This window comes from Desmodus rotundus, chromosome 11, assembly GCF_022682495.2.
Source record: "Desmodus rotundus isolate HL8 chromosome 11, HLdesRot8A.1, whole genome shotgun sequence".
NCBI classification, from domain to species: domain Eukaryota; kingdom Metazoa; phylum Chordata; class Mammalia; order Chiroptera; family Phyllostomidae; genus Desmodus; species Desmodus rotundus.
This window is the reverse complement of record NC_071397.1, coordinates 30,187,775-30,259,863: the sequence shown is the minus strand read 5'-3', so window position 1 is coordinate 30,259,863 and position 72,089 is coordinate 30,187,775. Positions and strand designations below refer to the sequence as shown.

Here is a 72,089-nt window from a genome sequence, read left to right as displayed (position 1 = left end):
CTCTCTGAGGCTGGGCTGCAGGACGGTGCCGACACCCTGGAGCCACACCCTGACATTCTGGAGCCCTGCCCACGCCATTGGTCCCTGTCAGACAGCATGATTAGCGGTAAGAATAACATTTGCTTTGTGAGACTTTTGTTTCATATGTATAGTTACATACTTTGCACAGATATTTATATAAACGTTACTTATATAATCTTTAGTATACAGAGATGTTTTTATAAATTATGTCATGTTTATATTATATGTTCTAAATTTATATTTATATATTGATGTATATTAAATTTCTTATTGTGGCTCATTGTTAAATAATGCTCTTGGTGAACTGCGACCTTCACCTACAAATAGATTAATATACGTGAAACCACTCTTGGTAAATGGCAGCTGCAACACATAATACAATAGAAAGCTTATCTCAATCAACACAACTTAGAAAAGGGAGAAGCAAAAGTATAAATACAGAAGGTTTTTCATTTATAATTTCGTTGACACCGTCTATGGCATTCCATTCATGATCCATTCATGAGCCTAATAAACAGAACAGATACATTCTCCCTTTATAACTGAGTAGAGCTAGAAATCTAAGCTCAAAACAGAGAAGTTGGAAATGGAAACAGGTCAGTTAAACTTCGCCTACAACTGCATCTCTTAAACAAGGCCCATTCGATGACCACCTCAGGGCCCTAGACGTCTGAATCTCGTCATTCAGGCAAAGGTCTCAGTGCCTGACCTTCACATTTCATTACCTCTACCCCATCTGCCATTTTGCACTGGCTTTGTAAGTTTGGCATGCTATTGATTGATAAGTGAAATGTAAAATGCTGTAATTTAATCATTTAAATTAGACCTTTTAATTCTATATGGAAAACAAAATGTTGCGATAAATAGGTAAAAAAATAAAAATTTCAAACAATTTTACACTCGCATGACTCTACGAAACGTCAAATACATTTTAAATCTTCCTTAATCCATTCAGTCAGTTGTGTTGGAAGTTAACATGTTCGCCCTGTCAGTGCCTGGTCAAGCCTGAAAGAATCAAACTCTCTGACTCGGGGCTAAAAGGAAAGTTTTAACACATGAAAAGCTGTCAACTACCTCGTGATTTCTTCCAGTTTATGGGCTTCCATTACGGCAGTAATTGTCCCGCTTAAAAATCCATCTACGACCTGCTGTCAGATATACTTCTTTCAATTAAAGGTTATTCTCCCCGTTAATGTTTCCAAAAGTAAACTTTTTTCTTTAGAAGTGTGGAGTTATTAACGAGTATGGGGAATTAGACTTGCTCATCACGTTCTTTGGCAGTTAGCGTCGCTCTGCCTACTACTTTTTCCTTCGAGACACCACAGCCTTTTTATGCTCAGCTGCCTGTGCTTGTTCATGATATCTGTCTCCACGAGCCACACCTGCGAAGGCAAAGCCTCGGTGCCAAGGGGAGCGGGCCAAATCCCTTGTTATGTTGTCAGAGTGAGTGATGACGCTGGAAGCTTGTGGGAGAACAGCAGAAACTGTAAGATTCTAGGATGCTTTATCTAGATCAGAATTTGTGCAAAGCTCCGGTGTTGTGCATTTTCTTTAACATTTTTTATATTCGACCTGAGCCAAAATTTTATTTTGAAGGTCAGATCATTCTATATTCCAAGTTACTCAACCAAGGGTATTTTTCAGTATTTTGTTATCCAGAGTCATGGGTATACAATCATTTGGTATTTAATTCTAAACCCATTCAATATTTTTAGGAGAGGATCAGAGTCTTTCTTTCCTTTTATAAGAAAATGATATAAAGAATGGGAAAATGCAAATTTGGCCTCTGACTGCCAATAGTTTTTTTCAGTGAGGGGAACTGTTAGGTTCTCTGTTACCTTTGTTCCAAAATGTTGAGCATGGCTGCAAGGTCCTTTGTGATTTGTTCCTTGTCTCCCAGTATTGCTCAGTTCGTGTAGTTCTTTAAGAGACACCCGACATATCATCCTCCCCACGCACTTTTCGGTTCGTGGTCATTTTAAAATACCACGCTGCAGGCTCATGTGAGCGAGGAGGCCCGCATGCAGGAGAGCCACCTGGACACGGGGCAACATTCTAACCACTTCACAGCGGGGCCTTGGGCACTACCTCCAAATGACATCACACATACAGTCGCACGAGTGCACTGGCAGGGTATTCATCACTCAGCTACTTGTCATACAGTTTCGCCATGCCCATTGCTGGCCTGCACTGCCTAGGTGGCTTTTTAAAATAAATTCTGAGATTTCTAGCGAATATCACTTTTTGTGTGTGTGAGTGGTTTTGATTTATTAAATGTTAACATTTAAAAATATATCACAATTTTCATAGATTTGTTTTGGCATTTCTTCAGTTTTTAATAATCTGGGACCCTCAGCAATTGGAAGTGGTCACAAGCTCTCTGTTGTTCTTTCACACATTCCTGCTTTGGTACTTGACGTGTCCTTGGTCCCCTTTGCTCTTCTTAAAGAAGCAGCTCCAACTGACCTCTTACCCTTGGGCAGAACTAGTGACTCTCTCCTCGTTGCTCTCATAGTATGGATCTTTATTATGACCCTCATATTCTACCTTATGTGATTTTATATGCACATGCCTGTCCCTCCCTATACTGTGAGGACTCAAAGGCAGGGGTGTTGCCTTTGTTAAACTCAAGTCACCACAGCAACCGATGTTCTTCAGTCCATTCCTAAGGCCAGCTAGTACCCAGGGCACACTAAATACTGTGACTAATTGGCATCTCTCAGAGTGTGTGCATACTTCAGTTGTGTACTCGTCAAGAGTTGTGTATTCATTAAGAGTCAGTGGGGAGGGGACAGTGAGGCTAGGGCATTACAGGAACTACTATAAAGGACACATGGACAAAATCAAGGGGGAGGGTGGAGGTGGGGGAGGGAGGTGGGTTCAGCTGGGGTGGGGTAGAGGGATGGGGAAGAAAGGCATAGAACTGTAATTGAATAACAATAAATTTTTTTTAAAAAGAGTCAGTTGCCAGATTTACTAGTTATTGTAAGTATGTAATTTCATTAAATATTAAACAAACATAAAATGAGTATAGCATAAATGAAAGTTTTAATTTTGTAAAATGTATCTGTAAAGCTTTGGGAAAAGTAAAGGCAAATCACACACACACAGCTGTCAAGTACATCATGAGAAATACCTCGATAAACAATTGAGGGGGAAATCTTAAACATTGAAAAGGATTCTACACTCAGATTGACTGCAGGTATATTTAAATCTTCGCTCTGTTTTAAAGACATCACAGTTGAAACAATGTAACAGGTGCACCAAGACAAAGAAATATGGCCAAAATGAAAGAAGAAATCAAAACTCCAGAAGAAGAACTAAGCGATGAAAACATAGACAATCTATCAGATGCAGAGTTTAAAACACTGGTAATCAGGATGCTCACAGAAAGGATTGAGCATGGTCGCGCAATAGAGGAAGAAGTGAAGGCTATACAAAATGAAGTAAAGAAAAATACACACAGAACCAACAGTGAAGGGAAGGAAACTGGAACTCAGATCAACAATTTGGAACAGAAGGAAGAAATAAACATTCAACTGGAACAGAATAAAGAAACAAGAATTCAAAAAAATGAGAGGCTTAAGAACCTCTGGGACAACTTTAAACATTCCAACATCTGAATCATAGGGGTGCTAGAAGGAGAAGAGGAAGACCAAGAAATTGAATACTTATTTGAAAGAATAATAAAAGAAAACTTCCCCAATCTGGCAAAGGAAATAGACATACAAGTCCAAGAAGCTCAGATGTTCCCAAACAAGTTGGACCCAAAGAGGGCCACACCAAGACACATGCATCATAATTAAATTGCCAAAGATTAAAGCTAAAGAGAGAATCTTAAAAGCAGCAAGAGGAAAGAAGAGAGTTACCTACAAAGGAGTTCCCATAAGACTATCAGCTGATTTCTCCAAAGAAAACTTGCATACAAGAATGGACTGGAAAGAAGTATTCAAACTCATGAAAAGCAAGGATGTACATTCAAGATCGCTCTATCCAGTAAAGCTATCATTTAGAATGGAAGGGCAGATAAAGTGCTTCCCAAATAAGGTAAAGTTAAAGGACTTCATCATCACCAAGCCCTTATTATATGAAATGTTAAAAGGACTTATCTAAGAAAAAGAAGAAGATAAAAAACATGAACAGTAAAATGACAACAAACTCACAACTATCAATAACTGAAACTAAGAAAAAAAAAAAAACCCTAAGCAAACAAGTAGAACAGGAACAGAATTACAGAAATGGAGATTACATGGAGGTTTATCAGCTGGGTAGGGGAAAGGGGAGAATGGGGAAAAGATACAGGGAATAAGAAGCATAAATGGTAAGTACAAAATAGACAGGGGAAGGTTAAGAATAGTGTAGGAAATGCATAAGCCGAAGAATTTATATGTACAACCCATGGACATGAACTAAGGGAGGGCATATGCTGGAGGGAATGGAGGTAGCAGATGAAAGGGGAGGAATGGGAGAGAAAATGGGAGAACTCTAATAGCACAATCAAAATATACTTAAAAAATTAAACATATTAAAAAATAAAGATATCACAGTTGAAAAGTATGCGTGAAGGTCTGTGTTCTTCCAGAACAAGATAGAGCTCCAAACCACAGTCCCAAACTAAAAAAAAAATTCAAAGTATTGGCTTTACATCAAAAGATTGGCAAATTAATTTAATAAGAACAAAATGATTAACAAATAACTTTTTAAAGCTTTCTCTTCTTTAAACTTCTTTTATACATGAACTAACAAATCCTTGATAAAAGTTCTTCTATTGAACCTTGCCGACCCCTAACCTTTGCCAGTAACGGTGTGTCAAAAACTGGAGCCAGACTGGAGAGAAGAAGGAGGTGTAAAGAAGGAGATGGTTCCTCTCTGATGCTAAACTTGACATGTGAACTGAGGTGCTGCCTGTGGCAATGAATCAATCACCTTGTGGAAGATGCTGGATAAATCATCTTGTCCAGCATCTTCAGAGAGATGGAGAAAGATGTTGATTTGGGTCCCTGGGTATTGCTCCTAAGATCAGATACCCACCTTCCATTCTGGGATTGGTCACACAACAGCATCTTTGTTTTTGCTTAAGTTCAATCAATTTGGGTTTCTTTCGTATGTAAACATGAAGATTCTGATAATGCAAAATACAAAAGACACCACTACATTATATATTGTCATTACAATGGAAGTTGTTAGCTGACAACAAGTGTCATTGGACATCTCATCTGTGCCAACTCTGAGGATACGAGCAAACCAGAACAAAGGCCAGACTTCATGGAACTCATAGTGCCCTGATGACTGGAATGGACTAAAAATATAAATTTTATATCAAGGACAAAGAGGGGAGAATTGAATGTGGGGCAGGGGGTGGGCAGGGCAGGGGAGAGCAATGGAGGAAAAATAGAGATGACTATAACTGAACAACAATAAATTTTTTTTTAAAGAAAAATATATCTATACCACACTGATATTTATATTGTAATATAATCATATTTATTATGCATTAATGGCTAATAAATCCAACATGGGCATTAAAGAAAGAATCTTTTCAAGGGAGCAGCCATAACCCTGGAGTTGAATGCCAGTCAGAATAACTCTACACCCTAAAGCATTCCTCGTGCTACTGTCAAACTCAGGATTTGGTGTTGCAAGAACTAGGACTAATTAAGTATGGCAATTTCTTGTGCTGGCATGATATCAGTATGCAAAGAGGCCTCATTTGACTTGATTATTGCTATACAGCAGTGCTTATAGAATTTTAGACCTAGAGGGGACTGGTGAGTAAGAAAAATAAAGCACAGAAAAATTAAGTGATTCATTCACAGTCAGCCAGACCATGAGCACAGCAGATGTGTTAAGATACCTGGTCGGTCATGATCAGTTAGAAGTGTCACAGTAGTTTGTTACTACTAATAGAATAGTGGTGTTTGGAGAGTGGGAGAGAAAGGTGTCAGTCCAGTCCCTGCTAGTGCGCTAGGTTGCACACTTCCCCGGAGACTCCCCGGGGGAAGGACTGTGTAAGTCATTATTATGAGTCAGGTGTTTCTTGACATTGGGGGCATAAAGGCTAGGAATCGTGAGCTGGTGAAAAATTCAGGACTGGATCCTCCCTAGCACCCTGAGTTTTCTTAGAAGGTTTTGTTTTTAAATCTACTTATAATAAAGAATAGGATAGACTCTCAATCTTTAAACATCAGAAAAGAAGAAAAGTTAACATATGGTTATTAGGGGTCCAAAGGAAATAAACCATATCAAACAAAGCTCAGTCTGTAGTAACTGTAGACCCCTTTCTGCTTCTGTTTCTCAGAGAAAAATCCCACTGATCTGGAGGGAATTTTGTTTTTATTCCTTCTAACTTAGTTTTTCTTGTTGTAGAGGAAGTCGATATCTTGCCTAAACTTGGGCTTTGTGACATGGTGTTAGAACATGCCTTATTCATGCCTCATTCAAATACCTTAGATGAAACAAAATATCATTCACTTGGGCTTGTTCCTGTAAACTTCAATTTTCAAAAGCTTTTAGTGTCAATTACCTCCCACAGCAAAGCCCCCTGATAACGCTCAGAGTGTCATATCATCAATCGCAGGTCTGTGATTCACAGTAAAATCTAATTTCTTGTAGTTACTGCTGAGAGTTAGGCTGCCATAATCAATTGAATTCCTAAAGAAAATGAGCATCTCAGAAGTAAACCTGAACTTATTAAAACGAGCTTCCAATCAAAATTTCCAGCAGCAGTGGAGCTTTCTAATTTGGTTCACTCAATGCATGCTACTCAGCAGTTTTAAGGATATTTTTTCCAGAATATAGTGAGATCTTTCCCCATTAGAGAAAAAAATTGAATAGAAAGTCATTCATACAATATTAATAACTTGCTCTACTTTACAGCTTAGTAATAAAGTTATTTATGCTGCCAGAGGCATTTCATGACATTTGCAGCGGAAAGATAGCAGTAGACAAGAGGGCCGGGCCTGTGCCATTTACAAACGTCAGAACCACAGTGCCTCCCTGCAAGGCTGCGTAGCAGAACCGCAGCCAAGGGGAACGACCCCCGGACAAATCTTTATCCCACACACAAAAGAAGAGATAGAGACTCTAAAACCATCTCTGTCCTATCTTTTGGAAGAAATGAATAGCAGAAATTGTCATTTAGATTAGCAGAGCCTACACAGATCATCTCGTTGCCACACCACAGTTATCTCTTTCCCAGATCAAATATATTCTTTCGAGATTTAAATTACACATTGCACCTAGCTTCTCTTGCATTAGCACAAGCTGTGTTCTCAACCATGCTATCCCCATGCACAGGGATGTACTTTTCATTTTTGATTATGCACCGTTTTATATTTTATTTTGTATTATGTTCCCTACATTTGGTTCTGAGCACCTCAAAAGCAATGATCACATCTTACCCAGTGCCTCTCTATCGCTCATAGCACGTGCCACAGTGGTGGCAAAGAGGGCAATGCCGAGGAAGTATTTGTAAATTAAGAAATAGAGTGCCAAAGTTTTGTCTGATAAATAGTTACAATATAGTCATTTTCCATGATTAGATCTAGAATGTGCAAACAGAGGAAATGGTGGCATAAATAATTCAAAATAGCAGATAATTGGAAAGGCATTTATATTTTACTTTGAAATGCATCAACACTGGCCACAAATTTATAGAACAGCCACTTGTAGACTAGCCAGGAAACAATGAGTGGCATGCCGTGGTAAGGAAAAGATGAACGGGCACGGGAAACGTTTGTCTTACTTTATTACCCAACATTCATCCCCCACTTTCTTATAGCTTCCTAATATCCATCTAAGTAATTATCTCCTCTATTATGTGCAATCCTGTTGGGAAAGTGAACCTGGGCATCGCTGGAGGCTGCTTGAACTAACTTCTTGTTATTTCCTGGCACAGCTAAGAGCTGGTACATCCCTGCCCTAAGTCAGTCAGACCCTCTTTTCAAGGACTTTGAATTTCAGGCCATGTTGTGCAAAGGCAGAAAAGAAAACGAACATTCCAGGGCTGGCACATACATGGATGTCTGTCTCTGATACCTAGGTTCCACGAACTCCAAACAGGGTTCTTGTGATCTACTCATAGTTTCAATGAATTCACTATTAATAGAACTTCATAAAGTTAACTTCTTTTATTTGCAAGTAACATACTCTAACAACTAAGTCAGGTCAATGCTTCCCTAAGAAATATGGAAATGGAAAACTGGGAGAGAGACACAGTACACCTTAAAGGTGCAGTCAGAGAGGGTGTCACGACTTAGAATCAGGGTCGGAGGCGCACAGGAAGTATGGGAAGGCTGTTAGTGTGCATCAGTCAAAGATAAGGAGGAGCAGAGGAGGCTGGCTCGCAGGGTGAGGAAAAGAACAGAAATCACAGAACGAAGCAGCTATGCTCTGTAACCAGTGCTGCAGCCTCTGGGTTGGCCTGGCTGCCAACGGTGGTCCAATTCACAGCCCTATTTCCCAGGACAGTTTATATTTCTCTGGACTTTCATCATCTTAAGAAGCCCCTCTGTACTCCTGCAGAGGTTTCAAAATGAAAATACAGTGGTTAAGGTTGGAGCTCTAGGTTTGAACTTCCTACATGAAAATCCCAGTTCCATCACTTGTTACATTTTCTACATTATGTCTCATAACAGCCACCTCAGAGGGTGTTGATGAGTTTTCCACAAGGTAATCCGAGCATGGTGCTTCTCATTGCTCCACTCTTCCCCCACAGCATCCATTGCACACTGCACCAAGTGATCTTTGATAGCATGACTCGCATCCCCGTTTAAGGCTTCCTCTTGCACTTAGAACAAAAATGGAGCTAATTACCACCACCTACAATTTGTCATGACCTTACTCTTGCCTGCCTTTCCTATCTCCTGCCCTAATTATCACCAGTTGAACTTGAGCACATACACTGGCCTTCTTTCTGTCCTTCAGACACATCAAGTTCATTCCTGCCTCAGGATCTTCATGCTTGCTGCCCCCTCTGCCGGAAGGCTCTTCCTCCACATCTTGGACTAACTTTCCCTTTCTTATCATTCAGATTCTTTTTAATTGCTGCCGTCTCCAACTTACCCACCCTTTCCTTAGTAGAGCCCACATCACCACTCTGTTCCTTAATGCTGTATTATTTTGTCAAATGACTTAATTGCTATCTATAACTGTTGTGTTTGTTGCCTGTTTACCTCATTAGAATATAGGATCTTTGAAAGCAGAGACATTGCCTAATGTGTTTACCGTTCTTTTTCCAGTGCTGAATAGATGAATGGATAAATAGCCATGTGCAGTGCTTAGCATAGTATCATTTTCTCCAGGATTTCCTGAGTTTTCTGTAGGGATCATGAATTGCTTTTATAATAGGAAATAGTATTTCTTTAAAAAAATGCATCTGTCCTAATACTAAGTCCTTGGAAAATTTCTTTCCCTATTGTCCTTTCATGGCATCTTTGGATTTCAAAGTGAGACCTAGTTTCTAAAGTATCAAAAGTAACATAATGTGGGCAGAACAAAGTTAGGTATGTCCAGAGTCCAGGAAGAGTAATGTAAGGACAACACGGAAGGCCAGCTGGCTGGATTGGACAGCATAAGGGCAGGTGTCCAGAGGGGTAAAGTAACAAAGACCATGTCAGCAGAGAAGGAGCTGGCTTATGGGCTGAGAACTATGAGCAGTGAAAAGAGGCACATGCTGACAGTGCAGGTTTGGAGCCTTTATAAATGATGATAGTGCTGTTCAAACTTAAGATGAAAACCTAAGATGAAGAAGCAGGGCACCTGAGCCAGCAAGGCAAGCCTTCCTCTGTGTAAGACAAGCAAGTCTGTTGCTCTAAAAACAACCTAGGAAGTGACTGAGCCCTTTTTCTTAGAGAGTCTGGGTTTTCTGGTTTGAGCTGCCTCATGTTTAGATCATTGCTCTCTATTATTTGAGTAATACCCACCTAAAGGCATTAGGTGACCTTGATCTAGGTGATTCTAGACCTTCTCAGAGTCATTCATTACTCAGGCCCTCGTGGGCTCACTGGGTGTACTTGGAGGGGTTTTCCGGTTTCTCTTCATCAGTGTCTCCTTTGCCAGGCGTCAGGGTCCCTTGATCTGGGCTCAGGGTGGAATGGGGGAGCCAGATTCCTCCAGCTAAGGCTCCATAAGAGTATGAGGTTGGTGGAGAATGTGCATTATTAGTTCCCTGACTGAAATAACTCCTCATCCTGAGTCCAAGTGAACTGAAAAAGTTCATGAAAATCCCAGAAGCAAAGACAGAAAGCTAGTTGTCTGCCAGGAAACACTAGCCTCCCTCACAGACATCTTCCACGCCACCCACAGCCAGCCACCTGCTGTGGTGACTGCCGGGCCCCAGTGCTGCACACCCGGGCAGGCATGGCCCAGATCCCGCCAAAGTAATTAACTTGCATTCAATAAGTGAACTCAAAATTAAAACAAAGGGATTTAAAAATTTAAACTGTGAGTTAAAAGGTACATGGCTGCTGACACTAAGTGGGTAAACTGCTTTGAAATTGGTGTTGAATTGGCGCTGAGCTCATAATGGGACCTGATTATTTCCACATGGCACTTCACAGGCACTTAAAATTCCACCAATATGAAAAAATGTATCTTAAATGTTGGCTGACAGAGGAAAGAATACTTTTATATTACTAAAAATGCAAAAAGGAATTTTATGACAACTTGAGTATATTATCTCAGAATATTGATTAAAAACACTTCAAATAAGATAGAATAGCTTAAAATATTTCATAGTAACATGTCTCCGGTTGACTAGGATGGAGCCTTTCTTATGTATAAGAAACTATTTTTTGTTTGTTTTTGTTTCTGTTTTTAATTATATTTTATTGACTATGCTATTACAATTATCCCAATTTTCCCCCTCTGCGCCCCTCCACCCAGCACTGCCACTCCCTCGGGATAGTCCCCGCATCTTCGTTCATGTCCCTGGGACATGTGTATAGGTTCTTCAGCTGCTCCATTTCCTATACTGTACGTTACATCCCCATGACTATTCTGTGACTACCTATTCAGGCTTCTAAATCCCCTCACCTCTTCACTCATTCTCCCAAACCCCTTCCCATCTGGCGACCATCAAAACACTTTCCATATCCATGACTCTGTCTCTATTCTTGTGCATTTAGTTTGTTTTTTAGATTCAGTTGTGGATAGATATGAATTTATTGCCATTTTATTGTTCATAGTTTTGATCTTTTTTCTCAAATAAGCCCCTTGAACATTTCATACAATAATGGTTTGGTGATGATGAACTCCTTTAGTTTTTTCTTGTCTGCCTATCTTTTCTAAATGATAGCTTTGCTGGGTAGAGCAATCTTGGCTGTAGGTCCCCACTTTTCATGACTTTGAATATTTCTTCCCAATCCCTTCTAGCCTGCAAAGTTTCTTCTACAAAATCAGCTGACAGCTTTATGGGAACTCCCCTGTAGGTAAATAACTGCTTTTCTCTTGCTGCTTTTAAGATTCTTTCATTATCATTATCCTTTGGCATTTTAATTATGATGTGTCTTGATGTGAGCTCCTTTGCATGGGACTCTCTGTACTTCCTGGACTTGTATATCTATTTCCTTCACCATATTAGGGAAATTTTCTTTCATTATTTTTTCAAATAGTTTTCCAATTTCTTACTCTTCCTCTTCTTCTGGCACCTCTATCATGCAAATATTGGTATGCTTGAAGTTGTCCCAGAGGCTCCTTCCACTATCCTCATTTTTTTTAGATTCTTTCTTCTCGCTGTTCCGATCCATTGTTTTTTGCTTCCTTTCTTCCAAATCATTGATTTGATTCTCAGCTTCATCCACTCTACTGTTGTTTCCCTATAAATTGTTCTTTATTTCAATTAGTGTAGACTTCATTTCTGACTGGATCTCTTTTATGCTGCTGAGGTCCTCACTAAGTTCCTTGAGCATCCTTATAACCAGTGTTTTGAACTCTGCATCTGAGAGATTGCTTATCTCCATTTCATTTAGCCCTTTTTCTGGAGTTTTGATGTGTTCTTTCATTTGGACCACCTTTCTTTGTCTCATTTTGGCAGCCTCCCTGTGTTTGTTTCTATGTGTCATGTAGAGCTGTTATGAGCCCCTGTCTTGGTAGCATGACCTAAGTAGGTCCTGTAGGGTCCAGTGGCACAGCCTCCCCTAGTACCCAAGTTGGGTATTTGAGGTACACCCTTCATGTGGAATAAGTACGCCCTCCTCTTGTAGTTGAGCCTTGATTGCTATTGGCAGGTCAATGGGAAGGATTTACCCAGGCCAGTCAGCTACAATGATTGGCTATGACCTCTGACCACCAACCGCTGCCTTCTGTGGAGGAACAGCTGTGCAGGGGCAGGGTGGTGGTGCTCTGACATTGTCTGTAGCTATCCACTGGGTGCTTAGTACATTGCATTTCCCAGGAGGTGCAGGCCAAGATCAGCCCCCATATGTGTTCTTCCCAGAACCATTCTGCATGAGCTACAAAGCAATATGCAGATGGTTGCTACTTGTGCTGGGCTTGGAGGTTCTCAGGTGAAGCCAGGCTGTTAGCCTGAGCAGACTGCTGCTAGTGCCAGACCTAGAGCCAATAATAAGAGGTATGGAGTCTGGGGCCTTGCTGAGGTTGGCTGTTGCTTGTCTGAATGAATTTAGGAAATTGTGAAGTATGAGCCAGGACCAGCCATCCATATGGAAAAGCCACTGTTAACAGCTTGGGTGAGGCTGTAAGTTGGGTGGGGTGGGGAAAACAGTGTTAGCCAAGTTGATGGAGTCTCAGATATTGTACCCACCTTCTGACTCTTTGGCTCTGTCAGGGGAGGATTCAGAAAAGAAACAATGGCCTCTGCCTGCCATTCTGTCTGGGAGAAAGCTGTCCTCCAGCTCTCACCTTAATGCCAGACACTTCAGTTCCTCCCTGTATGCCACTGGTGCCTTTCAAGTGTCTACCCTAGTGCTGGAACTCAGAGGGGGTGAGCCTGAGTAAGTTTGTGTGGTTCTTTATAAGAACTGCTTGCTTGGGAATCTAGCAGTGTCTTCCACTAACTCAACCCCCACTGGTTTTTACAGCCAGAAGTTATGGGGACTTATCTTCCTGGCACTAGAACCCTGGGCTGAGGGGCCTGGTATGGGGCCATGACTCCTCACTCCCAAGATATCCCTCCTGACATTTTAGCCACCACATGTGGGTATGGGGCTAGCCCCTCCAAATCTCTGCCCCTCCTACCAGTCTGGATGGATGTGTTTTCTTTAATTCCATAGTTGTCAGACTTCCATTCAACTCAATATCTGACAGTTCTGAGTGATAATGATGGTAATTTTGATGTGGTTCTGCAAAGAGGCGGGCTGTGTTTACCTATGCCTCCATCTTGACCAGAAGTCAAGAAACTATTTTAGACTTGCAAATAAACTTGAATTATGTTTTAAACCTTCCTGCAATACATTTGCCAGAGATGTCCAAGATGTCTTGACCTAGACATCATTTGCTGCCTGTATTAATCTCTAACAACCAGACTCTTCTGCCTTTGCATTGTGGCTGGTTCATCCTGCTCTGTCCTGTTTGGACTTGGTGATATAAACAGGAGCAAGTAACCATAGCTCAGCATAGTTCTATTGTTAATATCTTAAACTCTGAAATCACACCATGTGGGTTCAGATCCTGATTAGGATCCTTATTAGATGTGGGACATTGGGCAAATTATTTATCCTTTCTCTGACTTCGTTTTCCCCTCTGTGAAATGAAATACTACTTGCTTCAAAGATTAGGAACAACAACAAAAAAACCCCCAAAGACTCCATCCACAGTTATCCAACTAAAAAAAAAACTTAATGTAAGATTTGCATTGATATACAGTATTAATACTGTGAAGGCCTCCTTGCAGACTACCAAATCCTAGTAATTTGTATGAGCTTCTCCTTTCCCTCCAATCAGTTCTACTTTGACCAATGCCTGGCACCAAACAAGCATTCAATAATTGTTGACTGACTTTACCTGCTCATCTGGATTCCTTGAATGAAAATCCACTTTTAACAGATCACACTGGGGGGTCCAAAACACACCAGAATTAGCATCCAGTCCAGTTCCTCAGGTACCAGTGGGCAACAGCTATAGCAGACATGTGAGCTTGATAAGCATGTGCCTCCCTGCTTGGACCATACAGTTGTAGCCCTTAGAAATAAGGATAGCTTCATTCACTGAGTGTTACCCTGTGCCAGACACTGTGCTTGTCATTTAAAACATGACCCCATGTAATCTTTGCTTTTATCTTTGCATTTTTGTGAGAGAAAGAAAAACGTCAAAATCTGATGTTGATATCTTTAAAAAGAGATAATTCCATTTCCCAAATTCTTCAACTAATGGTATTTTTCAGTTCTTTGTATCAGAGTATGATGGATACAAAATAATTCAATATTTAATTCTGCCCCTACTCAATATTTTTATGAGAGAATTACAATCTTTTTTTTAAAAGCCAGTTCTAAAGTGTGGCAAAACTTAATCCCACTTTTTTGGTTTTATTCTGTATTTAAGTATGGAAAACATACCAAAAAAGTGCACACATAACTATACTGCTTGCTGTATTTTCACAAACTGGCACATCTATGTAACCAGCACCCAGATAAAGGAACAGAACATTGTCACATTCCAGAAGCCCCTTTGTACTTCCTTCCTCTCACCAGCCCTTCACAATGCTAACCACCATCCCCACTTGTAACTGACACTGCAAAATCAATTCTACAATATTACAACGTCTCCATTGACATTGTTTTGCCTGTATTTATACTCTATGGATAGAATCATAGAACTCTTTTGCGTCTGTTATAAACTCTTTTGTGTCTGTGTTGAGAATCAGCTCTATTGCTGTATATAGTTGTAATTGGTTCATGATCATTACTGTATAGAATTCCATTGTTGAATATGCCATTTATTTGTGAACCAAATGGTGGTTTGATGGGAGTTTAAGGCTACTATGAATAGTGTATGTCCTTTGGTGCACATATACACGCACTTTTGTTGAGAGTCCACCTCTGGGGTTTCATTGCTAGGCCAAAGCTTATGCATATGTTCTGCTTTGGGGACCACTGCCAGAGAGTTTCCCAACATGGTTGTACCAATTTACATCCTATCAGTGAAGAAGCATTCCAGTTCCTCCACACCCTAACACTTGGCATTTTCCATTTTTTTTAATTTTAGCCATTCTCTTAGGGTATATCAGCTCCTCCTTGACTTACTCTTAACTTAGCCTTTCCCTCCAGGGCACAAGGTATGGTGCACTTCTTGGTGTTGACACATAAAACCATGTGCCCAACTATACTAGGCCACCTGGAGAACAATCTCAGCACAGTGATATGACCTAAAAAACAACAAATCTTATCCCCCAAAAGCCTGGAAAAGCAATGAGGTTGTCACTAGTCTCTTGAAGAGGAGGTGGTGGGGGAATTATAGCATGTAATATATATACAGCAGGTTTTCTAAGGAGACTCTTATAACAGACGTCTCTCTAATATTACACTGCCATGTCAGCTTCCCCACTTCTTCCACAGGACAATCCTTTCTGTTCTCTTCTCTGCTGGGGCTCCTCTCTGCCTTAATCCCCCTTCCTTTCTTCATGTCCAACTGTTGACTTCTGAGCTCTGCCTTGGTTGTTACCCTGGAGAGCACTCAGTTCAAGACAGATGGTCCTTCCTCCTTAGCGGTGGGAGGAGTAGCAGATCATCAACATTATAACTTAATATTTCCAATTAACATTTGGGTGGTGGGGGATTTTGAGATACAGGTGTGTGTACTGCACAGTTAATTGGCACATTTCTCCTGTTCCAAGCTGGTAACTAAGCTCTGATGATTTCTTTCCATGGATATCTTGGCCAAGCACAGAGCCAAAACACTGGTAGCCAAAGGCCTTTCCACTCTTACAAAATCCTAAAGTCTCAAAGGAGAGTTCACTGGGAGTCCCGGAAAAGCATGGGAGAATAGTGCCTTTAAGAAGCAGTATGCTGAGAGAAGAAATTCCCTTCTCATGCTGGAAACCTTTGTGCCAACTAGAAAAGGGACCCCTCTGGGCAGGTGGAGGCCAAAAGGAACATGGCTTGTGAGCAGAGGGTGCCTGTGTCCAGAGTTAAATAAATCCACCTTATACCTGGGCACAGGGCCTGGGAAGCAGGATGCAGGCTGACTAAGCCCCCTTCCCCCCTCCATCTAGTCTTTTACATAAGACACAAAGTGCACCACCGTATACAGTGTCCCTGCAAAAATGTAGCAAGCCCGCAGAAGGATGGCTCCATGGTGCACCTGGAGAGGAGAGATCCCAGGTGTTGGCAGCCCCAGCCTTAGCAAAAATCCCTATTCCCCCACTTTCTGTGCAACAGAAGGCCATGAAGCACAGATTTTGAAGTTTGACTCTGATATATCAGCTAGGAGGACCATGATGGACCAGGAAGGAGAAGCCCTTTTCCTGATCTTCTGTTATGTGGCTTCCTGGATGTTGATATGATCAAGGGAGTCAGGACCCCCAGTACTGACTGACGGTGTGTTTCCTCTTAGTCTGCTAAGGCTGCAATCAGGGTCTGTTTAATTTGCTTTAAAAGCAGTAAGAACTGGGATATTTCTTGTACAGTTGAGTTTATTTTCTACACCTGTCACACCTGAATTGGATTTGCTTTTAAAAATAGACCTATTTTTGATTAATGAAACTATAAAACTCACCTTGTAGTATGACAGTGAAATTACTCTTGCATAGGTCTTGCATAGGTTTTTCAATTTAGTCCTTGTGAACATCTAATACAATCTTAAATTTGAATGTAATCCTGTCCAATTTGATATGATACGGCACCTAACTAGAGGCCGTAATGCCCTTTACATAAAACACGGGGAATTCAAGATTATCATGAGTAAAGATCTAACATTTCCAAGTACTCACATGGTTATTTAGGCAGATTATTTATCAATATTTTCCTTGTTTTATTGCTTTTTAGACTTTTTTACCCGAGAAGCAGAAATATCTGCAGTGTAACTGCTGTCATGTTAACACATAGTCTGAACTATCTGCAAGTGTCTGCAACTGAACTGTTTATTTTTTTTAAGATTTTATTTATTTATTTTTTGGAGAGATGGGAAGTGAAGGAGAGAGGGAAACATCAATGCGTGGTTGCCTCTTGCACGCCCCCTACTGGGGACCCAGCCAGCAACCCAGGCATGTGCCCTACTGGGAATCGAACTGGTGACCCTTTGATTTGCAGGCTGGCACTCAATCCACTGAGCTGCACCAGCCAGGACAGAACTGTTCATTTTTTAACATACACAGTAGTGATTTGTTTTCATGACACTAAAAAGTGGTACTTGAGCCCTGGCTGGAGTACCTCAGTGGACTGAGCGTGGGCTGCAAACCAAAGGGTTGCTGGTTTGATTCCCAGTCAGGGCACGTGGCTGGGTTGCAGGCCAGGTCCCCCATATGGGGTGCACAAGAGGCAACCACACATTGATATTTCTCTTCCGCTCTCCTTCTCTTCCCCTCTCTCTAAAAATGAATAAATAAAATCTTTTTTAAAAAAAGAGTGGTAGTTGAACGATAGCCTGATTTTGAGACAGCCAAATTAATAATGATTGACATTGAAAATTAATTTTGTAAGTTACTGTGAGGTACTACTATCACAGTCAGAAACATCCAAAAACACATAAGAAAAATTAAGTTAATGTTGTCCTCACTTAACCTAAAATAACTATGATTTTCTAATAACTTTTCCATGTAAATAAAAGTCTAGATAATAAAATATATATTTAAAACTTGAGATATCTTTTTCTTGTAATTTGTTATAGAAGCACTACAAGAGTATGTGATCATATTATAGTGAAGAAAATCATAATAGATGGTAAGAGTGACAAAAATCTGATACAATTATTCTGTAGATTTTTAGGCACCTTTCCTTTGAAGAGTTCAAAATACTTGAAAATGGATTATCAAAACATATTCTATTTCCTGGGATGATAAGAAGGCAAATAGGATAGCCCCCAATGCATAAACGAGGAACTGGAGCACAAAATTTTAATAGCTTCTTCAAGACCACAGTCAGCCATTAAATTATTCACATACATGTGTATTTTAATGCCTCCATGCTTCTCATTTATTATAGGATTTTTTCCCTTATCCTCTTTTCTTCAAAATGCTGTTTATACTGTGAGAACAAACTGAAATACCTCTTCTATCAAGGCCGCCCTGATCCTCAGGCAGACGTAACTGACCGAGCCAGCCGTTAGTCACCATTCCATTTGCTTTCATTACTGCATATCATCCCTTGGATTTTGAAAAGTTCTCTTAAGTTATGCCTCAGTACAAGTCAAAAGTAAGTAGAAAATACACCAGAATTGTCAGCCATGATTATGTGTGGGAGTTGTACTGTGCATAACTTTTAACTCTGCATTTTCCAAATGTTTCAATCCGGCCTGCCACCTGTTTTTATAAATAAATGTGTCATCTTTGAATGCTTTCACACTGTAATGCAAAGACTGCTTAGTGGCAAAGCTGAAAATATTTACTATTTAGTTCTTTACAGAGAAAGTTTGCCCACCTCTGCTCTAGGACACTGACCTTGCTGTGTCGTGGAAGCTGGGCTGTGGGCACATGCGTTTCATCTTGTGAAAGGAAAAGAGCACACACCCCCGGATGACAAAGCCCGTGCCCGGTGGCAGCCCACTCTGTCTGGAGGACTCAGTCACAAGTCCTCACTTAGGGGAAAGGAGGCTGGGAAAAGAGTCTGTGGCTGAACAACCATGTGCCAGCTACAACTTCATCCCCATGAACCAATGGGCACATGGCATTGGAGGGCAGCCAACAGCCGCCACCACATGGTGTGTGTTCTGTCCATCTCCTCAACTTTAACCATTTAAAGTAACTTAAATCCATATGGGTGTCATGTCCTAGGCAAATGGTCACATTTTTATCCATATAAGAAATGTAGTTTTGCTACAACCAAGCCAATATATTTTCTAGTACTCCTTTTCAGATAGAACATCGAGGTACAATTTGATGCAAGGTACAAAAGCCTGTAGTGAGTGCCAAGCCAGAGCAAAGAAAGGTTGTGTTTTCACTAGAACACGCGATGACATGAGCAAGCTGGTCAAGATGGCATGTGGCTCTTCTCAAACAGCAGCATGGTGCTAAGCGGTGGCCTAGTGAGTGCACCATGACAAATGCAGGCGGGCGCTAATGCCTCAAACAGTGCATCCAAAATTCTGCTTCGTGACAGTCTTCCTCAAATACAGAAAAAGTTTGAGGCCCATTTATAAAGTACTGACATGTAAAATATGCTGTCAGCCTCCAATCAGGCTCCATTTAAAAAGGAAAAAAAAAAGTGTATATGAAAAGATCTAATGAATAGTCACAATTTCCATAGGGGACTTCACAGTCCATTTGCTCTACTACGATATGAGATTAAAGGTAGAAAAGGCATGTAAACTAATCATCTGCTAGGATGGTTCCCTGCAGCAAGTTTTACAGCTTCTTGGATTCAATTTTAAATTTCTGGAGCAATGTGCTCTCCTCATCTTTCTCCTGGAGGCAATTCGAAGTCCTGTAGATTTTCCCAACACCCATGGTACAAAAAGCAATTGAGTAAGAAATAAGGAGGTAGAGGTTCTGGTCCTCATTCTTCTCTTCTCAACCACCTGAATTTGCATGATTCATTTCAGTATTCATACAATTGTGTGTTTTTCCTATAGATTCAAAGCCAGTGCTGTGGGAGAAACAAAGATGTCAGAGACCCAGACCAGCGCTCTAAGGGTTTACAACTGAATACAGGGGCAACTTCAGGAGAAAGGAAAAATGCTTAAGGAGATAGGATCACATTGGTTGTGAGTGATGGTAGAGGAAGGGACATACAAACTGGCTTGGAAGATTGGTGAGATCCAGAAAGGCAAAGATGGAGGGAAAAGCATCCCAAGTGGGAAGGAGGCATAAGCAAAGAGTGGAGGTAGGAAAAAAGGTAGTGAGGGAATGACTGATGGTCATTTTTAGCTAGAACGTGTGTAATTCACAAAAGAATAGTGGGAAATTAGTTAACGAATAAAGTAAGGATATAGACTGGCAAAACTAATGAGTCTGATGTTACTTAGTAAGCAAAGTGCAGGGTTCGGAGGAGTGATTTGATCAAGGAAAGACATTAGAAGTATTATTCATGTAGTGATTTTGTAAAATGAATTGTGGGCAGAGAGACTTATTAAAAACTAGCTAGAAAGCTAGGACCAAAGGACAGATGTGGAAGGGATTATCAGTGAGGAACAAGTTTGAGAAATGACTTGCCCTGTGTTGAACAAGATCCAATTGCTTAGCGATGCCACAATCAAAAAATGATGATGCAGGAAAATAACACTCAAGATGATAGGCAGAACAAAAAGCATTTGAAGTTGAAATGACAGAAAAAATAACTGACTAGAAATGTATTTGAATTTTAGCTACTAATTTGATGTTTATGAGGATTTTGAACTATTTTGTAGGCTAAGGAAGGCAGTACAACTGAAACTCTGGGAAGGTTGTAGGAGCTAGTTTCTCTTATGAAGAAGATAAGGAATGTAGAGAGAATTACTATCCTCTTAGAGCCTTCACACTCATTCCATATAGAGTGCCCACACTCCACTTTTCCTGGTTTTAATTGGGAATACAGTCCATTTCATTGATTGATTTATTTTATTTTACTTTATCATACTATATTTTGAATATAATAAAATGCACCCATTTTAAGTAATCAGTTTGATGAGCTTTGACAATGACACCCATATAATCATCACCACAATTAAGATACAGAACAGTCCTGTCATCACCCCACATCCCCTCATAACTCTGCAATTGACTCCACACCCTTCTCAGGCAACTGTTGCTCTGACTGACTTCTGTAGCTATAGGTTAGTCCTGCCTGTTCTAGAGCTTCATATAGATACAATCAAACAGCACATTCTTTTGTGTCTGGCTTCTTTGGCTCGGGATGTTTTTGATAATCATCAGTGTTGTTGCATGTGTAAGTAGTTTATTCTCTTTTATTGCTGGATAAATGGTATGAATATTCTGCAAATTGTTTATCCATTCATCTGTGAATGGACAATTGAGTAGTTTCCAGTCTGGAGCTATTATGTATAAAGCTGCTATGAATATAAGTATATGAGTCTCTCATAGACATAGGTTTTCATTTCTCTTGGGTATATACCTCAGGTTGAGTCATATGGAAGTATAGAAAGTGACTGACTGTCTTCCAAAGTAGTTATAGTATTTTACATGCCCAACAGCAGTGTATCAGAGTTCTAGCTGCTCCCCATCCTTTCCAACACTCAATATATCAATTTTCTTTAATTTTAACATTCTAGTAGTCTTGTGGTAGTATCCCATTATGATTTTAATTTACTCTTTCCTAATGATTAATGATCTGCTCATGTCCTATTTTTCATGTCCTCAGTGGCCATTGTGTATTTTTTTGTAAAGTGTTCAGATCTTTTGCCCACACTTTTTACTGTCGTTGTCTTATTTCTGAGTTGTGAGAGTTCTTTACATATCCTGATGCAAGTCCTGTTCCAGATATATGTATTGCAGACACTGTCTCTGATCCATGGCTTGCTGTTCCCATTTCTTGGTGTTATCTTTGGAAGTGCAAAAGTTTTTTACTTTAACAAAGTCAAATTTATTAATTTTTATGGACAGGGTTATGTCTTATCTATAGTCTTTGCCTATCACCCTCAAATCTTGAAAATTTTCTGTTTTCTTCTAGAAGTTTTATATGTTTAGATTTTGCTCTAGGTCTAAGATCCACTTTGAATTTATTTTTGTATACAGTATGAGTTAGGGGTCAAGGCTAAGTTTTTTCTGGTTGAGTACCCAGGTGACCCAGCACTGCCTACGGGCAATATTACCCTTTCCCGAACAAGTTACCTTGGCACTTTTGTGAAAAACCAGTTGCCTCTATGAGTTGGTCTGTTTCTGAACGCTTTGTCCCATTCCATTGACCTGTTTGTTTATCTCCACACTAAGGTCGCACGGCCTTGATTATGCATTTTTTAAGTAAGGCTTGCAATCAGGAAAGTGTCCAAATTTATTTTTCTTTTAAAGAATTATTTTAGCAATTTTAAGACTTTTACATTTCCATACATCTATCAGAATCAGTTTGTCACTTTCTACAAACAAGTCCTGGGACTCCCATTGAATCCATGGATCAATTTGGGGAGAAGAGACAGCATAACAATATGTTTTCTAGTTTAAGAATATGATATTATTCCTCTTGTTTTTTAAATTTCTCTTAATCTTTTCAATGTATACATATTGTTCATATTATGTTAAATTTATTTCTGAGTATTTCAGACAGGCTATCTTAGAAGTTGGCTACTGAAGAAAGCAAACTCATCTATTATTGATTCATTTTAGTAGTTTAATTCCTAGAATAACAATTTCTTCAAATTGGTGGTAGTGGAGGAGAGGTGGTAATGGAGGAGGAACAATGCCCACGTACAACCATTTCCAGTTATAATTCCTCGCCATGTTGGGAAAAACCCCTCTGGGTGAGATGTCACTCTGCCCCGACTTGCACTTGTACGTGCTAGGGAGGCTGTGGACGTGAACAAGTCTCCCTGGTGTCAATAATGAAGTCTTAGCAGGAAAATGTGGCCTTGGAAGTTAAAAGGAGCTTTTTTATGGTGGATTACCCAGGCCACAGATCTACATATAGTTACCACTCCGAAATTATCGAATTTATCACAGTAATGAGCACTTTGAAAATTTTTCCTAGGGCAGGATATTTCTTTTAGCAGAATTCCCATACTTTAGTTTGAATCAGCAGTAACATTTGTGCAATTACAGAGCACGTGTAGGAGGCCTGAAAATTAAAAGTAGAGAGAAATGTTTATCAGCAGAGTTTTACCTAGGTGGACAAAATTCTCTTAAAAACACTTTTGGGAAATCTAACCACCTCACTGATCTTTTTGCTTTCCACACAAAAATATTGATGATAAAGAGGAAACTAATGTTCTGAACCATTAAGTATTATATTATTACTCTCACCAAATTCCCTGCTGGATAGTTTATAGATTTTCCTTAATTTAAAAAGTAGATTACTCAAGATTCCTGAAATAATTATATTATAAATATAATAACATTAACTTATACAGTGCTTCTATTTGTGATATCGATTTTTTTCTCATAACCATCAAATTAGACAAATAAGAATTAGGTGTTATTAATTTCTAATCAGGAAAAAAACTCTGAATAAAAATCAAAGAGCAGTCTAAGATACATAAAGACCTAGCTCTATGTCTTTTCTTTCTGCCCTTTTTTCCTCCTCTCTTTAGAATTTTGGGCTTTAAAGGAAGCATTTAGAAATGACAAATATTCAAAAATATGAACAATAATAGTTATATTAACTACTCTGTGCCAGGAAGAAACATTGCAATTCTCTAACTTTCAGACATCTGCAAGGTGTGACTGTTCCCTTTACAGACAAAGAAACTGAAGCTCACAGAGTGTTAGTAGCTCTCCCAAGGCCACATGAAGAAATCACAGGGATGGGATTCAAATCACAGAACCCAATTCCTCTCTGTCACATGGATGCTTCTAAAACTAAAATATTTATTTAATTAATGTAGACCAAAAGGCAACTATAAAGGTAGACTTTAGCATATAGTTTAACAGATCTTTCAACCTACATCTTGTAGGAAATTACACAGATATTTGCTCTTATAGAAAAGGCAACATTGAGTCATGGAAAGAACATGGAATTAGGGGGCTGAGAGATCTGGATTAGATCTAAACCTAAACAGCAAAGTGTCACAAAAACAAAGGAACCTCTTAAATGTGTTTCTGGATGAGTGAATGCAGAGTTGGACTTCATGCTGTCCAAAGTCTGTTCCAATTCTAGATTCTATTCTCTCCACACCTCCCCCACAAAACTTTGTGTCTCTTATTATAGGGGTAATATTCTCTTCTCTTTTGGTTTCCTACATAAGTGACCTTTTCAGCTCAGATTTGAGTCTTTAGAAACATCCATAGATGCATAAGGAAGCCAGGTGTCACCCTTTACTGGGTAACCTATGTGGGCTGAAACCTCCCAGAGGTAAACAGAAAAATGAGTGTATATCAGTACTTCCACTTTCCTGTTTTACATGAAGGCCCAGGAGAGGCCTCGTTGTCCATGACCCTACAGATGATGTGGCTGGACTGGTAGGAACTTCAAGACTTAAGGCTGTCAGCTTCATCATGGGCCCCATCAGGTTTAAGTCCAACATCACCTCAATATGTCCATGAAACTGTATTTATTGGGCAAGAAAAGAGAGAGGATAAAATCTAAATGACTAGCAATTTACCAAAAAAAGGTGGGGGTCATTCCAAAGGGGCTGTTATTCCACCTCTGATTCAGATTTTGAAGAGTCTAGATGTTCAAACAAAAAGGAGAAGTATAGGCATGAGATGGTAGAATTAGTTCCCATTGGTAAATCTATGATGGCCTACCAATCAGCAGGGCTAGGATGAGCTGTTAAGAAATAGCTGCTACATTTTCTTCATGGGAAAGTACAGCATGGGAACATAGCCAATAATATTGTAATAACTATGCGTGGTGTCAGATGGGTGCGAGTTTTATCAGGGTGATCACTTAGTAAGGTATATACATGTCTAATCACTGGGTTGTAAGATGAAACATATAATACTGTACTTCAACTGTAATTGAAAAAAAGAAAACCAAGAAATTTTTCTTGTTTTTTTAAAATTCTCTTAAAATAGTATCTTAAAGCTGTAAAAAAGAAAAGAAAGACGGGGTGCTCTATTTTCTTTATGTATCTGAGTTTAGTGTGAGTGATTTTGTGAACTTAGTACACTTTTATAATTTGAGTTCATTACCCATAAGCTAAAAAAAAAAACCAAACAAAATAAGGAACCATCCTTTTCACAAAGTCTAGTGTGGCTCAGATGTTTTTCTGAATATATAACACACTCAGCCTTTCTTAGAAATGTTCATAAAGAATGAAGGTTAAAGGAATTTGGGTGACTGTTAGCTTCCATCCATGAAAACTTCCGCAGGGTTCCCCTGTAATGAAACCTTCAGATAAGTGAGTTTTTAGTTTCAGTTTGGTTGTCTACATGTGGGAAAAAGAAAAGCTCACATCAAAGAAATAATACAACCTGAAAATTAAACATCAAGGGGAAAAGCTGTTTCTTAAAGTGTGTGGCCTTTACTGTCAATCAGAATTTTGCTCTTAAGTGTAAAACCGGAAGAAAAAAAGGGTTTTTTCTCTTTACTGTGAACTGCCAAGGGAATTGCCTTTATTCTGCCAAATGCTCCGGATGCTTCTCTTACAGAGAGACCTCCTCGTACTTGTTGATTTCCAAGCTTATAACTCTCAGTCAGGCATGGAAACAGGTACTTTGTCGGTCCACCGAATATATTTTTTAAATTAGTTCATCTAATTAAAATTTTCAAAACAGGAAAAGTAGGAAAAGTAGGACCATGAACTTTCTTTCCTCTAACCTCAAAGTTGAAACTTCTGTTTAATCAGATTAAAACTCACTAATGGCATTTGTTACTTAAGTGGCCCAAGAAATCAGGAGGCAACTATGATATAGGTTTGTTGAACAAAGCATTAAATACTTATGAAATGTTTCAATATAAATCTTTGTACTGCCATACAAATAATTCATTGCAAAGGCTATTTTTCTTAAGAGATCTTACATCAGAAATGGATCCATAAATAACTGTCCATTCATTTATACATCCTTTTCAAGATATCACTATTAAACATTTTTTAAATTTAATTAGGGGAGAATTGACCTCTTAACAATGAGTTTTCTGGTTCAAGAATGGTATCTTTCCTTTGTATTGTCTTCTAAAATTTCTTTTAATGATCTTTTGTGGTTTTCAGGATACAAATTTGCATATATTATGTTAAGCTTATCTCTAAGTATTGACTGTTCATTGTTCATTATATACTGGCCCCTGCATTAGGCACACAAGTTATAAACATACGCAATGGCACCTTGGGAAGGCTACATTCTCTATGAAGGCATAGGGAAAATTAGGAGTCTTTTGCAATAGATAAAGGCCTATGGAGGCAATGGGGTGCAACAAAGGGGGTGAATTTTAGAAAAATTTGAGTAGAATCAACAGAATTTATTATCAAACTGAATGTATTGACAAATGAAAATTCAGAGCTCTCTCTCTGGTTTCCAGTTTGGGAACCAGGCGATGCCATTCAATGAGATTAGAAATGTCGGAGTGAGAGCAATATGGCCGCTCCACATTGCTCCAGAATGAGGTCCAAAGGTGCTACTATGTACAGAAAGGTACACGGTCAGAGATGACCATATTCAAGTCCATTTTCAGAGCCTGAGTGGGTTTTTCCCCAAATGGAAATGTTAAAAACTGCTTCAGAACCGACTAAATACAAACACTAGCTGGTGGAAAATACACCAAGTGGAGAGAAAGCCTCTTTCATGGAGAGGGCTCTAGTCTTGGATTATTACAGCACTAGGTCAGCCCGCTGTTTGGCCTGATGCTTTTGAATCCATTTTAATTATTAAAGGGTGCTCATGAGTTAAAAAGGGGACCCCCACAGCAAACACACTGAATAGAGAACCAGGGGACTTGGCTTCCACCTCAAGCTCTTGCATCTGCAGCATTTGAGGGAGGAAAGTTATGTCACCTTTCTTCATTATCTATAAAATTAGGGCCCACACTCACTGCCAATTCTAAAAGTCTATAATTTCCCTTCCCATATCTGGACATTGAAATAGATAAGATGAGGGGAAACTGGTTGAAATGAATGCTAGAAAAAATGAAAATGTTCAACCTCTATTTATATCAATGAGAATTTATTTCATGTCTTATTTATAGTATGTGTCTGAAATTCTGAAAGAATAGTTGAACAAGACAATGCTGTAAGACCTCTGACCCCATTTTAATTTCATGGTCTGAAGACACCTGCAATTCAGAATATTTATTTAGCACAAGGTTATTCATCTTCCTACTTCTGAATTGCAAAGAAAAACAACAACGGCAAGTGGCCACCGTGTTCATAGAATTAATTGTACAGACATTTTTTAATAGTGTTAACTGTTAAGTGGATTTCCACTAAGATATAAAATAAATATCTATTTGGAAGGTTTGAAATTAAAAGTATCTGCTTTCAATAAGAATCAATACTGATATCTTAAAAACAACAACAAAATCCTGATCCCGATCAAAAGGGCTTAGCTCTGCCTCATATTCCAGCTCTTTCTTGGCAGAGAAGGGAAACCTGTTCAAAAAATTAAGTAGCTAGCCCTGGCCGGTGTGGCTCAGTGGACTGAGTGCTGGCCTGTGAACCAAAGGGTCTCCAGTTCAATTCCTAGTCAGGGCACATGCCTGGGTTGTCGGTCAGGTCCCTAGTAGGGGGTGTGTGACAGGCAATTGTGCATTGATGTTTCTTTCTCTCTCTTTCTCCCTACTTTCCCCCTCTCTAAAAATAAATAAATAAAATCTCTTAAAAAATTAACAAGGTAATAACGAGCTGTTTTTGTACATGCATTATATTCACTGTAAGGGAAATTTTCTATCCTGTCAATATCAGTATGTCTCACATAAAATGATCAATTCCAAACATGGCAGCTTTTTAAGGAAGAACTGCATTAAAAGTATAATAAGTAAAACTGAGATGTTTCAATCTATAAACCTTATAAGCATAAATTAGATTAGAAGATTGGGTTGATCTCCATTGAGATCAATGCAACACAGTGTTTGTTTTGTCCAAAGATATTATTTCCTTTCTACAATACTATCAACCCCTATAAAGGAGTATCTTCAATATGTCCCTGGTATTCACCTACACTATAACCCTTCCAAGAAACTCACAAAGTAGATGTATTACCAACGAGAGACCAGAAACCGAGAGAATTTATGTGACTTGCTCACGGCCACACAGCCAGCGATAAAAGACGATGTTGCCATATGGACCCAAGTCTATCTGGCCTCGAAGCCAGCTCTCCCCCATTTAACAAAGTGCGTCTTTGCCCTTACGTTTTTACTACCTCAGGGCTTCAGACAACCTCAGCGCTCTAAGGTAAGATGTTAGATATCATTTGCTTCATGTCATCTACTTCTTTGTTTACTTCTTCTTCCTTTCACTTCTTTTCTAAAACCGAGAGTAGATAAAACAACCTATTTCAATCACAACAAACATGTAATTCACCATTGGAAAAGATCTCTCTATTCCTTGGTAGCACTGAACAATACACTCAGGTTCTGAAAGTGGTAGAATGCTAACCATGATAGCAAAATTAATAAACCCGGTCTTCCTGAGTAAAGTCAAATCCATGCTGGTTTTCTAATCTCTCTCTTTCGTAACCTATTTTAAAATGCTCTCTCAATTAATCCTCGGTATTTATATGGATAATCCCAAATGCAGGATAATCTTTATATCAGCCTGACTCCTTAGTCCATCACAATTGCCAAAATCTAAAATCACCCACTAGCCAACCTGCTCATCACCACTTCCATCCAGGCTGGTATTTCCTTCCACTCCGGGAACACCAGCTTGCCTGCTTTGCATTCACTTGAGGCTTAGAATAAGGAACATGTAATAAATCTTTTCTCTCATATTAAATTTTACATCCTTGAAGAATTGCAGGTTCAGTCCTGAATTTTTCACTATACTGAGAATCTCTATTCTCTTAAGATTTGATATTGCCTTCAGATAGCCAACCTTTGGGGAAAAGAAAACCTCTCTATATTCTATTACTAGAATGTGGCCAGTCTTCCCTGATGACAGTAATTGCTTGTGTGCATTCCTCTCTCTGCTGAACAATTCATCCCAAAGGCTGCAGTTAAAATCATGCGCACTCACCCCTATGGCTATTCATTCTCTCCGCCTCTCTCTCTGTCTGTCTCTCTCCCTCTCATTCTCAATTATGCACAGTGTGATTTCATTCTCTCACTACCATTTACTCTTAGTTCTCTCATCCTTTCTTTCCTGCCTGAATAGATCAATATAGCCAAGCTCATATATTTCCTTCCTCAACTTCACCCACATTGTCCTGTGATATCAGAGCAATCTCCTCACTTTCACCTCACAGATGCATTTTTATTTCATCAAAAATTTTACATTTTAGGGATTCCAAGATGGCTGCAGAGTAGCTGGAAGCTCCTTCCACTTGCTCCCAGCCCCGGACCAGTCTTGCAGTTAAACTACAGAGCAATCAACTTGAACATCCAGTTGAGTGTGTGTGAGAGCGTGTGTGGGGGTGCCTGTCCGTCTGTGAGGGCCCCTGGGGGCAGGCAGCCCCCGCTCTCCTGGTGGAGCCGCTCCCACTGCTGCCGCCCAGACCAGCACTCCTACCTGTGCAGACTTGGAGCGGGAACTATTCGCAGAATTTACAAACCCCGATTCAGGAAAAAGCTGCTGGAGCAGCTGCGCCTCAGCACCCAAACTTGCCCCTGTGCCCTCTGCATCAGGCGGGCTGCATGACCCACCGCCACCGGGAGCCAGGCTCTAGGGACTGTGGTATTCACCAAGGATGGGACTGTCGCCTCCCCAGCTCCGGTGCCACTGGAACTGTGAACCAGACAGAGTCTGACGGAGGAGGCTGCAGACTGGCCAGGGAACCGGGATCACCAGGGGTGGAGGGAGGCAGCTGGGGTGGCACTGCCTGCGGAGTGTGTGGACGGAACACAAGCCAGAGACTAAGACTCACTGGAGGAAGCAGCATGAGCATCCTGCCACCATCCCGTGTTATAAGTTTTGCTGTTAGACTTTTCCCTTCCTTCCCCTTCTCCCACTCCATCAGGATGATGTAAGACTTGAAAGAAAACGCAACTTTTTTTTGTTCTTTTTTTCAGTTTTGCTCTGGCTTGATGTTCTGTTTTATTTGTTTTTCTTCATTCTTTCCATCTTGCATCTTACCCTTGCTGAGGAGACAGAAACATAAACAGACTCAGGGTCATCAGAGACTGGTGGTAGGGCACAGCCAATCCACACACTATCCTGGGAAACAGATTGGTGCTTCCCACTCACCGGAGAGCCACAGAAACACCCTCCAAGCGTCTGGCAGACCCCAAATCTGGCTTCTGGAAGCCCACTAGGAGCCCTGCCCTGCCCAATACAGGGAAATAATCCCAGGCAGACTTAGACTAGTGCATTGGGGAGGGGAAACACACCCACCATCTTCCCCGAAGTCTGAAAGGCACCTGCCATAGAAGATGCAGGAATCACAGCCCCGTTTCCTCCAGAAGCCCTCCCAGAAATAGGTCTGCAACTAGTCTAATATTGACAGCGGGCCAGCAGGCCGAGACAGGCAGAGCCAGACCCTGTGGTGACTCGGGATGTTTGCTGACACACCCATGACTCAGTGCTGATAAAAGCCAGCTATGCAGAGCAGCTTGGCTCACCCAGGGAGCAGTCAAGCCTGAAGGAATCAGCCACAAACTGTGGATCACTTGTAGCTTTGAAATGATGGTGGAGGGCCGGACGTGGACAGCACCTGCCATTGGCTTACACGAGACTCAGACATCAGAGTGGTATCCAAAGGGAGAAACCAGCGGGCAAGATCCAAACCGTGCTGAGACAAATCCACTTCATTCTTTTGTCATATTTCACTATATTTTTTTCATAGTATTTTTATTATTTTTTAATCTATTTTCCCTTTTATTTTTGGTGCTCTAGTTTTTCTTTCATATCTCCTAGTCTATTCTTATCTTTGATTACTCCATTGTTCCCTTCTCTCCTTTTATTATTTTTGTTACTCTTTCTGTGTTCCTTTTCCCAATTTTCCTCTTTCGATTCACTACAGGTATTAGTTCTCTTCCCTTGTCTCCTCTCATAATCACTATTCTTTCCTTTGGTCTTCTCATATTCTTTTTCCTTTTTCCTTTATCTACTATTCCATTTCTCTTTCTGCTTTCATTATTCCTTGCTTTCTTATGATTGATATTGCTGTGGTGGGGGGGGGTTGCTTGTTTTGGTGGTGTTTGGCTTTGTTCTGACAGCACCTATACAACAGCATAGAACACATAGTGGGGGTTAAGCCTCTTAGCCAGCCAGCTGGAGAGGACTTCCCGCCAGTGAACTGGCCAATAGCAGTCAGGACCCAAATATAACAGATGAGTCCACATAACCCACACGGAGGACGTTCCTAGAGCATTCAGATCAGGAAATCAAGTCTGCACCACACCACTGGGACCCACAGGACTCCTAACACATAAGGCCACTCCACAAGACAGAGAGTCAAAACAGGTCAATCTAATACATAGAAACAAACACAAAGAGACAACCAAAATGAGGAGACAAAGGACACCCTAACAAAATAAACAAAGGAATCTCCAGAAAAAGAGCTGAATGAAGTCAAGGCAAGCAATTAATCAGACACAGAGTTCAAAGTAATGGTTATAAGGTTGCAAAAGGAACTTAGTGAAAACTACAAGGAACTTAGTAGGAACTATATGAGCATGAAAAAGGACACAGAAACCTTGAATAAAACCATTTGGAAGTGAAGAATGCAAAGCAATATATGAAATAAAGAACACACTAGAAGGAATTCAAAGCAGGCTAGATAAAGGAGAGGATTGAATTAGCAAGTTGGAAGACAAGGAAGAAAAAAAAAACACCCAGTCAGAGCAACAACATGAAAAAAAATACTTTAAAAAACATGGATAATTTAAGGGAGCTTTGGGGAAACATGAAACATAACAATATTTGCATCATAGGAATAGCAGAAGGAGAAGAAGAGCAAGGGATAGAAAAAGCAATGGCAGAAAACTCCCTAACATGGGGGAGGGAAAAGTCATGCAAGTCCAGAAGCACAGAGGGTCCCAATCAAGATGAACCCAAAGAGGCCCACTTCAAGACACATCATAATTAAAATGGCAAAATTTGAGGACAAAAAGAGAATCTTAAAGGCATCAAGGGAGAAACAGCAAGTTACATACATAAGGGAGCTCCGATAAGACCATCAGCTGACTTCTCAACAGAAACACTATAAGCCAGAAGGGATAGCACTAAATATTCCAAATAATGAAAAGCAGAGGATTGCAACCAAGACAATGCTATCCAGCAAGGCACTCAGTTAAAATGGAAGGCAAAATAAGGAGCTTAAAAAAAGCTAAAAGAGTACATCTCCACCAAACTAGCATTGCAAGAAATGCTAAAGGGACTGCTTTAAGAAGAAGAAAGAGAGAAAGAAAGAGAGAGAGAGAGAGAGAGAGAGAGAGAGAGAAAGAGAGAGGAACACAGTACAAATGGAAAAAAAAGTGGCAATGAATAAGTATCTATCAATAATAATCTTAAATATAAATGGGTTAAATGACACAATCAAAAGATATAGGGAAGCTAAATGGATAAGAAAACATGACCCACATATATGTTGTGTACAAGAGACCCACCTCAGAATAAAAGATCTACATAGGCTAAAAGTGAAGGGATGGAAAAAATTATTTCATGCAAATGGACATGAAAAAAAAGTTGGGGTAGCAATACTTATATCAGATGAAACAAACTTCAAGACAAAGGCCACAATAAGAGAGCAAGAAGGTCACTTCCTAATACTTAAGGGAATAGTCCAACAAGGACATATAACTCTTGTGAGCATATATATACCCAATATAAATGCACCTGATATATAAAATATATTGGAGGACATTAAGAAGAGATTGACAGCAAAGAGTCATCATATGGGATTTTAATACCTGACTGTCAACAATTGATAGATCTCCCAAACAAAAATCTACAAAAATATTGCAGCTTTGAACAACACTCTAGATTAAATGGACTTAATTTATATTTATAGAACATTTCACACCAAAGAAGCAAAATGTACGATCTTCTCATACATACATGGATCATTCTCAAAGATAGATTTCATGGTAAAACATAAATCAAGCCTCAATGAAGTCAAGAAAATTGAAATCATATCAAGCATATTATCAGATCAAAATGGCTTGAAAATAAAAACCAGCCTCAAGGAAACAACTCAAAATCACCCAAATACACATGGGCTGAATAACATGTTATTAAATAATGAATGGGTTAACAATGAGATCAAGGAAGAAATCAAAAGTCTGGAAACAAATGAAAAAGAACACACACCAACCCAAAACCTATGGGACACAGTGAAAGCTGTCCTGAGAGGGAAGTTCATAGCAATACAGGCCTATCTAAAGAAGGGAGAAAAATCTCAAACGACCTGACTCTCCATCTAAAAGAACTATAGGAACAACAACAAACAAAGCCCAGAGCAAGCAGAAGAAAGGAAATATTCAAGATCAGAGAAGAATTAAATGACATAAGAGACTAAAAAACAAAACAAAACAAAACAAAAACTAAAGGATCAATGAATCCAGGAGCTAGTTCTTTGAAAAGATAAACAAAATTGACAAACTGTTAACCAGACTCATCAAGAAGAAAAGAGAGAGAACCCAAATAAATAAAATCAGAAATGAAAGAGAAATAACAACTGATACCACAGAAATATAACAGATTGTAAGAAATTACTATGAACAATTATATGCCAAGAAATTGGAAACCTGGGCAAAATGGATACATTTCAGAAACATACAATCTCCCAAAACTGAATCAGGAAGAAGAAGAAAATTGGAATAGAACAATTAACAACTAGCAAAATTGAAGCAGTGATTAAAAAATTCCCAGCACACAAAAGCCCTGGACCAGATGGCTTCCCGGGTGAATTTTACCAAACATTAAAAAAAATTAACACCTATCCTTCTCAAACTATTACAAAAAAATTCAAGAAGAGGGAAGATTCCCAAACTCTTTTTACAAGGCCAGTATTATCCTAATCCTCAAACCAGGTAAAGATACAACAAAGAAAGAAAATTACAAGTGAATATCTCTGATGATCATAGATGCAAAAATCCTCAACAAAATACTAGCAAACCAGATCCAAAAATACATTTGAAAGATCATTCACACACCACGATCAACTGGGATTTATTTCAGGGATGCAAGGATGGTACAATATTAGCAAATCAATAAACATAATACATCATACAAACAAAATGAAAGACAAAAATCACATGATCATATCAATAGATGCGGGAAAAGCATTTGATAAGGTACAGCACCCATTTATGATAAAAAACACTTAGCAAAGTGGGAATAGAGGGAGCATTCTGCAATATAATAAAGGCCTTATACAAAAAACCTACTACCAATGGGCAAAAAACCTACTACCTACTCAATAGGCAAAAACTAAAATCTTTTCCTTTAAGATCAGGAACAAGACAAGGGTGTCCTCTTTCATCATTCTTATTCAACATAATACTGGAGGTCCTAGCCACAGTGATCAGACAAAAAGAAGAAGTAAAAGGCATCCAAATTGGAAAGCAGGGAGTAAAACTGTCATTATTTGCAGAGGACATGATAGTGTACATAGAAAACTCTATAGGCTTCACCAAAAAACTACTCGACCTAATAAGTGAATTCAGCAAAGAAGCAACAGACAAGGTCAATATTCAGAAATTTATGGCATTTTTGTACATCAACAATGAACTATCAGAAAGAGAAACTAAGACCAAAATCCCACTTACTATAGCAACAAAAAAAGAAAATAAAATACTTAGGAATAAATTTAACCAAGGAGGTAAAAGACCTGTACTTGGAAAATTATAGAACACTGAAGAAAGAAATCAAGGAAGATACAAATTCAGGGAAGCATATACCCTATTCATGGGTTGGAAAAATTAACATCATTAAAATGTTCATAACCCAAAGCAATCTATAGATTCAATGCAATTCTTATTAAAATACCAATGGTATATTTCACAGATCTAGGACAAATACTTCAAAAATTTGTATGGAACCAAAAAAGACCCCAAATAGCCTCAGCATTCTTGAGAAAGAAGAATAAAGTTGGAGGGATCATAATACCCAATATATAACTATACTATAAGGCCACTGTAATCAAAATAATCTGGTACTGCCATAAGAACAGAATTTAGATCAATGGAACTGAAAGAGAGCCAGAAACAAACCCAAGTCTCTATGGTCAATGGATATTTGACAAGTTGGCACAAGCATACAATGGAGTAAAAATAGCCTCTTCAATAAATGGTATTGGGAGAACTGAAGTAGTACATAAAAAAGTAAAACTAGACTACCAATTTATATCATACAGCAGAATAAACTCAAAATGGATAAAAGACTCAACTATAATCCATGATACCCTAAACATCCTAGTGGAAAATATAGGCAGTAAAATTTCAGAAATCCCATGTAGCAATATTTTAGCTGATATATCTCCTAGGGCAAGGGAAATAAAGTAAAAAATAAATAAACAAATGGTACTACATCGAATTAAAAAGCTTCTGTGCGCCTAAAGAAACCATCATCAAAATGAAAAGGGAACTGAGTGTATGGGAATACGTATTTGCCAATGATACATCAGACAAGGGTTTAATCTCCAAAATATATAAAGAACTCATACAACTCAACACCAGGAAGATAAACAATCCTATTAAAAAATGGGCAAAGGACCTGAACAGACACTTCTCCATGGAGGCCATAGAGAGGGCCCAGAGACATATGAAAGGATGCTCAGCATCACCAGCCATCAGAGAGATGCAAAACCACAGTAAGATACTACCTCATACCTGTCAGAATGGCTATTGTTAATAAGTCAACAATCAAAAAGTGCTGGAGAGGATGTGGAGAAAATGGAACCCTAGTGTACTCTCAGTGGGAATGCAGACTGGTGCAGCCACTGTGGAAAACAGTATGGATTTTCCTCAAAAAATTAAAAATGGATCTGCCTTTTGACCCAACAATTCCATTGCTGGGATTATACTCTAAGGATCCCAAAACACCAATTCAAAAGAACTTATAAACCCCAATGTTCACAGCAGCACTATATACAATAGCTGAGTGCTAGAAATAGCCTGAGTGCCCATCAGTAAATGAGTGGACTAAAAAACTGTGTTGCATTTACACAATGGAATACCATGGAGCAGAAAGAAGGAGCTCCTACCCCTTGCAACAGCATGGATGGACCTGAAGACTATTATGCTAAGTGAAATAAGCTAGCTGGTGAAAGACAGATACCATATGATCTTACTTATAAGAGGAAGCTAATGTACAAAATAAACTAACAAGCAAAACAGAACCAGAAACATAGAAACATGGAAGTGACTGACAGCTGCCAGAAGAAAGGGGGGAACAAAAGGGATGGTGGAAAGAAGGGGAAGGAATTGATCAAAGAACACGTATGAACGACCGACAGCCGTGGACAACAGTGTGGGGATGGGCTGTGGGGTTGGGGGTGGGCTGGGCCGATGAGGGCAAAGGGGGAAAAATTGGGACAACTATAATAGAATAAATGAGAATAAAGCAATTTACCTTTTAAAAAGACTTGCCCTATTAAGTGAAAAAAAACTTCCATCTCCATTAGTTATTCATTTTCATTCATCTGTATTAAATATACTTTTAATATTTTGCATTAGAGAAAAGTAAAAAAAGAGAAAACAAAAAACATCCAAGTAATTACACGTGACATGCCCTCCAAAATTTCACAACAAAAATTGACTCTATGTTAAATGAGATTTCACCCTTTAAAATATTTATTTTAGAGGCTAAGAGGAAGTAATGTTGATCTTATATAATAGTCATAAAAATGTCTAATCATAGAAAAACAGCAAGTCATTTGTTCCAGATCTTTAAAAACATTTAATCATGCAAAATCAACACAACATACTCTAACATAATGCTAAAATGTTAACTAAGATGTAGTGGCTTTTATTACAGGATTTATATTTGGCAATAGTTGTTAAAAATAATTACTCTAAGGGAACTCTAAAATATATTAGTTCAGAAACAATATTTAAACCACAGCAGGAAGCAACAAAAGCTATTGCTCCGTATACCTTTTGGCAAAACACTGCCATACATTATGGAATTACAAAAGACGTGTTTCATAGGACCAAGCAGATCGGGAACTGGCTGCATCTCCTACCACACACACTGGATTGGCACGAGGAGACCTGCGCACAGCATTCTGTAATTCACACTGCGGCAGAACGCAGACAACAGGAAGGCCCAGCAGCCGCTGGGTAATTGGAGATTATGTGGGAAATAAAAACCACATAACCACATCTTTTTAAGAATCATTCCCATTTTCCTGAAATACTTAAAATACAAAGGACACAATAGTTTCCAGATTAAAATAGTGACTAGGCCCAATTTGCCATCTACCTTCGTAGGTAACATTGAAGAAGAGCCAGTATCTTACTTCGGAAACAAGTAAATGTCCTTTTCATAAAAAGGGAAAAGAAAAATGCTTGTTGAAGGACCTAACACTGCTCTCATTTGTTTCTTGGAATTGTGACGCCACACTGTTAGAACGCTGTTAGCTCTCGATGGTGCAAGATAGTTGCTTCATCAATCAACAACTTATCGCTAAATTCTCTCTTATCTGCAGCCAGTCCCTCAATTTAATTTTTTGTTGTAAAACCAGCAACCATCCATACACACCAGCGAAGCAATTAAACTTAGAATCTGATCATTTATTAATTCTATCAGCCTACTGTGGAGTGGGTGGAATTCATGGTTCACAGGAGAGTATTAATGGGACTCGGTTTCCGAAGCCAAGGCAGCGTCACCTCAGCACAAATGGCTGACACCGAGAGCCCGCCCCCACCGTGAAGCTTTTGTGGAATACTCATCAGCTTCCAACAATGCTGGCACTTGCACTAACCTATAATTGGTTATACGTTTTTGTAGTGAGTTTCTTGTTACTGTTTCTAACCTTTTGTTTCAGCTTGTGTTTTCTTCTTCACATGAAACTAAATCGTTCAGCATTGAAAAAAAATGCACATTGACCAATGAGTGCAGAACTGGACCGCTTCTTAGGACCAAAGCTGGTAACTTAAGCATTCTAGTAATGTAAACTGTTCCACAAACTCCATTATAATTTAAAAATAAAAATATTTTCATAAGATTGCTGATTTTTTAAAAGATTTTTTAGCATAACAAATGAGCATCGATGCCTTTTCCCCGTTTACCTCATTTTTGAAGTGTACACTGAATCACTTTATGAAGACATTTTTCTATATACCTATGAAAGAACAACCCAAAAATTTCTCATTGAAAAACTGGGGGAAGTGTAGGTGGAATTGATATTTTAATATATTTCCCAAGATAGGGATAAAGATACAGCTATAATTTATAGAGCAAGTGCCCATTTGCTCACAATTTCCTAAACTACAAAATGGTACCAAATAAATTACAACAGATATTTTGTTAAAATGGATGCTTTTCATAATGGTGTATGGAGTCCACAGTGGCCCACCTTCTTCAGAATTCAGAGATCACAGGGCCCAAGATCCTCATTATCCAGAGTGGCTCTGAGGACCCACCAAGCCATTGGAGAGGCTGCAGCCTAGTGTTGGTTGGCTCCATTTCCCCAAGATGCCCACCTGGTTCTCAGACACCTCTACCCCCATGAACTCTACTTCCAGGCATTGTGTGGGTCATAAAGCAAAGCGCTTAATTGTAACCTCCACATGGAAACTTCAATTCAAGAAAACAAACTTATTAAGAAGTTATTTCCTTATTTTCTTCAAATAACTAAAAAAATTGCTTTTCAACAGATCAGGAAAAAAGGAAATGACAAAGAACATTCTCTCTCATCTAGGAAAAAAGCAAGAACAGTGCTTTGTAAATATTTCTAATAAGACTATAGTATAAAAGTTTTAAAAATAAATTTCAGGTTTCTCTAATTACCTACTGGAGTAAAATTTTAAATAATCTCTCTAATAGAATTCCATTTTCTGCATCCATCAGCATCTAAGAACAGGAAGTAAAGCCCAGAAATTACTTGTAGTAACTGAGAAAAATATTTAAAATGAAAATTATAGCATGTAGCAAAATTAAGCAATAGCATAAGTAAATGTGACAATATAGTTAATCATTTTACTATAAACACTTGTCAAATATATTGTTGAACAATGTAGCAAGTACACTTCCTTATGAACTGATGCTACTGTTACAAATGGAAATTTCTCCAAAATGAAAAAGCACCAAAGTAAATTTCATTAAAATAACTGATATTCATGGTTTGGAAAGTTCCTTGTGGCAAGATTTTACAATGGAATAAAAATTTAAACTTGTGAAAGGACCGTTTACATTAGTTAAGGCACACCTGGCCATCTCCAGGCATTCACACGTATAACTGTGTTAACTTCAGTAATAAGGGGTTTCTAAAAACACAGTCTGTCCCTGAACACAATCTGCTGGGTGGGCTGGGAACTAGAACAGGGAAGAAGGCCGGGCAGTACTCACTGTCATCCTAGACATTACCCACACAAATCTGTTCATGTAACAAACACTACAGAATTCCAAGTGGAAAGAACTCAACATACGGACACTCCTAACTTTCCAGATCAGACATTAACCCAGGCCAGCATTGTCTACAACTTCACCTCCATTTGAAATGATTCCAGCATGTCTTAGAACTTCTCTAGTAACTCCTGAGTTGTAGGTTTTATTTTCTCCTTGAAGCTGATAATTAGTCGTCTCAAAAACTAAATTTAAAATAAAAGTACACAAAGTCTTTGAACTGAGAACTAGACCTGATTTAGATAAAGCAGACATATTTTCACTTCTACCATGATTCTTTTGAATTTCTTATGGGATCAGGCATGAATATATATAATGGTACAATATTCTTAATGTTATAAACCTTGACTGTACTGACACACAACTTATAATTATATATCATTTTATAATATTTCAAAATATTTCACATGTATTATCTCCTTAGAGATATGAAAGCACAAAATATTAGAAATGCACTGGACTAAGCAAGTGGTACAACGTCAGTTTGCCGTGAAGCACAAGTTAGTATTTTACCCATAGCCAATATTTAGTATCCGCAGTCCATGGCACAAGAAAGTCTATGTTTGCAAACACTCAATGTTTCTAGCTATTTAGCCATGCTTCACTGCATTTTTGTAACAGCTTCTCAGTAAATTTCTGTAAGCATATGGTAGTTTTTAAAGATACCCAACAGCAGAGTCAAACCCAGTGGGTTGTTTTCATATCTAAGACACACATAAATACATATCTATAGATCTTATTCTAAAAACTATTAAATGTACAAAGTATTCTTAATAGAAAAAATTCTAGACACTCATAATTTTTATCTGCAAAAGAAAAAACAGCCACTTGCTCTCCAGTGAATAATCCTCTCGTAAGTTACTTACAGATTAAACGTAGGCCCCATACTGTTACATGAAGACGCATTTAAAACACAACGTGGTGGGGAAAGGCCACTGTTTTCAGTGGAAGCCTGGCACTTTTTCCCTTGAGACAAAATGTTCTCAAATTCAATGGCATGATCTAACAAACCCCTAATTAGGAATAATGTTCTCAAAGTTAAATTGTTGAATAAAATGTTTTATGTCTAAGGGTTCTGATATACTACAGTTTCTACGTAATTCAGATGATAGCCATTTATTTTAATATATGTCCACTGTTTACTATCTTAATATGTGGTCACAAGTTCTTAACATTATGCATTTAGAAAACAGTTTGAACACTTTATCACGTGTGCAAAGTTGGTAAGATGTTTTGAATTAAATTAATCACATTTCTAAAATTCGGCCAAATGTGACACCCTGTTCTCGCCCCCTAACCCTACAAAGCTGCTTTTTGAACTCTGTGGGGATGGTGCTACAGTAAGCACCATATTAGAAATCCATTTTAAAAAAAGAAATTGAAATGCAAAAGCATAATTGCTTCCCCAAATCCTAATGATCACAAAATAGCAGAAAACAAAAATTGGTATGTTTTGGGAACCCAAAATGATAAATATTCTATATTTATTGGAATATGATGTACAACACAAGTGTTATTAACATTCATATAAACAAGCTCAAGTTTGAGCAACTGTGATGTTTCCTGTAAACTTCAAAGCGATAAAATCGTATTTCTAAAGGCGTACTATGGGTGTGTTTATTTTCCAGAAATACTCTGTTTAAAATCCTCTGACCAGTAAGTTTAACAGGAGATGATCTATGATGTGATTCATAAACAGGACAGTAAACATTCCCTGGGGGGTAAAGTAAATAGTACTTTTCTCAAAAGCCTTAGAGACACACAAAAGCCAATTTTTTTCTAAAAATAAAATGAAAAATTCTTTCCTATTCATTGCTTTAAGTGTATTTGTATGCATACTTTGAAGTTCTCACCACAGTGTTTCTGATTTTTCCTGATGTGTAATTACAATTAGTTAAAACATTACAAGAAATAAAATTATTTGCTCTGGACCAATATGAACACATTAGGTGCTTATTAAAACCGAATACATGGTATTTCAAGTCTGTTCTCAATTTCAAGGTTTGCCAACTTAGAAATGCAACAAGTTGTAATTCTTTTGAAAGAAGATCCATATAACATTGAGATATTCCTGGTTTTAGGGACCACTGCCTTGTTGCCAGTGCAAGAGGTATGCCTTTTAAAAATTAATAATTTCCTTTCTTATTTGTTAATTCTTTAGTCATTTACATTCAGAAACAAGCACCAAATTTATATGGAACAGCCACAGAAGGCAAAATTCTTTTCTTGGACTTTTGCATCAAAAACAAAAAAATTTAAGCACTTAATACAGAAAACAATTTTATTGTTTCAAGCAAAGCAAATTCTTGAAATCATACAGTTGAAAGTTCCCCTCTGTTCCATTTCAACTTCAGTACCGGAGTTCACCTGAATGCACAGGAGGAACGCACGTGCTGGCCGAGGATGAGGAGGCCTGGAGGAGGGTAAGTGCAGAGAGGAGGGAGGGAAAGGCAGCAAGACTGACCCAGGGGCTGGCGGGATTATAGCTTCCCGGAGATATCCATTTCATCTATCAGAATGTCGAAATAAACATGTTGAGCTGTTGTAATAAAACAAATCCAAATTACTTTCTGATTACATTTGAGAAGACCCAATTCTTCCAGCTTAAAAATAATTAACCCATAAAACGGTCAAAGGTGTGGCAACATAATGAAATTATCCTCTTGGTTTTCGTCAGGTGGACTGTAATCTCTCGACAGAATCTATTTGATATTCCAAATACTACAGGACTATTTCCAGATACATAAAAATAATTGGAAAATAATTATTGTATACAGAATTTGTAGACTCACATCCTAAAAGTGTTACAGAACACGTTTGTTGGGTTTTATCTTAAAACATCTTACTAAACTTATTGCCATCCAAAATAAAAACCACACAATGAAATGCTGACGACATAACTCACAAACAGATGGCTACAGTGTGAAACACGACCTCTATTCTCTAGGATCGGCTGCACAGCAACTTCCCCCGCCCTAACCTAACCAGGTTGGTGGGTTTCTGATAATTCACTGTGACAGTACATCATCCTGAGAACCTGCATTTCCAGGATTTTCACAGTCTTTGTTAGGATTTCCACCTTCTTCGCCTTCTTCAGGAGGCAATGCACTCTCCTTTTCCTCTGTGGGATCACTGGTTGTTTTTTCTGGTTGAGAATTTGAATTTCCGGCGTTCCCACCCTTCTCTGTGCTCCTGGGCGGGGCAGCCTCACTGCTGGGCTCTGCACTGGGCCTCTCCACCTCTTCTCCAGGATCTCTAGGTGCCACTTTTTTTTCTTCTGCTGTTTTGCTATTTACATGAGCAGCTGAGGAGGAATTTTTGGAGTCCTTAGATTTCTTGTGCATAGAAGTCTGACTGTTATGACTGGAGGTGGGAGGGGAAGGCATTTTCTGGGCTTTGCTTCCTTCTGACTCTTCTTTCCTGGGTGGCCCCCAGATAAAATTCTCTGAAGGCGTGTAATGTTTCTGGGCGAACCGCAGGAGCTTTCTCCTCTCTCTTCTGTCTCTAATTGTATAAACAAAATACTCCAGAGCGCTCTGTTTAATATTGGGAATAGTATTTTCCACGAGAGTTTCATGAAGAATAAATTTTACAAGAGGAGATTTAAAACTTTCATATCCAAGCTCACCAAGGCTTTTAAGAATACGGGTGATTCTTAAGTAGTTGTGCTGGGACCTAGAAGAGAAGATTGAATAACATGAGGGGGCAGGGAACCAGGTGGAAGGCAGGGGAATAAAAACTACTCAGGAAATATTTTTTGTGGAACTTGAAGCCATGGAAATAAGCCTTGTAATGACTTTACTAAAAGTCATATTAGAGACACCATTAAGAAAAATAAATTAGAAGGTATTAAACCCTTATACCTCAATGTAATGTTAATTCAAATGCAACTCAAACATATAATATACATTCTCCTTGTTTCTTAAGTTCTTCATATTTGAAAAATAATTTCGATTAAAATTTATTCCCATTGCTGTTGAATTGCTGTTTGTTTCTTAAATATACTGAGGATGAGTGATCTGCTACAGTATTTATTTGCAGCAACAGCAATGTAGTGTACCTCGCACAGAGAACCGATACAAAACCCAAACACAGTATTAGCTACTAACTGAATGGTGTGATCTGTACTATCGGCTGGTCAGCAAAATCTACCACATTAGTCAACTCCTAAGGAGAGCAGCAAAAAACCACTCGACCTTGCTAGAACGATTCTGACAAAAGATGCAACACTGACTTGTTTAGCAGAGAATAGTTTAACGGTGAGGAGCAGGGCTTTGGAGTCAGACCTGCATTTCCACCCTGGCTCTGCCACTCACTCACGGACATGTGAAATGACCATGGCTCACTAAGGCTCGTATCCCCATTTGCTGAACTTCACTGCACTGTTGTAAGAACCAAATGCATTGATAAATATGCAGGCGGCATAGAACTCAATAAATAATAGATAGCATTTAACATTAATGTTATTATTTTAAAATCTGGTATTAAGAGCCACCACATTTGTACCTAATTCCAACTTAATAACTTAATCCTTTTCCATCTCTGGCCTCTCTTCCTCTTTCCCTATCAGAGATATTTAAAATTTCCTTCCAAAGACGCTGATTCCAAAAACACCTTGTTCCCCAGATTGCACTATCATCTTTCTCCTCTGTCCCAATACTAAGGCCATTCAGATGAATGCTTCCCAATCCGGTTCTGTCACAATGCACGATCTACCTCCCCCACTTCACTCAGCCCAATAGTTAGTTGCCTTGTTACACATGCCTGGCTGCATCCTAAAGGAATCTTTAGGTACGTTTAGCAACTAGGTGTTGTCAATAACAGCCCAGCTTATTTGTTTCCCCAATATTCCAACACAACCATAACCATCAGTTATTTCTAACTTCCTAAAACCTATACTTTATACAAGCGTTGCATATACCTGTACTGGCTTCCAAAAGTGCTTGGAGTATTTCACTTCGAACTAAGTAGCAAATTATTTGGGAAGAATGGAATGTTAATGAGTTAGTTGAAGGAAACAAGGGAGTGGTTCCAGGATCTTACAACTTAACAAAAGAGTTTGGACAAAACAAAAACCTTAAGGATTTGAGTTAACCAAACACTAGAAAAGAGAAGTCCAACAGTTTTTATTGTCACCATCCTTCAGGATATTTACCAAAAAAGTATTATCATCTTAATATTCAACTCTCTGAAGGCAAAGGATGAAACATAGCACAGATTATATTTCAGTCTTATGAATCTGTACTTTATTACAGTTGGGAAGTAAGGGTATTTTGAGACAATACAAATTTGGCTGAAGTTAAGACAATGTGCCATTAATGGCAGAATTAACTTAGTTGTTAGGTTTAGTTGTTAGATTCTGTATACTCTAAAAAGTTAGTGATAAAACTCTTGGGCAACATCAGCTTCATAAATCTACAATAAAGAGAAGCATGGAAAAGTAAAAGAATATTTTTTTAAATATTAATGATGTTATATGGCACAACAAAATGTGCTATATTTGCAACCGGCTTAATTTCACATATCCAATGCAAGACGAACGGCCAAAATAAAATTTCTGTACACGTGTGTCTATATCTACACATTTTCCAATTAAAAATATTTATGTAATAGTGGAAAAGAACAAAAACTTGGGTTGAAGAGAATAAAGATCAGGATTACAGAACAAAGTTATATAAGAAAATAAATTGGGTGTTTCATTATGATTTGAAATAAACGTCACAAATAAGACAAAACGGAAGAAAGAAGAGTAGCTAAAACCCTCCTAATACTATCAGCAGGCTTAGGGGTTATACCCCAGATAAGCCAGAGTTGCTGGACTGCAGACAGAGGTAAGGGCTCACATTGTCAGGAAGACCAAGCAGGAGAAGAGAGAATATGCAAAAGGCAAGAACCAGGAAACAGAAAATAAAAGGTGGAAAAACAAATTTTTTAAAAAATGAAGAAAAAAAGAAAAGAAAAGGTAGAGGAGATTCCAGAGTCTAAAATACGGCTCAGTCATCTAAGGTGATCACAAATAAAACTGGAAATACATATTAGTGACTGGTAGTGTCACGTTTGAAAATTTATCACTTCGTTTAGTCATGGTCACTTTTTCACTGAACATTATTTCGTCCCACTTTCAGTCAATACTCTTTGTCTGCTGGGCTATTATAAATAAATTCAGCTCCCCACCTACTCTAACAAGCTCAAGATAGCATACAGATTAAAACACAAGTAAATTATGACATTTAAGGATAAATCAGAAAAGAAACCAATTGAAGAAAGAAAATGGAATAGAAGTCTTCCTATAATCCCCTATAATTTGTTCAAATCTAGTCAATATAATTTTTTTGGTAAATAAACCTCAAAGGAAAGTTGTTTTCTGGACGATTTTAAGGCAGTTCACAGCTGGAAAAGCTCTATTCAATAACCAGGGAAAGGAAACAAACCTGATGGGTGGTGGAAGGCAAGGGAGCTGATGACGCAGAGAAGTGAGATGTGACAACTAGTGCAGGCTGCCCTCCCGACTCAGCCCAGGAGAACATTTAACTAAAACTTTCATAAGGGCTGTTTGGAGCTATCAGTTAAAGGATCTGACAATATAACCCCAAGAAGGATTTAAGCTGACAAACATATGTCCTTCATCATTTATTCATTCAACAAACATCTGCTAAACAAGATTGCTATTCCAACCAAAAACAATCTGGAGACAGAGATTTTCTAAAACGATAAACTTGAGTACATGAAAGATGAGGTACTATCCAATCCTCTCCAAAGATTTACTTCTGCCATCCTGCAGGTCAACGGGCCACCTATATACTGCTTTCTTTGACAGTATGACATAGGTGCTTAGAAACTTTGTCCAGAGCTAGCTACCTGCATGGCTTAGGCAGAGGTTCATATACTTCTGCTTTAGGTGGCCCATCTAATTCAAATTTAACCTGATTTATGAGTCAGTGGGTCTTCTAATCAGGACCATTAAGCTTTGTGCCCGTATCTTCAGTATTTTAATACAAGCCACCATTTTAATAGTGTTCATTATAACTAATAAGTAAAAGAAAGGTTTAAACATTAATACTTATTTTACTAAAGCGAGATGAAAGTTCCAGAAACACACAAACATCTTAGTTAATTGGTGCACAAAATTCTGATTTGTTTTGGACAAGTAAAATTTTCTTATGTAATTTAAAAATTTTTTTCTTTTAGTACTTGCCCAGTTCAGCTAATTAACATGTGCTAAAAAAAAATGCTTTAAAGCTGTTGATTTTATAGTCCAGGTCTCAGAAGTCACCCTATAATTAAAAGGACAAAAGCCAGCTTGCATGTAAAATCAACTTTAGATATAAGTATTAATGAAAGTTATAAATATCTCAGCAAAAGAAAGCAAATCAAATCCAAATAAACTGTTAAAATTTCCTTCATAGCTTTTGAGATTTATTAACCAAAAATGACCTTTGTTTTTGACCTAAATAGCAAAGGCTCTAATGTTCCCTCTTGTTTAAGAAAAATGTATGATAGCATCTTAGCCTTACAAAATGATTTTTATGTCATAGGATTAATTCATGGACGTAATCTAAGACACGATGCTTGAGGAGCAGACTGTGCCACAAGAAGTTTACAACCTAGTAGACAGGATTCGGAAAACTAAACACAGACAGTAAGGATAAATGCCAAGACACAGGGCGTAGAAAGGGAAAGAGGCCACACTGGCTGTGGGCAGTGGACATGTTACAGGAAGAAACAGCTTGAGGCTGAATAGCCAGATTCCTACTTGGAATTTCCTTCTTTTTTGTTGTTCTGTTTTGTTTTCGAATATGGAGCAGAGAATAAGATGCATTTCAGATGAGCTTCTGGATTCAAATCCCTGGCTCCATCTGCTAGTTGTGTCTGTTCCACAGAGAATCCCAACCATGGGAAAGGAACGTGCTGGCCTGATGGACAGCCGGCAAGGGCTTTACTTACTCATTCAGATGCTGAAACCTTTCCTGCCAGTTAACAGCCCGAGCGACATTTCCAGTTTTATCAATCAGTTTTATTCCAAAAAATTCTAACATCATTTTATAAGCCAGGAGAAATCTTCTAATTGCTTCTTTTGTTTTTTTAAATTCCTAATGAAAAGAAAAAAGTCAGCTGAAATGATTCAGTAGTTACCAGGCTAATAAAATAGCAATATTATTTGGCCATCTCATATAAAATAAAATGAATTTGCATTACCTCAATTTCATATGTAGTTAGTTCTTTAGCATAAAAGTTCAAGCCTTGTTCTCTCAGGGGAAAAAGCCTATTTTTTAGAAAAATAACACATCTATATTAATGTGGTCTGGAAAGCATACATGATTAAACAGGACGTGGTTCAAGACAGATAACATGTGACTGACCATTGAATGTAAGTGTGGTTGTGCTCCAGCTTTTCATAATCTCCTTTCCACTTATTTAGAACTTCTTCAATGTAAACACCTAAGGAGTAAATATTTAGAAAGTGAATGAGACATTTAAAACATTGTTAAAGGCATTTTTTCACTTAAGCTTTATATTAAAACTTTTAAGATATTAATGACAGCACTCAAGAATGAGGCTTTTTTATTTTTTTAATATACTTTATTGATTATGCTATTACAGTTGTCCCATTTTTTCCCCTTTTGTTACCCTCCACCCTCCACCCCCCCTCCCACCACCATTCCCTCCCCTTTGTTCATGTCCATGGGTCGTACATGTAAGTTCTTTGGCTTCTCTATTTCCTATACTATTCTTAATCTCCCGCTGTCTATTTTGTACCTACCATTTATGCTACTTATTCCCTGTACGTTTTCACCCTCTCTCCCCACCCACTCCCCACTGATAACCCTCCATGTGATCTCCATTTCTGTGATTCTGTTCCTGTTCTAGTTGTTTGCTTAGTTTGTTTTCGTTTTGGGGTGATTTTTTTTTTGTTCAATTGTTGATAGCTGTGAGTTTGTTGTCATTTTACTGTTCATATTTTTTATCTTCTTTTTCTCAGGTAAGTCCTTTTAACATTTCATATAAGGGCTTGGTGATGATGAACTCCTTTAACTTTACCTTATCTGGGAAGCACTCTATTTGCCCTTCCATTCTAAATGATAGCTTTGCTGGATAGAGCAATCTTGGATGTAGGTCCTTGCCTTTCATGACTTGGAATACTTCTTTCCAGTCCTTCCTTGCCTGCAAGGTTTCTTTTGAGAAATCAGCTGATAGTCTTATAGGAATGTAGGTAACTGTCTCCTTTTCTCCTGCTGCTTTTTAAGATTCTCTCCTTATCTTTAATCTTGCCTAATGTAATTGTGATGTGTCTTGGTGTGGCCCTCTTTAGGTCCAACTTCTTTGGAACTCTGAGCTTCCTGGATTTCCTGGAAGTCTATTTCCTGTGCCAGATTAAGGAAGTTTCCTTCTATTATTTTTTCAAATAAGTTTTCAATTTCTTTGTCTTCATCTTCTCCTTCTGGCACCCCTATGATTCAGATGTTGGAACATTTCAAGTTGTCCCAGAGGTTCCCAAGTCTCTCATTTTTTTGAATTTTTGTTTCTTCATTCTGTTCCGGTTGAATGTTTCTTTCATCCTTCTGATCCAAATTGTTGATGAAGAGTCCAGATTTCCTTCCCTTTACTGTTGGTTCCCTGTACATTTCTCTTCATTTCACTTTGCATAGCCTTCACTTTTTCCTCCATTTTACAACCATACTCAACCATTTCTGTGAGCATCCTGATTACCAATGTTTTGAACTCTGCATCTGATAGGTTAGTTATCTCTTCATAGCTTAGTTCTATTCTTGCAGCTTTGATCTGTTCTTTCATTAGGGCCATATTTTTTTTTGTCTTGGGGCAGCTGTTTCATTGTAAGGGGTGGATCCTTAGGTGTTCTCCAGGGCGGGGCAACCCAGGTTGCTGTGTTGCAGCGCTGTATGTGGGGGAGGGGCAGAGCAGGATCAATGCTGCTTGCTTGGCTCTCAGCTGGCTTTCAGTCACTTCCCCAGCTTCCCACAAGCAAATTAGACCCTTCTGGTGCTGATCCCTAGAGGGGTGGTTTGTGTACATTCTAGGGCCCTGTGGGTCTCTCCAGCAAACTCTCCTGTGAGGCTGGGAGTTTCTCCCGCCACTGCAGCCCCCATAGCTTTTTACCACCAGAGGCTTTGGAGGCTTTATTTCCCTGTACTGGAACCCTGGGTGGCAGGGTCTGCGTCACTCCCTAGTTGTTCTTCCCAGTTATCCACACACAAATGTGGGACCACCTGGTCTCCCAGCCACCACCTTGCCCGTTCCAGTCTGCCAGATGCTGCCTTGCCCAACCAGATCCTCCAGCCACCACCTCACCACAAGTCCTCTCTGCCCAGCTGCCTGTCTCTGCCCCCTCCTACCAGGCTGGATGAATGTTTCTTCTTTAACTCTTTGGTTGTCGGATTTCCATAAAGTTTGATTTTCTGGCAGTTATGGTTGTTTTTTATTTTTAAATTTGTTGTTGTCCTTCTTTTGGTTGTGCGAGGAGGTAAAGTGTATCTACCTACGCCTCTATCTTGGCTGGAAGTCAAGAATAAGGCTTTTAAAAGATGAATTCCCTATGCCATATACTTAGTTACATAATAAGCCTAATTTATTTTTAAGCGACACCTCAAATTGCAGAAAGTTCTATTGAACAGTTTTACTCTCAAGTAGAGGTTGGCAAAGTATGGTCTGACAGTTGTTTTATAAGTGAAGTTTTACTGGAACACAGCCATACACAAAGGAATAAAATTCATTTATGTATTTACACTAGAACAGCAGAGTTTAGCAGTTGCAACAGAGACCACATGGCCCACAAAGCTGAAGATATTTACTATCTGGCCCTGTACAGAAAAAGTTCAGAATACAGTCCCTGCCCCAAAGAGTCATGTAATTCTATAAATACCAGATAGGATCAAATTGAAATGAATCCCAAGGAAAAAGAAAGGAGGGAGGAAGAGAAAGAGAAGGAGACAAGCAAGGAAAAAGAAGAAAGAAAAGGAGTAGTAAAAAAATGAAAGAAAAAGGTGTTGAGTACCTACTATATGTTGGGCCCATATTATATTCAATGTATGATGAATATATACATACATATACATATGGTACCGATATACATACATATGTGTGTATATATATATGATCTACCTTAATCTTCACAGAACTCTCCCAAAGCAGTGTTACTATCTCCATTTTACTAATGAGGAAATTGTATGATTTGTTCAAAGTCACACACTAATAAAAGAATAAATGTAGAAATAGAACACAGGTCTTTCTGGTTTCAAAAAGTAAGCCCTCTTTACCACATTCCATTATTCCCCTAACAGGGGTGTCCAGCGTTTTGGCATCTCTGGGCCACACTGTAAGAATAATTGCCTTGGGCCACACATTAAAGACATTATGACACATAATCACACACACAAAAAATCTCGTAATGTTTTAAGTAAATTTACGATTTTGTGTTGAGCCACATTCATAGGCATCCTGGCCACATGCGGCCTGCGGGCCACAGGTTGGACACACCTGCCCTCTAAGAACTTATTATAACAAAATCCTCCCATTTCAATCTGTCAAGGTCCCTTCAATGGTCTATTCAGCCATTTAGTCACTCTTATAGAAAAAAAGCACAACGTAATATTTCTCTAAACATAACTCATTTTTGTTTCCTCCAGAAATCACCTGTTTTTAGTAGAGGGTCATTCTGAAAAGGTTTGGTAAAAAGTTGTATTTTGAATCATCCTATTGGCTTCACCAGCATGTTTAAACCATTTACCTCCATAGTTTCCCATCTGTTTTCCCTTCCAACTGCCCCTCATCCTATTTGATGAGTAAAATACATTATTACAGGCTTATGCTTACTGTCATATATGTGTGTGTATGTATACATATTAGGGAGGAAAGTGTGTGAGTTGAGGTCATTTATATTTAATAAACTAGAACAACATTTTATGTGACCTTAGCTAAAATTTCTGACCTCCACCTATCTTACAAGATTTCCAAATAAATTTTGTGACAAAGATTATAAGAAAAATGAATGCATTGCTTAAAGTTATTCCTTTAAGTTACTACCACCTACATAAACCCACTATTAGAAATACAAAAGTAATTTGGTTACATACTATCACATCTCTGTGTTCAATGTTTTTACTATTTGAAGGTATTCCTTTAGGAAAATTTTAGTAAATTCAAATCAGAGTCAAATTAACAATCTATCATTGCATTTCCTCAAAAAGTTTTCTTACCCCAAATTTAAAAAAAAAATCATAGTTTATTTAACATTATTTCAATTAGTAAAAAATAATGTGTGTTTCTATAATTAGTAAATACAACAGAGCATTTTAACCCAGAGGTTTCCTTCCAAATCAGAGCAGTTTTGGGGACACTAGCAAGTTTATTAAAGACATGAGGGTCTGGCCATTTCAGCAATGTTAAGTCCTACCTCCCAGCTGGTGTGCTTCTCAACTCACAGAAGGCGAGTTCCTCCTCCAAACACTCCACCCAGCCTTTAGATATCCTTCCTCCACTTAAGCTCGCCAAAGAGGCAAGGTCCTGCCACTTAAAGTTCTGCGATGCAAGACCCGTGTTCCTGATTCACATTGCTGTGGTTTTGGCTCAATTTCCACTGAGAGCAAAGGGCAAAAGCCAGGGCCATTTTGTCCCCTCAGGGAGATAAGGGTTGTTAAGGAGAGAAGCCAGCTTTGCTGGTTTGACCAGGATAAAATTAGCAGCCCACCATGAATCACAGCATGGTGCCTCACTGAAATACACATCCTTTCACGGTAGGTTTAGAAAAGATCTTAACTTCAATGTCTCTGGTTATATTTTAAGATCTTTTCTAAACCTACCGAGTTAAGAGCAATCTAACAATAGTCAAGGGGGGGTGGGGAGGGGACAGTGAGGAGAGGGGATTACAGGAACTACTATAAAGGACACACGGACAAAATCAAGGGGGAGGGTGGAGGTGGGGGAGAGAGGTGGGTTCAACTGGGGTGGGGTGGAGGGATGGGGAGAAAAGGCATACAACTGTAATTGAGTAACAATAAAAAATTTAAAAAAAAATTTAAGAAAAAAAAAAAAAGAAAAGATCTAGGAGGGCAATTGTGGAGTTGTGAAGGGGACAAGTTATTTGGCAGAGCTGAATGGAGACCAACTGTATATGTAGCAGCTCCCTTCCCAGGCAGGATACTGGAATACTGAACTGGGGTTGCTATAGTTCCCTGACTCCTGAATCTGAAAGTCTACAGCAAAGTTAATTCTAACATAAACATCACTTTTCAATTATGTTCTACATAATTCTCAGGTACAGCACCATGGAAAGAGTACTGAACTCTGGAACCTAGACCCAACTCCACAATGAAGTGGCCCGACAAGTCAGTCACTCCGGATGTAAGACCTCGTGACCTTATATTTTAAATGAGGAAGCTGAGTTTGATCTCTAAAATCCCTAATATTCTAAAAATATTTTTAGATTTTAAAAATGGTTTTAAAAATGTCCTCTGCTTTCTACTCACAATAATGGCCCCTGCTACTTTTCAGATAATAGCCGCTGTAACCAGGTGGTGGGAAGGTATGCGCAGTTATTCCAACACAATTTGCCAAGTGGATACCAAGAAGTCTCAGGTCTCGGACGGTGAGGACACATCAGATTGCACAGCAAAATCAATCCAGTCCACAAACAGGTGCATTGAGAATGTACCGACCATGGAATAAATCAAGAATAACTAGTTGTACTTATTATTTAGACTTTGCTTCTTACCAATGTAGCAGATTACTCACCATCTGGCTTAAATGGAATTTTATTCTTATAAAAGCGAAGATTGCTCAAGTCATTTTGATATCGGATATCTTTGAAGTTCTGCTAAAGGAAAAAATAAATCAATCTCCAGCATACGGACATATTTTAAAAAGCACAAAGATCCTTCTTGCGTGTTTGTTGATTGGCCACAGATTAAGAAAAACGCAAGGGAAATATTTTATAATCATTTTAGGAAAAAAAGCATTCCATATCTTACTGGGTACTGGTGTCGATATTTGTACAAATCCCTCGCAGCATAAAAACTTCTCTTTGGTTTGGCAGTTGCTTCCGTGGAATCAGCACCCTAAAATAAAAAGTGAGATTCCATTCGCAGGTTGAAGCAAGATAATTTCACTGAGAAATTTCCTGAACAAACATAAAACAATGAACATCCATAAAAAAGCCTAAAAAGTATCGAGCCGTCCAGATTACTAAAAATATTATAATGTTCTTCTAATATTGTTCACTAACATTTGTTGGCATTCCATCTTCCTGCTTTAAACCCAGTAACATTTGTCCTAAGGTGTTTTACTAAATAACAAACTTTATTACTCACCAAAAGCATATAGAGGCTAAATGTTATAGATCAATATCCATCAGAAATAGAACTCAAAATAAATTTAAGACATATATTTTACCATAGGTCACACAAGTGTTTCTATGACGAAACTTATTTTAGAATACTGTACATGATACTAAAAAAAAAGTAAAATAAATCAATGCTACATAGAAAATTGTCATTAACTTTGCAACATTTAGCTTCATTTGGGAATCAAGTAATTCATGTAAGAAAAAAGAGGCTTTTAAAACAAACTAAAAGGCTTTCTAAACGCCATCCTTCATAGCACCATAATAAGTACACAAAGGCATGAATAATCTGTTGATTCACTGATAACACAATGTAATATAAACTAGCAAATTTAAAATATATACACAGATGTAAATGAAAAGCTCTCAAATGGAATGAGCTTCAGATTGTAATGACTTATATGTAGTAATTTATTCATACTATTTATATTCTGAAGAAAATACCCACCACCATGAAGTAATTTTTTCAATATAAGATGTAGATCAATGTAATCGATTTACATTCCATGTGTACACTACATAGTACTAGAATGTGCAAGTGCTTCCCATCCAGGGTGTCTCAGGACAATGAGACTGACGACAAGGACGATCCTTTTCTCATCGTCCCCTACCCCTCCGTACTGAGACCGGTCTCCTGTAAGCAATTTTTGAACATTTTTGAAGTGGTGTGATTCTCACTATTACTACAAGTACAGAGATACCTTAATACCACATTCTCTGATGTTCAACATTAGCTACTCTATCATGTTACATAAGCAAGGAAAAGTTTAAATTCTGCTCCTTGCCACACATTTCAAAATAGCTCTGCCTAGCAAGTTTCAGAATCTATTTAGTCTGAGCTACAACCATATGAATCATCATTCTACATTTGTATAGAAAGCACTTTTGCATTTACAAAGCATTTACATGTATATTATTTCATTTGATTCTTTAACACACCTCATTGGCAGGTATTAGTGTTTCCATCTTAGAAACAAGGTAACCCAGGCTTAGAGAAGTTCAAAGGAACCCAGAGCTCAATGACAGGAAAACAACCAGAATCCTGTGATCTGAGCTCACAGTACAACTAATTAGGTACAAATCAATTTCGGCTCCACTAAAAGTAAGGGATCCCTACAGAAACTTTGGTATAATTTCAACAGCCCAAGACTTGGAAGCAGGAGACTTGGGCTCAGTCTCAACTCTGCTGCTTATTTGTGAGGCGTTAAGCAAATCACTTAACTGAATCTTAGTTTTATTGTATGTGAAATGAAGGTAATGACTCGTGCCCTACCTAATGCCCTGGGTCACCGCGAGAACGACTGCCCCCTTCAACTTCTAAATGTACCAACCTGCCAGCATCCATCCCTGCTCCTCCAACTTCTGCTCCTTTTGCACTCTCAATCCCAGCCCTTTTCAACTGCTCAGGCAAAGATTTCGTTCCTTAACAATTGTTCCTAGTACCTGTATCATCAAAATTTCCTTCTCTTCAGGCTCATTCTCCTCAGCAAACATGCTGTAGCATCTGTAATCTTAAACATACACAACCTTCCTTGATCCAAATCCCCCCTTAATTGCAGATTCATAGTTCTTCTCCCTTTTATAGTAAAACAACCAAAGAGCTGTGCATACTCCCTGTCTCTCTTCTGTTCTCCCATGACCCATCCCAACCAGGCTTTTGATGGGATCCTCAGCATGCCATCAGAACAGCGCTTGTGAACATCATTAGTAAATCTCCATCTCACCAAACGATTACTGTCTCAGCGCTCAACTCAGGGGACCTCTGAGCAGCTATGCGCCAAACAACGCCTCCCAACTTCCTGAAACACTGTCAGGTAACACATCTCCCCTGGTTTTCTTCCTACCTCATTGTGCACCCCTTGTCAGTCCCTTCGGCTCCTCCTCCTCTTCACGTGCTCTAAACTGAAGAGAGCCCTAGGCTTAGGCGTCATTCTTCATCACTCCTTGATGACCTGGTATCTTTGCATGACTTTAAATACCACCAATCTTTTAAGATTTTATTTATTTATTTTTACAAAGAGGGGAAGGGAGGGAGAGAGTGGAAGAGAAACATCAATGTGTGGTTGCCTCTCGTGTGCCCTCAGCTGGGGTCCTGACCTGCCGACCTGGGCATGTGCCCTGACTGGGAATCAAACCGGCGACCCTTTGGTTCACAGGCTGGCATTCCATCCACTGAGCCACACCAGCCAGGCCTGTAAATACCACCAATCGTACACACTGAGGACTCCAGTTTTGGACTGGGGTTCCTTTTGCAGATGTAATTAACTACTCAAGTTTGATATGCAATAGAGTATCAAACTCAAGAGAATTTTTGATGTACACTCTGAAGCTGCTTTCTCCCTAGACTTCCCCATCTGAGTTAATGGCACCATCACTTGTCAAATAGGAGGTGGCGAGTAGTAGTCAGTTTGAGATATATTTTAAAGGTGGCTCCAGTAGTACTTGCAAATGAATTGACTATCTGGAGTGGGGAACAAATAGGGTTGATAGTCAAAAGCAAAATAAAAAAGTAGAAGTTAGATGGTGATACCAACAAGAAAAATTAATCATTAAAGGAAAAAAGGGAGGGCTGGTGTTGCAATCAACTGATTGAAATATTAATTATCAAACTGGTTTACAAAGATGGACCTGATGTGTTTTGATAACCAAAACTTCTTTAGGTTAATTAATTGGGAGACAAGTGGAAGGGAAAAACACGCAATACAGTGGTCTAGTACTTTCCGGGGCTTGAATTCACAATGCAAAATGACCCAGCAGCAAACCAGAACACAAGGGACATAAGAATATTTATAATTTCAACAGGTTAAAGATTTTGACATTGGTGATAGGTATACCTGGGTTTGCATCATTCTCTCTCTGATCGTGAGCAAGCTTCTCTCTAGGCTTGTTTTCTCTAAAATGAGACTTAAAAACAGCAACTCCCACCCCACCCCCAAACTGCAGCTAATTGAAGTAACTCCTTTAGCACAGAGGCAGCACGAATACTTTATGTTTCCTCCTGACCTAAACACAGATGATCAACGAGCTGTATGAGGCAGCCTTAGCCGTAGTACTTAGGAGGTGATTCCTCTCCTCCAGCAAAGAACGCTGTGGTCACTTGTGACTTTGAGCTCCATTGTTTTCACTCTCGTTGTTCCCAGTTGACAGAGGAGGCCCAATGCAGAGCAAACCTTGAACGCGCCACGGTGCACACTTCCTCAGAGGGTTAGCTATACAGTTCCTCCTTTTTAAAGTTTTCTGAATTATTCTCAGTTCCATCAAAGATTAAATGGGACATTTACCTCTTTACTAAGCTCTCATCCAAACTGTATTAGGTAAAATGATTTAACCACAGTTGGATCAACAAGTTTTCTGGGTGTAATAAGATTCTGAAGAGTGGCCTGAACTCGGTTGGAAGGCCTTACTTAGGGAAAAACTGTGACGTTTTAACTTCGGATGGGGGACCTCCTACAATATTTTAGAGGCTTTAGACCCCCCTGTAGGGGAGAGTGCTTGCTACTGATCAACTGCAGTCCCACCTTATTCTGGGTAATTTTTTACCGATAACACGTTCTAGACCGGTTTCCACAACCCTCTATTTTTAGACAGGTTCCTCCCACCCCACCGTCGCCACGTCCAGCTGCGCTGCAGAGGCAGAGCAACACCCACTGGAGTTGGGTTCTGCCTTGGGGGACTTCCTCGTCCTGCCCACGGTCGGGCCCCCTGCTGGCGGCGACCGGACCGCGACGCCCAAGGCCACCGCAGGCCGCCGAGTGTGCGGGGCGGCGGGCGGCACCGCGGGGACCGCCTCGCGGGGTGAACGGCCGCCCCGCGCCCCCGGCCTCCGCGCGCAGGCAGCCGGGCGCTCGGTCCTCTCGCGGGCGATGTCCTTCCTCCCGGCGCCGGCGCGAGGGCGCCCCGGCCCAGCCCGAGGCCACGACGGGGCCGCGTACCTGCTCGGCGCGCGCCACCTCGGCGTCCTCGTCCGGCGCGGGGCTGGCGCGGGAACGCCCGCCGGCTCGCTCCGCGGGCTGCGCGGGCTCCTGCCCCGGGCCCTCGCCGCCGCCGCCGCCGGACCCCGGCTCCTCGGGCTCGGGCTCGGGCTCGGGCTCCGAGTCCGTCTGCCAGGTGGAGTCGCAGTCCTCCACGGTGGTGGGCTCGCGGAAGCTGACCCCGCCGAGCAGGTTGCCCATTGAAGAGGCGGCGGCGGGCGCGGAGCCGCGCGGCTGCGGGGCGCGGGCGGCGGGGCGCGGGCTGCGGCAGGCGCGCTATCGGGGCCGGGGCATGGCCGCGGCCGGGGCGCAGGGCGGCAGCCTGGCGCGCCCGCCGCCGCACTGCCTCAGCGCAGCGAGCGGCGGACGGGCGCACTCGCGGGGAGGAGCCGGCGGCCCCGAGCCCGCCGCTGCCGCCGACGCTTGAACCCGCCCATCTGGTTCCTTCTCCTCCCCTTGGGCGGGAGCCGGCGGGAGCTGGGAGCCCGCGGGGGCCCACTGCCCAGCCCCGCCGCCCGAGGCTCGGGGGACACGCCTCACTTTTCCCTCTGCACCCCGCTCCCGCGTCTGCCCCCTTTCGGCCTTTTCAGGTCCCCGGGGGTGGGTCGGGGTCGGCTGCCAACCTGCCCCTTCCTCCCGCGCCCCCCCCCGCGCCCCCTCCCCCCTGCCCCCCACTGGCCCGGCGGTGCGGGCTGGGGGCTCTTTCCCCGCTAGCGGGAGCAGTGATTCCTCCCGCCCCGCTCCGGAGGGCGGGCTGGGGTGGACCTGATGTCGAGGAGGTGTCACCGTCCGCCGGGAGTCCTGTTCCCTCCCCTTCTCCCTGCTGGTTCGAGAGGAAGACAAATTAGCTGCAGCTGAAGACAAAAGCTGATGGTGACCGGGTACCATATAAACAGAAAACCCGAACTATGAAGACTGTTTAGGGCAGCCACCTGGAGTCCCTGTGGTCTGAAGAAAGTCAAAGCTGTCACCTCGTTTAATAAGCAAAAGTCTCTCAACACAAAGACGGCAATAACGAATAGACTTACACGGTGATCTGTGGACAGTTTTACTAATACCCACTCCAAATTGGGACTCTGAGTAGAATAAAAACTCGGAATCCTTGGTCCCTTGGCCTGTTCTGGGGGTTGGCGGTGGGGGGAGGGGGACTTATTACAGAAGTACTTAAAGATAAAATAGGGTGATCCAGTAAGTGGCCCAGAGAAAAGCGACTGCTGTAAACTTTGTGTTATGACCTTCTAACAAGAAGGAAAACCTCTTGAAGGCAGCCACGGTCTTCGTGCGCGGAACTTCGTAGATACTCAGTGAACATTTGCTGAATGTGGTTCGATATAGTTTAGATGGACGAGAGTTATCTGCTGCACTTAAAATAAATAGTTTCTGTTTTTAATGTTTCAAGATAAAATAGGATACGGAATCAAGCCCGGCTGGGCTGTTTGCAGGAGAAGGATCAGGTGAACAGGATGCTCACTCCACAGATCAGTCAGGGTTTTCTGTCTTCAAGCAGAGCGGCAGGAGATCCCAGCTGTGGCTCTGTCCCTAATCAGCTTCTGACCTGAATTTCCTCATCTGTAAAGCAGGCCCAGATTTAATCCCCGGTGTCCCTTGCAGCTCTCCCTTTGTATGATTCATGACTGGGCAAAGCTCTAAAACTAGTAAGTAACAGACACACAAAAATACTTTTTGGTCATCATGACTTAGAGAAGAAGAAATGGGGCGGCAGCAGAAGGCCGGCTCATATGTGGAGACTTGGATTCATCTTCCATTGGCAGAGGACCAGAACACGTTGCGGAAGTAAATGCTGTCCATGGACAGAAACACTGCAGACATGAAAGTCTGGGGACAGTCGCTGTGCCCAAGTGCTCCATCGGTTGGTTTAGGTGCGTGTAAACTAAAGGTGTCCTTATATTTTGTGTCCTCCTCCCACTGAAAGGTAGAGTCAAATTCCCTTCCTTTTGAATCAAGGGCTAAACTCAGTGGCTTGCTTTAGAAAATGGAAATGAGGATTTTCAAAAATAGAATATCTGGAATCTTCAAGGTTAAGCTATAAGGAAACTTGGATCATCTACTGAGGTCTCTTGGAACATACTCTCTGGTAGCCCTGAGCTGCGATGTAAGTTCAACCACCTTGAGATGGCTGTGCCAAGAAAGGCCGGAATGCATGTCTTCTGGTCACTAGTCCCAGCTGAACCCTGCCTTCCAGCATTCCCTGCTGAATCCTGCTGTCTTGTTTTTTTTATTTTGGATTCTCCGGGCAAGCCCACTTACCAGCTGAATACCTCCCAGCGACCTCATTGATGCCGTGTGAAACAAAGGAACTACTCAGCAGAGCCCCACTCAATTTCCTGACCCTCAAAATAGTGAAATATAATAAAACGGCTGTTGTTTGAAGTCACTCAATTTTGCAGTAGTTTCTAATCCAGCAGTAGGTAATGAAACAGTATAAAGTATCTGTGTAAGCCTGTATGAGTTTGTGCATATAACCACTGCAATTAAGTCTTTACCTTTCCCACCACCTCTTAGCAATAGATTTTTGGCTATAGATTTTTGTGCCAAGTTGTGCAACGTATTTTCTAAAGAACATAGTTTTACATGAAGTAGTATAACAACCTTAAGTACTAATTTTTAAAAGTAAATATAATTGATCACATTGTGTCCAATTTACGTATTTAAGAAAGTTAATTCTGGAGGTCTCTCATCTCTAGGTTCTGGACACAGAAATTACCATATCTGAAAACTTAAATTTTTTCATTATCCCTACCTTTGAAAATACTTAATATTCCTGCATTAATACTAAAGAAGTATGCCTTTGCTTCATACAAAAAAATATTCAGTGCCAGGCATATATTAATTTATCGATATATTTTAGCTCTAATCATAATTTATCCAATGTCTTCAAAGAACATTGAATTCAACTATAATATATATTTATATGAAAGAAGGAGGAACTACTATCACAATTATCTATTAGAAAGTATAACTTCTAATTCCCTACATCCAAAATCTACCCTAAGCTATACAAATATTATAGCCAGGCTTCACTGTAACTGTTTTCAGCCTTATCATGCTTCAGTCATGTACTTGATGGATGAGGCTCCAGGGACCATCCAGGTTGTTTTGGATAGAACCGAAGATACATTTAGCTTATAATGAATTGTTTTTTTTTTATAGTGAGTTGTGTTTTAGGGAAGTTCAGAGAGAAAGTTTATTGTTGCATAATTTCCTTTGACAGCCTTTCAAATAAAAGGAAAGGGTAGATCAAAGCTCAGGAGTTAAATTCTCAGTAGCTCCTAGGAACTTAAGACCTATGGAGAAAAATATAGCGTTATAAAAATATTACCCTCTTTTATCAAAAGCAACCTTATTTCTATTATTTCTGGTCATTCTTTCTGTTGTTTTTATTATTTTGTAGTAAAGTAAAAGTGTTGGGAGTAGATCACTGATGTCATCACCAGACTTGAGAAGTTGGAACGCCCTGGCTGCACAGGTGAGGTGCCTTCTGCAGCCTTTTCAGGGCCCTGAAGTGTTGGCTAATCCCCCAAAGCAATAACGTTGCCTGAAAACTAAGAAGCAGTTGATTCTAAAATGCATCTTATTTTAGGGACATTTGAGTTTGAAAAATATTCCCTTGTACAATCCATGCAATACTGTGGTTTGCTAAGAGAGAAGTTTACCATTTTTAAAGGACTAATTTATTTCTAAGAGATAGTTTTCAATTCCAAGGACAATTCTAGATTCATATTCAACACTAAGTATTTTCACTGCTTAAAGCCCTTTATACCAATCACACTAAAGTTATTAATAAAGCAATGGTAACACATTTGTAGAATTTATTAGTGTAAATTAAGATATCAGTGAAGGCAAATTTAAATTAATATAATAATTCAGTAATAAATCATAATTGGCATAACTAAGTTCAGCCTGTAGACTAAAAGTTGAGCAATGTTTAAATTTTAAAAATAACATTTGTTCAGGAACAATGTTTGGATTCCTTATTCAGACAATGAGCAGCACTAAGACCCATATTTGGGATTTTGTATTCAGTTCAAGATGCTGAACTGTAAAGATCTTGTCTAGCCACATTTCAATAAAACAAATATTCAAATTTTTAAATGAAAATTAGTATAAACACTGTGAAGTACAGGAACTCTGACCTCAATAAAAAAAAAGAAGAAATTTTGCCTAGTACCTCCAAAGTTATTGCTTATTTTCTATAAATCAAAATATATGTAACCCCAAGTTTCCTTTTTCTCTTTATTGCCATTAAATATCTGTTATTATTTTATATCCTTCATATTCTTGGCCCTTTACACTTATCTGATCACCTAAAAGCATTACCATAAGTAAGAAATAGATAGGAAAACACATTCTGGACTTACCCTCAACTCAGAAGGGGACTTGTTATTAAATCTACAGCCAAGGAATATGTGATTCTTCTGGGTTCCTCCAGACTTCCTCAGAGTTTCTGCCCTTCTCTCGTGCAGTTACTGTTAATCTTGTGGAAAGACCCCGGGGAGGCAGGTGATAGGAATGGATCTCCTCCAGGCTACTCAGAGCAGTTGCCCCTAGGAGGACACACCAGAACCAGCAGACAGGCAGGCTGTCACTGAGCCCAGCGACACACCAGAGGGCATGTGGAGAGACCCAAAAGCAAGCATTTGGCTCTTCACCCCAGGACACGATGGCAGCCTCAGCGCACCAGAGGGACCATGTCATGACCCTGCCCAAAGATGCGTGCAGGCTGCCGAGGCCTTCAGCACCCCCGGGCCCTGGTCTGGCCTTCTGGGAGATGGGAGTGCAGTTTAGGGGGTTAAAGAGTAATTTCCCACAGACTGTCAGCAGCTCCATCAGGAGAGACGAAGGCATGGGTGTGTGTGGCAAGGAGAGGCCCTGTGCATCTAGATGGCCATTTCTTCAAAGAGAGGCAGCATCCTATTTAGTAACGGCTGTTTCTTCCAGCCTTCGTAGCTTACAACTACTTTTAGAAGAGTGCCCGAGAGTTTTTTGTCTCAGTTTAAAACTTTGTTTTCTAATGGCTATTCACCTAGTTTACCCAGTTTCCAAAATAGCCATAGTGAGCCTCACTTCCTGTTATTCGTGGCCTTGAAAAGTCCCCTTCCACACTGAATGAGGGCAATATATAATTCCATCTCTATTGTTACTTAGGTTGTTAGAAGGTTTTGATTAAAAATAACCATGAAGCTAATACCAATGAATACATTTAGTAAAAATTATCCTTATAGTAGTTAAAAACATTATAGCCCTCTATTTAAAGGATGTTTTCTTTTTAAATATAATAAGTGCCTTTGATATTAAGATAAGGGTTGCAAAAATTCACAAATGTTCAATAGACACTCTTTAAGTCATTACAAAAATGAGAGTTGAAATATTAATGAGTTAGATAATTATGAAACAATGTGCATAGTACTAGGCAATAAAATAGTAATTATGATAGTGATTATAATAACTATAAATTAAAAAATCAATTGTAGGTATAATGGCAATCATATTAGTTTAAAATGTAATGTTAGATGTTCAGAAGGGACAGAGATTGTGAAAAGAACCTGTGCATCCTCGAGGACGTGCCATTGTGGAGAAACGCCAGGCGGTATGTCTAGCAGAAGCCTCTGTGGATTTGTTTACACAATTCTTCCCAACACACAGGCTTGCACAGAGTTGAAAATCACAAACACCAACTTACAAGACACGCTTGAGCCCCAAACTGATAAGATATTAGGACTTTCCATAATATCTCAATATATAATACACATGTCTAACATACCTTACTCTCTGTAAGACATTCAATATGTACTTACTGAATACATTTGAGTTCATCTACTGTAGCAAAAATAAAGCTAAGTAAGCAATACCAATCCAATTTTTGAAGAAAGAGAAAGCCTCACGGGCAGGGTGATAGAATGTTGATATGTGGGACATTCTAGATGTCAAAGAAACTTCCACAACATTCCTAGATTGCATGTAAAACAAGCGTGGAAATGACATATTTTCAGGATAGTCCATTGAAATTAAAACCAATCCTGTCTGCTCTAAACTGGGCATCCAACCAACACAGACCAGTTGTGCCTATACTCACCAACCTAGAGCAGCTATGAGCTGCATGTATAGCATGTGTGTGTGCAGTTGAACTTTTCTCTATTAGTACAAATGTAAAAATTCAAAGATTTGGCTCAGGGATGTAGAGAGCTTAAAACAATGTCACTTATTCATCACTCATGACAAAAAAAAAAAAACAACTATCAGGCTTCCTGCAAGTCCATCAATATTGTTGAACCCATCAGAGAGCTGAGGTCACAGAATAACCACTAGCCCCAAATCTAAGGAGACACAGGCCTCTGCAGGGAGACAAGACATTGGCCACGTGCTTGCCTGGTACAGACATTATGAGACAATGGTCGTAGAAGAGCTCAGCGGGAAAAGTTAACAAATTGGTAAAGGCTGAATGCATCTGGGAGCTGCACCTGGGAGTGTTCACACCCTCTTGCAAGCTCTTCTGCATGAACCCCACCTAGAACACACTGAGAAAGCACCCCCGATCTTAGAGGCCTGAAAAGTCAAATAGCAGCCTCTGCTGGAAGGGTAAGAAACCCCCACTAGGTCCTTTCTCCTGTATCTCACCTGTAGAACAAAAGACTTAAACTATTGCAGAGGACAACAAAACTCAGGCACTAAACAAGAGAACAGAAAATAATCCTTCCGTCCCTAGTTCCAGTTTCCCTGGGACAGATATTGAACTTTCAGTGCTGACACTGGGAAGGTCCCTGGCACACTGAGAGGAACTGGTCATCCAAACCCTGAGAGAGGCCCTGGAATACTTCTGGGCACACACCTGCAGGTGAGGGAGGACAGAGAAGACCACAACCACCAGGCAATGCCTGCCTAAGACCAAGGCTTACTAACAATAGAGAACTCCCTCTCCCCACGGCCAGGCTCACAAGCTGAGTAACAAGTGACAGTGAGATATTGCTAAAAAAAGGGCCAAGAGTGAGGAGACAGCCCCTCTGTAATGTTCAGTGCAAAGGGAAGACCAAATGCCAAGGGTGAAGGAGACATTGAGAGAAACCACCAGCAAACCAGACCCGGAACTGAAACACAAGGTGTCACTTAGGAATTTGATGCCTGTGGTGCACTGAGGCAAAGCACTGCCCTGAGGAAGGGAATCCCAAACTCAGCCCAGCTCCTGACTCATTTTGCACACTAAAATTCTAGCAGATCAGCAGGTATATGTTTTTCCAAACATAAAATCTATTTTCCTCATCTCTGTTCTCCTAAACGAGGTATCTGGCTTTCAACAAAAAATTACAAGACTCATGAAAAGGTGAGAAAAACAACTCATCAAAAAATACAGCAGTTGACAGAACCAGACCAGGATGTGACAGAGACGTCACAACTACCTGACAGGGAATTTAACTATGAGAAATGTGATAAAGTTCTAGTGCAGCAATTTCCAACCTTTTTTGTCTCGTGGCACAAATAAACTAATTACTAAAATTCTGTAGCACACCCAAGAAATATATTATTTTTTGCCTATCTGACAAAAAGTTAGGTATAATTTTATTCATTCACAGCACATAGCCATTGTTATGTTGGCTGTTGCCATTTTTTTAAATTTGACAATCTAAAGGAAAAGAGATTGGTGCCCCTGACAAAATAGCTGGGTATTGCATGTTCTAAAAATTCTTGCAGCACACCGGTTGAAAACTGCTCTAGTGGAAAAGGAAAACAATATGCAAGATCAGATGGGTAATTTCAGCAGGACATGGAAACCACATTAACAGAGGTGAGGAATGAATGCCTTCAATGGGTATTAGTACACTTAACAAAGAATCAGTGAACTTGAAGACTGGTCCATAGAAATGACCTAAACTGAAACACAAAGAGAAAAAAAAAAGTTACTAGGCATTTACCCAAGAGAATTGAAAACTTGTATTCACACAAAAACCTTTATTGGCTGTTTATCATATCTCTGTTCATAATCACCCCAACTAGAAACAACCCAAATATTTTAGTCAGTGAACAGATGAACAGACCACGGCACATCCATGCAATGGAATGCTACTCAGCATTAAAAAGCAATGAACTATTGATATTGACACTGATGAATCTCAAATGTATTTTGCCAAGTGAAAGTAACCAGACCCAAAGCACGTATATTATAGGGTCCATTTATATAGCTTTCTGAAAATGGCCAAAATAGAGAAGGATTAGAATAGATGAATGATTATCAGGTTTTGGAGGTGGGGGCAGTGCTTGTGTATAAAGAGGCAGCTCCAGGCCCTTTGGGGACAACAGAAGTGCTCTGTGACATGACTGCGGTGGTGGATACACAGATCTAAGCATCTGTCAAAACTCATGGAATTTTACCCCCAAACAAGTGAATTTTACTCTAGGTTAATGAAAATACACTAGCTTCTAGGGGTACTCAAAAATGGAACACAAGCTCTAAAAAAATGTTACTGACCTAAACTATGAAAGGCATTACCACACTAAGGTAGAGAAGCAAAGAACTAAGCTAAGTAACTTTAGAATACAGTATTTTGATCAAATACTATTAAGGCTTGAGATAAAAGTTATTGTACAGATATACTATATTCCAGTTAGTAAATGAGATCTGAGTTAGCATTTCTGAACTTATTTGTGTACACTAATATTGAACAAGACAGTAAATATATAGTGAATGGTGAAGGCCAGGTTTCTAGCTGTCAGAGAAAGAATAAACCTTGTTGTATTGGACTGGAACTATAAACACATAGTTTTTTTTAATATCTATACCAGTAAAGTTATAAGAATTAACACAGATGTGCATGTGCATGGTGTTACTATTAGTATCACATATACATGTGATATATGTATACGTATATACATATGTGATATGATTCTGGTCTGTCCGGAAAAAGTCCAGCCATTGTTAATATAATGATATCGGTTTGTGTGACATCGATGTAACCTGGCAGCCAAGGCGAGTGGACTGGAGTGTGCACGTGTGAACAACGACAACTTCACTGAACTAGTCAATGGTGGGGGCGGTAGATGCCATTGAGTGAGCACCTATACTGTGTGGCCATTACATTCAAAATGACTGAGTAGAGCAACGAATCTGCATCAAATTTTGCATTAAGCTTGGACAGTCCTCCATGAGAAACTATTCAGATGATTCAGAAGGCTTTTGGGGACAATGCAATGAGTGCAGCACAAATAAAAATGTAGCACAAACACTTCAAAGATGGTCAAGAATCTGTTGAAAGTGATCCATGTTCTGGAAGGCCTGCAACAAGCAGAACACCTGGGAATGTTGAACGTGTGTGGGCTGCAATCAACAAAGACAGTGTGAGAACTAGAAGCTGATCTGGGGGTTCCAAAAGCTACTGTGCCTGAGATTTTGACTCAGAATCTTGGCATGAAATGTGTTGTGGCAAAATTCATTCTGAAGCTTCTGCTACCAGAGCAGAAGGAACATTGTGCTGCAGTTGCTAATGACTTGATTCAAACTGCTACCAATGAACAAGATTTGGCGCCCTGCAACTTCTGGCTTTTCCCAAAACTAAAGTCACCTTTGCAAGGGAAGAAATTTCAGACTGTCCATGAGGTTCAGGAAAATATGACGGGGCAGCTGATGGTGATTCCAACAGAGGATTTTGCAGAGTGTTTTGAACAGTGGAAGAGATGCTGGCAAAACTGTGTGAGGTTCTAACGTGCCTTCTTTGAAGGGGACTGAGGTGTCATTGTCCTGTGTACAATGTTTCTTGTATCTTCTTCAATAAATGTCTCTACTTTTCATACTAAATGGCTGGATACTTTCTGAACAGACCTTGGATATGTATATACGTGTATTGATACATGCATATTATTTATTTTTATTGATTCAAATTCATGCACCTCCTTTCAGACCAGCTCAGTGCCACCTCCTTCATGAAGCTTTCCAGTTTTTCCTTTGCAGACTCTCATTTTCCCCTCCATCTCCCTCACAAACCCCAGGTGACAGATGTCATGACCATCTTTTTTTCACTAATGTATACTAATTGCAGTGTCAAAAATGTCAAATCTGATTGAGACTAATGAATTTCTCAGAGCCTTAGTGTGCTGATATGAAGCATGAAACTCCAAGAAGGGGGTGAAAAGTGCAGTTTCCCAAACTCATGTTACCAACAGATCTTTCTTTAGGATGTATTCTGTACAATACACTGTAGAAAACGCTGATTAAAAGAAATAACAAAATTAGCCCCATGGCCTGTGTAACTCAGAGGATTAAGCACGGGTCTGTGAACCAAAGTGTCACCAGCTCGATTCCCAGTCAGGGCACATGCCTGGGTTGTGGGCCAGGTCCCCTGTAGGGGGTGTGCGAGAGGCAACCACACATTGATGTTTCTCTACCTCTCTTTCCCCTTCCCTTTCCCTCTCTCTAAAAATAAATAAATAAAATCTTTAAAAAAAAGATACAACAACATTTTTCACATGGTAAAGCTACTTTTACTGGCTTACAATATTTAAGTTACATTGATATGTAAACTTCACCTGCTATCCTTATTTCATGGGTGGAAAATGTAGAGAATTTGAATTATGCCTAAGATTTGGTGGGATAGAGTGTGTGACATTCATTTGCCAATTTTTCTTTTAGTTTTCTTTCTACCTTTTCATATTCTGTGGCTGAAACACTAAAAATTAAATTTCTAGATTTCTCAGCCAGATGATTTCTAGATCAGTTCTTCTAAAAAGAGGCACTTGCAGAAGATTAGAGAGCTGAAGAAAAAAATATATACCGTATTTTTGGTCTATAAGATGCACTTTCCCCCCCAAATTTGGGAGGAAAATGGGGGTTCATCTTATAGTCTGAACGTAGCTTACCTGACTCACTGGAGGGGGTCACAGGAGGCAGGAGTAAGACCACATTTTTTGCTTCAATTTTTTTTCCTATTTTCCTCCTCTAAAACCTAGGTGCATCTTATGGTCTGGTGCGTCATATAGTCCGAAAAATACAGTATACATATTTTTTATTTTTTAAAAAAAGATTCTAACTGCTTCTGACAGCAGTGGGTAGCGTCAGGCTTCAGTGTCATTCTGGTCTTCCGGACTGAGGCTAGCGACTGCAGCTCCAGAACTGTCCCCAGTTCCAGCCATGAAAAGCAGCCAGGAAACCAACTGGCTGTGCCCTCCATGGTCCTCTGCAGCTGCAGCAGCAATGGCAATGGATTTGGCAATGGCAGGGATTCTGGCCTCCAGCAGCATCTGCTGTGAACATCCACCTGGGTCTGGCATCACTTCCTCCCCTCTTGCGTTCCTCTAGCCAGGTCTGGTCGTGACTTCCTATAGTCACTAACTCTTCATTACCCCATCTTCTGCCTTTTGCTCCAACAGGTTTTGCAACGCTGTTGAAACCAATTCGTTGTATGAAATCCCCCTCTTTTAAAATACCTAGAGTAGTTTGTTTTCCTTACTGGACTCTTATTGATAATGGGGAAGGGTGGGAGAAAGTGGTCCTATCTATTAATCAGATTGCATGGAGGTAGAAACACATTACCTGCTCTGTCTCATGTCAATGAGCCAAGAATTAAACATTAAGAGAAAATACCCAGAGAAAAACAGAAAATGAATTCTAGAAACAAACCAAGAGTGAAAACAGGAGCCCAAAATTCTAATCCCAATCATCATAGATGGGGAGGCGTCTACAAGTCATTTCACAGTTCTCAACCTGACAGTCCTCAGTTCCTTCCTCCCTGATTGCTTCCTACACCATGGGGTGCACCGAGGCCTATGGCCCCCCATGCTCTCTATTTAGCCACCCTGACCCAACCCCAAACAAGCATCCTAAGTGGGTACCGCGTGCTTGCTCTGCCAATGCAGCCTCCCGACAAGTCTCCTAGTTTCCAACTCTCTCTTCAACTGGACATCTCCCCAAACCCCATCTAAGTAGAAAATCAGGAGTTGCCACTATTCAAGAGTTATTTATTTAGTACTTCTTCTGTGAGGCACTGGACAGAGCCATAGCAAGCTTACATAATGATGTGTTGGAGAACCACGCATACAAGTGAGAGTGAAGGTTTCGGTGAAACAAGGGCTATCATAGAGATACAAATTAAGGCAACAAGGACTGGGAGGGGGGAGCAATTAGTTCTGTGGGGAGCCTTCCAAAGGTTGCACAGACAATCCATCATGTGGGTGCAGCACAGGGCTCATGATGGCACTCAGTGCAGAGAGCTGCGACCAGCACAGCTGAGTGGGGTCCGACTGAGCGGGACCTCTAGAGGCCAGACCCACATTACTCCCTGCATGGCACTTGGAAGGCATGCGAGGCTTGTAAACTAAAAAGGTATGTGAAAATGTTTTGAAACTTGAAATACATTGAATATAAATATTGAAAACAGTTCTAGAGGAATGATACTACTTGAAGAAGAACATATCAAGCATTTCATACTATGTTTATATCTCTCTTACACTCAGGGTATATGTACAGTACCCTACCAGGGTACTATAATGTCTTGATGACAAAGACATAATAAGCAAAAAGAATTGTCTTAATAAATTCTTTTAATAATAATGCAGCCGAGTTAACCGAAATGTTTTTGGAAAGAAATAGTTATGTAGAAAGTCTAGAAATGCAGTTGCAAGAAAGAATTTGATATCTCCCCGGAAAACCTAGAATGGAAATAATTTAGTTTTAAGTTTCCAAGTATTACTGACTTAGAAGGCCACTGAGAAATAATAATAGTTTATGGCTATAGGGAAGCTGGAAATGTGATTCAATATTGCATAACAAGAAGCAAATTACAGAAACATATCCTGCACTCATTTAATTTCTGCATATTCCATGATCGCTGAAGGAACAGTAATGGCGTAGAGACTTTTGAACGCCATTACATGGGAAATGGGTTATGAGTTTTCAAAGTAAAATGGTAAAAATACCGATAAAGTCAGCACTATTCTGAGCTATGTATAAATGAAGGACTCTAATCCAGGTGAGGGCATTTTAAACCTCAAACCTCTCAAATAATCTTAGGAAAAATTGTACCCAAAATATCTCATTTTCCTTTGATTAGCACTATATCAAAAAGATGGAGAGAAACTGAATAGAGAACTAAGAAAAGCAGCTTAGTATTGAGGAAACTGACTTATGAAAAATATTATAGGAACAAAATATGTGCAACTTTGCAAAGAGTGGACTAAGGAATGATGACAGTCTATAAATATTTGGAAGGTATAAACATCCAGTAGGGAAGGAACTATTTAGCATGATATAAAAACTGTAATTACAGTTTATGAAATGAAATTAGACAACCAAGATTTAAAGCATTCAAAATCACCTAATTTGGGATGCTGAGGACCCATACTTGAAAAGACAAATAGTGTGATCTTTGAAGCATCTGAATGCTTTTGTCTGTTTTTTATTTCTATCTTTAAAAATATATGACAGTTTAATGAAGAGAAGCATAATAAATCACATCTGAAGTGTCCTCAGTAAACACTTGATTATAGTATTGCATTTATTTTGCACATTCCCTGGTTGTAAGAGTCTCAGGTGGCTCACTCAATTGTTCGACAAATAGAATACAAAACACAAACAAAATCCATAAATTCTTTCTCAATGGAATGTTAATCTTTTCCACTACTTACTAGCAATGAGAAAAGCTAAGCACGATAGTGAAGGATTGTAAATTATTGATCTAGACTAGTAGGAGTTCTGTCCCTAATTGAGGTAAAGACATATGCTGGCTGCATTACAGTGAAAAGGTTCAAGATTTTATTTGCACTTGACACTAATTATTGCTTCTTTCTTGAGTTGTTTCCTTCCCTGTGAAAGACCTAAGTATCTGACTACAACCACTTTGCTGTGCTCATGTTTCATGTCTTACACTGGAAGTCTTTCTGTTTCCTAACTCAATAGACTCCCAATCAAAATCATTGGACAAATAAAATAAAATTTGCCCCACACTTTCTATATGCCAGGCCCTGTGCTGCTGAGGTAGAGATAAAACCATAATTTTGAAAAAATCCCTACAGGGAGGAGCTCCTAAATGTACGTTATCTCCCCACCTTTAACCATTTCCCAAGTTTTAAACTACGTAATTCTGTTACAGATACTATCTATGTCTGGGTTCCCAAGAAGTACATGATTTACTGAGATTCTGGTATTCATGATCGATTGAGAGGGTGCCCTCAGGATAAAAGGAGTAAGGTGAGCAAGACACAGCAGAGGACAGAGCTAAATAAGTCCATGGTCGCAGCTGGAGTCTAGCTGCAGCCTCATCTGTGGGGAGCTCTGGAGCATGTATTGCACCCCTGCGTTGACCCCTCCTTGAGGCGAGCAGAAGTGTCTTTTGTAGATCCATGTCGATTAAGCATTGACTATGGGCTGCTATCTCCCCCAGAGAGCCCTGTGTACAATCTGTCGATGTTTATGCTCCCATTCAGCGGATGGCAATTTTCCGGAGAAGGCG

General features: G+C 39.7%; 1 protein-coding gene across 2 annotated transcripts; it reads right to left on the bottom strand.

Annotated features, from left to right (window-relative positions):
- Positions 1–41,581: 41,581 nt before the first annotated feature.
- OGFRL1 (opioid growth factor receptor like 1) lies at positions 41,582–58,154 on the bottom strand. 2 transcript variants are annotated; one of them, XM_053913836.2, is made up of 7 exons: positions 57,604–58,154; positions 53,301–53,387; positions 53,065–53,146; positions 47,679–47,757; positions 47,515–47,581; positions 47,263–47,408; positions 41,582–42,993 (listed from the first exon to the last, which is right to left on the bottom strand). In XM_053913836.2, exons 1-7 carry the CDS (start codon positions 57,841–57,843, stop codon positions 42,327–42,329), a joined length of 1,368 nt encoding a protein of 455 aa, XP_053769811.1. In that variant the 5' UTR covers positions 57,844–58,154; the 3' UTR covers positions 41,582–42,326. The 2 variants fall into 2 exon arrangements, with proteins under 2 accessions (XP_053769811.1, XP_053769812.1); XM_053913837.2 differs by having other exon boundaries at positions 53,065–53,143; positions 57,604–58,151.
- Between the last annotated feature and the right edge of the window lie 13,935 nt (positions 58,155–72,089).

Coding starts and splice junctions, on each gene's coding strand:
- OGFRL1 (XM_053913836.2), bottom strand. CDS start 57,843: ATGGGCAACCTGCTCGGCGGGGTCAGCTTCCGCGAGCCCACCACCGTG. Junction 53,388..57,603: donor AGGTGGCGCGCGCCGAGCAG/GTACGCGGCCCC, acceptor TTTTTATTTTAG/GGTGCTGATTCCACGGAAGC. Junction 47,582..47,678: donor AACCACACTTACATTCAATG/GTCAGTCACATG, acceptor TCTAAAAAATAG/GCTTTTTCCCCTGAGAGAAC.